Source organism: Diprion similis, chromosome 1 (assembly GCF_021155765.1).
Source record: "Diprion similis isolate iyDipSimi1 chromosome 1, iyDipSimi1.1, whole genome shotgun sequence".
Classification (NCBI taxonomy): Eukaryota; Metazoa; Arthropoda; class Insecta; order Hymenoptera; family Diprionidae; genus Diprion; species Diprion similis.
In genome coordinates, this window is record NC_060105.1 from 3437640 (window position 1) to 3498587 (window position 60948).

Consider the following 60948-nt stretch of genomic DNA (forward strand, 5'->3'; position numbering starts at 1 on the left):
CTAGAAATTTTGTATTTCTTTTGTTCATTCGTTTCAATCTGCTATTGTAAAACTACCATTTTATGAATTATTCGACTACACGAAGCTTACATCGTACAAAAATATTTATCGTGTTCCCGAATCATAATTATGAAAGCACGGGTTGATTTGAATTCCGTCAAGTTATTTATTATATTTCAGGTTTCCTTCATCTTTGCGAATTTGCATTCCATAAGTTATCGTACGATTTTTTCGTTCATTAATTTTTAACCCAGCTGCGACGATCTAATGATAAAAATTTATAATCATTAATCTGGGCAGGTATATCATAACCAGGGTGAAATGTAACCGGTAGTCCGTGAAAATAGTTCGTGAGTTGAAACGACTCCGCGTGTTATACCCGAACACTTATCTGCATTAAATTAACATTTTTCATCTTGTTATCCAAATAATGAACGAGCCTTAAACAAGCCTTGATAGATGTTTAAACCGAGCCCTTAATTGAATTCACACTTAGTCACTCTGCAGCATTTACCCAAACGGCAAGTCACCCTGCACTGATTTTCTCTCCTCCTTTCACTCTCGCTCTTTTCCACATGTAATATACCTCCACTATAAATTTGTCGATATTCCTGCACTCTTTGTCCGATCGAGCTTCTTTAATTTCGACAAGATCGAACCTCGGTAATTCCAAAAACTGGCCGTATTGAAGTGGAACATTTTTCTTGGGGGTAGTTTAATCGGAATTTATAATTAACGAAAAAAGAAAAGATGATATGCAAAATCGGTTGCAATTTGTTTTCTCATCAATCTGACAATAAAGCCTTGAAACATGTCAAAAGCGGAATGATCATCATTGGGCAAATCGGGGTTGCTGCTGCAACAAGGACCGCTGACTACAGCAGGCTTCTGAGTGGAAGTGAAAGCCGTGCCTCCAGGGGTAACAAAATGGAGTCTCGTATTGCTCACATGGAGCCGAGAAACGTTGTAAAAATCTTAACGCTTAGCAAATCGGATGATAAATACATCGGACGAGCCGCTGCAGCGTTCAATTTTTCCCGCGTAATGTTTAACTGCGTTATGTGACTCACGCAGGCACTCGGAAAAACTTTCAGCTTTGACAGACCGAATTTTTTAATTGTGAGTCAGTTTAGGGGTTGATATGAACGACTTAAAAACTAATACAATTATCTTACACGTGATACAAAAAAATTTTAGCTTGTCCATTTAAAATACTCTGAAGTTGCTTACCATGAATGACTCAAAACACATACCCGAAATATGAAAAAAAAAACTTATCGCATCTTCTCAGCGGCTGCTAAAATCGTGAACAAAGAAAACTGACCTTTTCGGATTTTGCCAAAATTTTGAACGACTTTGAAACACGCTAAAATCAAAGCTCGTATATGCAATCTCGAACTATTGAAAAAAAATGATTATTATTATTAAATTCTAAAATTCCAGGATAAAAATCAAAACATATTGTGGTATTTTTTCAGCTGTCAATTCAACGAGGTTTTGGTTGTGTTTTTTGATTTTCTGAAGTAATAATTGTAGACGTCTACGAATCCATATTTCTAAAACAAAAAGTTTTGGTTCCAAAAATTTTGAAATAAATAATTTCGGTCTACTAATTTTGATTTTGACTGATTTCAAAAAAGCCTGAAATCAAGTTTAACCGTTGATTCGATAAAAGATTTCACTTTGAATATCTAATCGCCGTTTCCGAGGTCTTCCAGTACCGAACCATGGATTAATTTGCAGTGAATTAATCGGAGCAACGTTAGCAGCTCCGAGTGAGAAAATCGGCGAGGGTTGAATTCGCTGCACCAAGCACGGGGTATTCGGGGTAGAGTTGTACCTACACATACCTCTAACGCCTTATCGTTTCGACGGAGTTATCCCTCACCGTTCGCTCGGAACCCGGGGTCGTTACATTATTCATGTTTAATATCACCAAGTATTTCATCCCTCCCTGACTGAAAGCAGCCAGCCAGCCATCCAGGCAGCCAGCCGCTGCCACCGTCGACGTTGCCGTCGACCGCGCTAATATCGCCTCGAGGGCGGAAGAACGAGGGACTGACGAAGCGATAACGGTTGTGCGTGTCCCAGCCAGGAACGAACTATACAAAAATCGCAAATTTCAGCCTGAGATTATCGGGGCGGATAACGGGGATGAAAAACGTAACCGGAGGGTCGGGATTCCGCGGCGGAAAAGAACCGCCCCGCGAAAAATTCTGCCCCAATTAATTAACGATCGACGAAAAATTAGCGAGGAGGATGCTTATTTTGATCGATGACGAGTATCGCTAGTCGTTTAAACGCGACTGGATCCTAATTTAGTGGCCAGGATTTCAGGCCGCAAGCACAGCCCAGCGGCACTGGCTCAACGTTTATTCATGGTCCGACGCGAAATCAAATCGCCATCACTCAGGAGCCTTAACTAAGTCGACGCGCGCTCTGCATAAAACGACCATTAGTGGAAGTGTAACTAACCTGGAGACAACTCGCGGAGGGGTGGAAATTGGAGGAGATGCTCCTACACCCGCTCGCTCAAGCGGAGGGATGAGAGTTTCGACGCTCTCTCGCACCCTTAGGTGTCGCGGGGATAAGGAGACAGACTCGGATCCGCCGGTCCCGCGAAACGGAAACAACTTTTTTCAAAATTATTTCCGCACCGCGCAGTGCAAACTTTGAAAGAATATTATTTGATTTTGGATTTTCAATTTTTTTTAATTTTGCTCATGTACGGTATGGGTATAATAATATTGACGTGGTTGAACGTTGTATGAATAATGGACAGGCATGTTGCGAGAATTGAGGATAAGGAAGAGAAATATATATATATATATATGGCGACGAGCTTCCGGAGAGCAAGGCTTTTAATCCGAGCATGCAAGAAGAAATCGGGAGGGATGGGCGAGACTGGATCTGTCAGCGTCTTGGCGTCGCCAGGGACGTCGGGCGTCCTCGCCACCCCCGAATCCTATCAACCTCACTCTCGTTGCCGACACCCTCGAGCCCCTTTGCGCCCCTTCGCACCCCCCAGCGGCGTCCCTCTGCCGCCCCCGTCACACAATACACCGGAAATTTCAGCGAACGGATCGCGGCGCAACATCGGCGTTGATTTCCGCGGGGAGTGACGTGTTACGTGCTCTTTGGGGGTGGTGGGTGTAAACTCGCCCGTCTAACCTCCCGCAAGTACATAAGTATTTTATATTAGGTATAGTATATAATATATACGTGGAATGTAGTATACATCAGGTATTGTCTATGGGTATAATAGACGAGATACGAGTACCTTTTTCGCTGAACACTGTATATACTGTAACGTACAATTGGCGGACTCGTTCGTCGCGCGCACAATAAACGATTATACCATAATCGTCGAAGAAGTAATCTTTCATCTTTGTGGCAGCTCGTCTTTTCCTCCTGACCATTGGATCGTTTAATTCAATGTTTCCCTGACAGACGTAGAGAGAATCGTTTCTTCGTGCTTGAGGCGTACGTTTGTCATCCAGAAATATACCTTTTATGTCTTTCGCTCGTCCTCTCTTCGGTTTGACGCTTTTTTATTTATCCTTCCTTTCCACGTTCTTGTATACTCTAATTGTATAGTAAATAAAAACAAACTATCACGCAACATTTAGAATTCACAAATATTGTGGTAGGTATATTAAAATCGTATCAGGTTATTTCCAAGATGGAAATTTTCTTGATGCCAATAGTTTTCTCGATAACTACCGAGTCTGATTTGACGAACAAAAATACTAGCGATTCTAAAACCAAGGTTGAAACTCGCGATCGGAATAAAGAGAAAATTCGTTCCTCTAGGGTAACGACTAGACGCGTATAGAAATCATTAGTCCTCCTGAGCGAGAGATTTAACGGTAACTTTCCACGGCTTTGTGTAACAAATTCATCTCATTCACCCTTTTCGTCCCCCGTTCTTTGTGCGAGGGGGGGCAAGTCGAACGGAGCTTCCATCCGACTGCACAACATGAGGCCGAATGACGTATTCACGCCACTGCAACGCGATGTTGCGAGATGCATTTCTTTCTCTTCCCCTTTCTCTCCACACCGGCAGCAGTTGCGAAAAAATTGGCATAATGCGGTACGTCAAAATTCTTTGGAGCCACCTCGCCTCTATGCACAAGTCGCAGTGAACCGGTTCCCGAGTCATGGCGATGGTAATAATCTGCAGCCCTGCAGAGCACAATGGGGCAAAACCTCGGCGGAAGAAAGCCCGTCGCAGTGGTGTTCGTGGCGATGCCCACTAGGTGCAGAAGAAGAGAGGCTCCTAGTCTTCGTCAAGCCATGGAACAGTGCAATGGATCCCCCGTGTCAAGCGCAGCGAGAAGGATGAACAAGGACCTTCTGTATGGGTGCACGCATACACACTCTGGAGAAAGCTCATCGTGCAGGGGAAGAAAGAGGTCCAAAGAGGGAATCCGAGGATGGAGGGCGCTAAGGGGACGAAGGAAAGCGAGGAGGACGGAGAGCCACGTCAGTCGTTCGTTCGTTCGTTCGTTCCAACGTTCGTTCGTTCGTTCGTTGAGTCGGTGTACTATGTGCGCGGTCGGTCTACCGTCGATCATTAATCACGTTCCACGTCGCGGGTAGCACCGCGCCGCCAGGGGTACCTTACTAAGGGTGTATGCCGCGTCGGGACGCGGGGCTGAGGGTGCCGCCCCAGGGAGAAAGAGAGAGAGAGGAAGAGAGACGGAGCGAAGGGGGGGAAGGATGCCCCCGTTGCAGGGGACGAACTCTGGTACCCGTCCAGAGACTGGAGTTCCTTGGTCGCTGTGGTCGGAGCAACCGAAGAGCAGAAGCAAACGACTACCGCCCCGCCGACAGTAGACAAGCTGATTACCATTATCGTCCTCGTCCTCTTTCGGCAAGAAATCAGGCTGTATCGTCTCCGTCGGATGAGTCGTTTGAGTGAGGAAGTTTCGTGAAACCCGGCACGTCGCTCTTGGATTGATAACTGAAAAGAGTTGCTCATTTTTAGACCAGTTCTCCGATTTTTCAGGAGCTTTTAACCCGCGTGGAAAATGGTTGGTTGGATCATTGGAATGATTTAAATCGAATTTTTGATCCAAAGATTTTGCACGGAACGTCCACTTTCAGATTGTTCACATTTTTGGGGCAGGGAAATCGACTCCATTTACACCCGCGAACCAGATTACTTGTAAAATTTATTTAATGAGTAAATGGTACTTGTAAAAACGCGTGAAATCAGGATCATCGAGTCGGTATGATTTGATTTTTCGCAGTAAAAAATTTGCTCTGCTTAAAATTAATTCGAAGTTATCGGGTTGAAGTTGGTGACGTTAAAAATCATTATTTCGCAATTTTGGAAATATAGTCATATTTTGCAATTCTATTTTATTAAAGATCATTGTAAAAATTGAAAAATAGTAAATATTTCTCAACGTTTAGTTACGATAATGTTACTAACTTCAACCTCGTAAGTATTTGAAGTGACGCGTGAGCTGGAAGTATTTCAAGCGTCAAAAATTAGTCGTAAATAATAACAAGGAGAGAAATTCGTACAGACGATGGACAGTTTTACGACCCTCTGTATATCTATACCCGAACTGCAGCAGGCCGAGACCACATGAAAACAGGCTTTGGTCTCGGAGCATTGTGTCTATCGGCATTTAACCCTTTACCTGAACCCCGTGAATGTGACCATAAATACTTCATCTCCGTTTCCTATGTACTCGGAGCCTTGACTTCCTCTCAGGAAATTTGCATACCGTTGAAAATTAGCCCAAAGCAGACGTTCCGCCGAGCGAACGGGTCGAAGTACTTAAACTGGGTCATTTTCGACGGAGTTCTATACCGTCGACGTTCCGTCTTGTGCGACGTTGGCACGAACGTCGAACCAAAATTGAATCCTCCGATCTCTGTGCCAATACTAAGTGCCTGATTATGTAGATAAATTTAACCCCGATGGTGACGGTTGTGGTTTTTTTCCAACAAAAAATCCAAAAGCTTTCCGCAAGCTCCACACGTTGATAGCTGCTGCTCCAGTCGGTGGCGATTAACTCGCTCTTTTGATAGCTCTCCAGGCTCGTATAGTCATCGACGTATACCAGAAGTCACTTGGTCGATTCATTCATCCATCAAGCCCCGCGAGTCTACTCAGGATGTACCTTATTGCTGTGTAGAGGAACGATCATGATCTATCTACGAACGATGAAACTTCCCCTGCTGAGTGGAGGATCGGTAGAGAACCGTCGAATTAAAAGAGCAAAAAATGATGAGAATTTACATTGACTACGTAGTCCGACATCGGGAAGGATCGAGAATTCGACTCAACTATTGCATGCGGAATTCGTTGAACCAGCGTTGAATCAGGGAATCTCAAGCTCTCCACGAAATTGAGCTATAACACTGCGTAAACGTGTTTGTGCTTATTTGGACAGCCCACGATTTGTGAACGATGGCGGCGACTGCGGGATGGATCATGTAGGGAGTCGGAGTGGATATGGAGGCTGATACAAACGATGCAATGCGGATAAATAATCATCATCGCGAACGTGGATGTGTTACATGCCACGGTACGTTGGACCCGAGCGGCTTGTAAGCTCTGTGCATGCCTGTACGATAAACGAAAGCACCGTGCAGGCAGTGCGGAAAACTTGGAGAAAAGAAACTGTGCGTGATTTGAACCGGCTTCTAATTACTTTGAGATAAATATCACTCCACGTTCTCGAGTGGCGTGCTCCTGGAGCGTTTGCTGAACGATCGTCAGTCATACGCCAGCGCGTTGCTCTGCGGTTCTGAACTAAGTATTATACCTACTAGGAAGAAGGATTTTATCAGTTATTCGTACTATGATCGTCCAGCAAGGGATATAGGGATACGTTTTAATATTATGAGAAATGAGATTCCTCCGGTGTTGATATACTTACAGGAAATTAATTGTACAGGGATCTACGCTGGTTTTATACTCCCTGGCTCGGAAGTTATCAACGGCCTGACGAATCCACCGCGGACTGATGATTAGATCGATTCCTTCGAACACCCGGAGGATCCATATTAATGCCATTGGAATGATTGTGGGTTACGCGATTCAGGCGATCGTGTAATCAATTTTACTTCACGTATAACGAATATAGTGCTGATGCCCGGTGAGATTACTGTGTGATTTCTGCAAATCTGCTTCTCGATCCGGATTAAATAAACGGTTTCAGGCGGTTTATTTAAATAGTTTTTAAAACGTTGACGAATAAAACTTTTTTTAGATACGTCGATTTCAATAAAATATTTCAAGAAGAAATCGTTTTTAGTATTAGGCTACGAATGTAGAGAAAAAATTGAATGGATATTTGTGAGTAGAAATGCGAGACCCGATTAATTCGGGAAAAATCTATCGGCACGTCGTTCGGTTATCCGAAGAATGAGTCTCGCTGCACCCCGGCTTGTGTTCCTTGATATTCCTCAGGGTGTTATAATATACGAGTGATCGGCGATGGGTGTAAACCGACAAATGCCATGTCAAGCTAACCCCTGTACTGGCTAAGTATATTACTCGGAGAAGCACGGCACGTAAGATATTGTTCTCACGATGAAATTAATAGTGGTAGTGAGCTCTGGCGTATAACATTAATCCTGGCGGTATTAGTGACACGGTAAGGCGCTGAGCCAGGCTGAGAAGGAGCAGCAAGACCGGGGCCTCATGCCCTTCTCTCTTCCTTTCCTTCGATTCTCCCATATTCCCGAGCTCCCTGCCACCGGATAGCAGGATATTACCCGAGGGATCCACTGGACCACCGGAAGATAATACAGGATGAGGTCTCGAGAGGTCTCGAGGACTCTTGTATGAGTTGCCGCTTTCTCAAGATGCTGGTCGTGCTTGAAATACTTGACGATAAAACACCCCCTCCCCCACTTTTCTCCATCTTTAATACAGCGGAAAAATTATTGAAAATAAAATGTTTCGATCAATATAGTTCCAAAAATCTTTTTCATGATCTCGAAATATATTTTTGAAATCCTTGAATTATCTATCTAAATGGTTTTCACGACTTTTCCGCCCGGGTTTCTGGCCTTCTCTCTTTCCGATATGTTAGGCCAAGACGAGAAGTTGATAAGGTTTATTAAAACGAGAGGTGGTTTCGAGAGAGCAGGATAATGCGGAGACCGCGACAGCTGACGGGGACAGCGAGCGGCCGCGATCAATAATATAATATCACGTTGCCCAGGGCACCTCGTTGCTATCGCACCATCACAGACCGTTCTTCTATATCTTGGTCGTATTTTCAACCGGTAGGTACGAAACGAAACTATACACGTACGAGTGTACAAACCGCCTGAAGGTGTGTTGAGAGTTCCAGAGCGCGCGTGGCTGTTCAAACGCATATACCTAGTCGAATAATATTTGTCTGGGTAAACTATGATGCAAATAGGAGGAAATTATACGTGCCTGGCACTTGTGGTGTGACGCTCGAAATTTATATTTGAAAGAAAAAAAATAACCAAATCTAATTAAGCATTGAATTATACACTGACGACGTTCAGTTGCAAGAGAAATGATTTTTTTTTACCCGTTTGGTGGATCATTTTAAACGCATGGTTTTTGCAGAAAATATGTTTGGCAAACAGCGTGAAATGGCTGTTTTCATTTTTTAATTTATATTCATATATGCGAGTGATAAGTTAGAAAACTATTTCATATCATTCTTTGATGCCGCTAATATGGATTTAGACAACGTTTCATTGAAATTAAAAGCCAGTTTGAAACGGAATGACAATAAATATTCCATCAACGAGGGTATCAAACTTCAAACTCCAATCAAGGAAAAAAAATATTTTTCCCATCAATCGCGGTAGAAGTTTTCACTAACAAGTAAATTATCCAAACGACCATCCAAATCTAAGTTTTGATAATAATTATCAATTCTATTTTTCACTTTACTACCAAATTTTATTCAGGGTAGTTAAGATCTGTTTTGTAAATTCTGAAACCTTTCGGCAAATTGTTTTTACCGTTATCTAACGATTCAACAAATAATTGTCATTGTTCGAAAAATATATTCTAATTCATTACCAGTAATCAAAAGTCAGTTTTTTAAGCCTCACGTAACTGCAGTTGATGTCTTCGGTACCCTCCATTAATCTGAAGCGTTTAACGGATTTTAATAGATCTCGCCTATTTGACGCTATTTTCTTAAGAAGCGCCAAAAATTCACTGATGGTAAGTGATCAGACGTTGGTCAAGAAGTTTCCGGCCTTACCATGGCCTTTACTTACAGAAGGTTAGCGGTCCCCTCCGTGCCGACATTGACTCAGATTTCGGCTTACTGAGTTAAGAATGACTCTGCAGAGGGAAACCGGTCCAATGCAATAAAATTATGGCGAGAAACCAGATCGATGAAATGGGCGACTCGGGTTGGAATTGTAGTAAGACATTGTTGTAAAAAAAAATGGCAAAATAGACTAGCGTCGAGGTGACATGATGTTCAGAAGCAGTAAAAATTATTTTGCAAGAAATTCATTATTATTTAAGTGGAAATTATTTTTTTTACCTGATATTAAAATTGCATATAACTTATGATCGGAACTGCTTGCAGATATTTTCTAAATATTTCAATTGATACACATAAATCAATTTTCTGTAATGGAGATTATTTTTAATTTCCTGCTGCAATAGTTCGGTGGCAATTCTAAACATTATTATGATGGTTGCTTGTACGGTGTTCATAATTAATTATCCAATCAATTTATCAAATTCGCATTTATTCCAATGATTGATCTCGACTCGAGGCGGTGTAAAAATTTTGCATCTACAATTGAATCACATTCATGAAATGATGAATAGACAAAAATCTAAATTGTTCTCACACAAGCTGAACTCTCGATCATGTTCCAAACTTTAGAATTTGATGGTAACTTTCACATATTTTTCAATCCAACAAATATTAGCTGTCGAAATTTAATTTTATTCATAGCTGAATTAGAAAATGAAAAAAAGAAAAGAAAAAGAAATATTGAGTCACATTGTAAAGTGCAACGGCTAAAACAAACTCGACAAGACTGATATCAACTTTTGAAAGCTGAACAAAATAGCAGTCACATTACTCACTATACTCATTGATTTCCATAACTTCAGGTCAGCGTCGATTTTGATCGTCAGTGAGGATTAATTAAGGGATGAAACAATTATACCTTCCCATTTCGTTATTTTATTTAGGTGTTTACAATGGCTTCAATTGTTATGTGCAATTTTTATTAATAACGTATACACGAATATTCACTCAAGTACACATTTATTTTTTCATTGTAATACAGTAATCGATGTATCTTATTTCTATTGTATACCTGCGCTCAAGGAAATATTCACTTGTTTATACACTGTGCAATCTTTGAACGCATGGATAGAAAATAAATAACGAAACAGCTCGTTGTTAATTGACAATCGCAAGTCGTACGTATATATAAAAATAGAAATGTATCATAATGATAGTTATAAGAATAATAAATTTATTCTTGACGCATCAACATCCTGCGAATTGGCAATGTACGAATGAAATCCTCTTCCGTAGTCGGAGTATAACGTAATTCGGAGAAAGTCGGTGTACGTTTCTTGCAATCATTAGTCGCGTGGCATGTCATCCGTAAGATACCTGTAGAGACGAGCTTCTGATATCTACAATTCTACAAAAGCCCGGATCTACAGGGTAGATCACGAATGTGCCTATCTTATTCAAGTCATCGTGAATAAACCCGCGTCGTTGTCTTCAGTCAACCTTTTCGGCGGCAAGGAATCCATCTGAAACATAAAATGACCAGTTACGATATATTTTCAAGTGAAAATTGTCACTAAATGCTTATATAATAATGAAATTTATATTAGTTTTCATCGAGTATTCATTTTTTTTTTTTTTTTTTTTTCTCAAGCTCGACTTGTTTCCTTATAAATCTTATTCAATCGCTTCTGGTCTATCACATTCTATGAATATTAACGATTGGCAAAGTGCCCGGGACGTGACCCGAGGAATATTTCACGCCACGCAATATTCTTAAATGACATATTCTTCGATCACCGTGTTTAAATTATCCAACACAAAGCACGACTGACGGATAAAATGTAGTGAAAAAAATTTTCCACCTCGCAAATTACTGACTGAAAATATAATTGAAAGAAAATCTTTCGGCTTCTTTATGGAATACGAATCTAATCTCTGCCAGTGAACGAAGTATTTAGTTTTGCAGTCAAGCGATGCAGTTTCATTTATCAATATTCAATGGGACTTTCGAATTAAATTAAGCCACAATTGAAACATTCCAATTTATAGAGAAAGCGGCTAAAAAAAAAAAAAAGAAAATAATCGAGAGCTGTAGTTACGAAATTATCAGATTGCAAAATTTTTCTAAATACCTACAAACACTTGGAAAATGGGAGTGATTGCTGTTATCGTTTGGGAAAAGTATTCTTGATTGAACCGAATAAAAATCCCGAGATTTAATTGTAGTGAACGCCTACCAAACGCAAAAAACAAAAGAAAAAACCCAAATTGGAGAATTTGAGCAAATCAACTCTAGTCTCCAAATCGGAGTCAATGGGTTTGTGAAAAGTGACACCGAATTCTGCGGGCTTATAATGGTGTACGTGACTTTACGGAAAGCCTCGTGCCTCCTCGGTGGTCGTTGACAAACTCGCTCTCCCCTTAAGCATTTAAGTCGATACTCGCATTTGCTTCGAAGAACACGGATAAGTGTTAATGCTTGCCAAAATAGGAAGGAACGTACAATCGCGGCTGTATGGTTTGCTTAATATGGTTGTAACGGAAGTCACGTTCGACGAACCGCTTCTCTCTACCTGACATGACTACGCTTATAATACCCTCCCCGAAATTGAATAAGCAATACATTTTTCTATCGGCTGGAATTTTTCGTTTCAATTATATTGACTGCGTCAATGTTTTTTTTTTTTTAGCGGACTTACGCGGTGCAAGTGAGTCCAAACACCCGAAAACCTCCAGAAAGATGAATAATAAATTCTAAAATAATATGCACACTCGCGAAATCTATTTCATCTAATGCAATTAACGATTTTTTTTTTTTCAACGTTTTTTCTGACGATTCAAATTTTTCTTAAACAGGAAACACTTGATTTTTATTTTGAAGGATTGGATTGAATTAAATTCAAATAGTTGAAGACAATTCGTCTGAAGATTATCGTAGATCATTGAGTTGCACTCTCTTTCTGTTTACTGACCATATCCGCGGACCAAATTAGAAAAAGAAGATGTATACGTATAACAGACACCAGAGAGTAAAAACTCTAGAGAAAAGATTAGCGAATAATAGTGAAATTGCAAAAGGTGAAGGCAATGATAAAAACATATAAATAATTCAGGTAAAACCGTGAGCCGTTTCAGGTAAGCAATAAAAATCTAGCACGTGACGTTAAGATACGTTTAATCGTTGAAAAAAAGGCAAGTAACACCGAAAAATATTTATTGAACAAAGATGCGGCACGCAAGAAAAAAAAATGAAAAATCAACAACAAAAAAAACACTAAATATCAACCAGGTCGCGTCAAGCATGCATGCATAAGGATCGTAGGGTGGTGAAACGAATTAAAGATATCTTGTACTTGCAAATGGACATGCAACAAGCGAGGCGAGACAAACACACAACAGACACAACATTTAACAAACGTGATCCGAGTCGTGCGGCAGAAAGACCAGGCACTCATGGCGGTGTATCAACGTCGTCCAGGGTTAGCAGAGATGCGAGGACAGTCTCGAGATCGGCGGCGGCGAAAGTCCGAGATCCTTGAAGGTCCTGCGGGAAGCGTCGTCTGGTAACTTGTTACTCGGTCGGGAGTGACGGAGGCCAACGCCCCTCTAGCACACGGCGTCGCTGGTCGTCCGGGTCTTCCTCTTTTACCGAAGTAGTGGTAGTGGTTGGTAGTTGGCGGCGTCGTCGTCGGCGGCCGTCAGGGCGGTGCGCCTCGACTCGTCGGGAGTTTTCGGCGGGTGCCGCGGGGCGCCGGATGCTGCGATGATTGGACCGTCGTCGACGAGCTCCGAGGGGAGGGGGTGGCTTTCGCGGTGTTTCGGGGCGGCTCGATCACCCTCGGAAAACCTCGGCGCCCCGTCGGGGTGCGGATCTCGTCATCCCGTCATCCCGTCATGCCGCATCTCCTCACGCCCTCTCTTCACCCGAAAAACCTTCCCGAGGCGTCTCAGGCCCGGGAAGTTGCCGCAGACGCCGCGGTCCTCGTCGAGGAATTCCTTATGCGGCGTTCCTGATGCTCCTCCTGCACCTCCTGATGCTGCTGCTGATGGTGCTCTGATGCCCTTACTCCCCGCCGTCGCAACGACGGATCCCGTTTATTGATCGACGCCCCGGATTTGGTCCAGCGACGATTCAGGGGCGGCAAAACCCGAGGGAGACGGCTGGATGACGGGACTCCTTGCAGAGCTGCTGAGGTCCGGAGTGACGCGAGGTCTCCTCCTCCACCTCATCGCCCTCGACAACTTAACTCGATAAATCGACGCCCCGATCCCTCGCGTCCCACCCTTACGGGATCCCGTCATCCCGATGTCAGTCCCTGCTTACCAATCACTCACCCCTTTCGATACGCTATACGCCAAATTCTCACCCCGTCAAACATCCGCGACACACTCGGCCTATATTTCGAGATCCTTCGTCTCCTGTAATCTAATTTTCATCCGGCGATCGCGGACACGTTTTCGTTTTTTCGTTTTCTTTTTTTTCTTTTTTTATTTATTTACCCTCGTTTTTATTACATTTACTCACCCTGGTCCAGTCATTCCTGCGGCGGAATTTTCATCCAGTCTGTGAAATCTCGGTTATTCTTCCACTCAAGTTTAACTTATGTACATACATCTTATTCACCGCAGCATCATCGCCGAGGAATCAAGGCACGAACGTCTTTCGGCTGATTGCTCGCGGCAAGGAACGCGAGGTTTGACTGACCGTTTTTATTGTCCCGAGGAATGCTTTCGGAACGAGGAGGAAGGTGGTACCTACCTACGTCCGGCAGGCGTGACTCGAATGATAATTTCTTGCGCCAGCCGATTTCCTTTCTGATTTTACTCCTCCTGCAAGCGACACTCCGGCGACATTAATCCGCACGTTCCTACTGCACGTGCAGCAGGACGGATATACCGGGTATCTGAAACAAAACGCGTTGCCAGGTGAGATGGAATACACAATCACAGGAGTTTAATACGAGTTACAGGCAAAAATTTAACCCCTCGTTTTTTTTTTTTACCTCGGCTTCTATGACTCTATCGGATGGGTATTCGTACCTCCATTTATGATTCTATTACGTCATATTTTTACCACGGCTTATAATAACGCAATCGCGAATGCTCACAGGTTTTATACGAGCGGTATATTTTATACGCGTTGTATGACTTGAAATTGTAAAAAAGTGAATAGAAAAAATATTAGCCGACTGCGTTGTGTCTGCGAAAATAAATTTAAAACGTTACTAGCTTCTCTGTGTTAATAAAATAAGACGGAAATTTTTACACATTTTTGTTGAATTAAGATTCTTCTAAACAAATTTATCGTCGAGTTACAGCGGTTGAAAATTATACAGTGTGTGAATTTCGCGAATCGGAAACCAGAGAGGGTGCAGTAAAAGTTAAAACGACGAAAGTAACGTTTATATTGAGACGAGCTCGGTTTTTTGGGGAAAAATTGCCCGCGGGGATAAAATCCACCCACACGCCCTTGTCGCAGCTCTGCCCGGCGGTTACGTACCACGAAAGTTCGCTTATTCGGTGAGATAATATAAGTACGCGTGCTTTCATACATTTTCGAAGATAAACCATCAGGAACGAAAACCCTGCACGACTGCAGATTCTCTTTTTCTGATATACCTTTCAAATCCCAGCTGTATAATACCGCTCTGCCCGAGGACGTAACCCAGTTTCATATTATATTCGAGACCGTCGAGTAAAACTGGCTGCAGGAACGCGCAAGGAGCATAAGCATTGATCCTTGAGGGTCGAGGAGCGCCGAAGCTGCCGCACGCGAAATTTCCCTCCATATTACATTTCGCGGAGGCACCGGCATTTCCTTTGCACATCGCGTGTTAATCATAATTTATTTAAAAGCCAGCCGCCTCTCACTACCCTTAACTGTTCGTCGTAAGTACAGGTTCACACACCGCGCCGCTACCTTTCAATCTGCATGTATAGAAGCCCTGTTTCCACCTTTTGTATATTTTTCCTATTATACTCCATTGAATTAACCGTCAAGTTTTGATCTAAATTATTCATCTCGTATGTAAAACATGTTCTTGAAACTTTTTTCTTTTTTCTTAGTTTTTTTCGTTTTGATTAATTCGCGCCGTACTTCATTTTTTTTTTTTTTTTTTTTTTTTGGTATAATAATCATTCATCGTTGTTTTGAATTTTCTATCAGAGATCAAATAGCTGTTCGATTTCACATAGAAGTAATTAAAGTTCTCAATCTTTCTAAGTTTTTATCGATCTTGAATAATTCTTATAAACTAATATTACACCACTTTTCTCATTGCAATTTTGACGGTTTTAAATTCAAGGTTTTCGCGTGGATGAGCGGGGCCGCTGATCAGCTGATCAGTTCATTCATCATCCGCAATCCGAGACGGATGACACGTCCTGGTGGATCGGTACAACTTGTCAAATGACGTGCAGACGTCAGCAACCTCCCACGCAGTTTCACCGTGTCAAGCTGCTACACCAGCAGACGTCAGTCGAGATCATGTCACCGTTTTAATTATCACACGATTCTGAATTTTTTTTTTCCCTAGAATTTTCCAGGAACAAAGTCTCAACGAAATCAGGAAGGATCAGGACTATCAACAGCGGTGGGGAACGATCCGGTTAGCGAGGACGGGATGGGGGAACGTCTCTGGAGTCCCGCAGGAAGCCGTCGGAATCGAGCTGTTGCAAACAGTCGGACAATCTAGGAAGCACTCTGTAAAGCCCAGTGAAAGACGACTTGACGTCTATCCCAAGAGACTTTTTCAGCGAATGGGTACTCGTTACTCACGGCAATCCGTGCTCCGTCGTTTTCTCCAAGACTCGAGGGCTGCCCGTCTGAGATCTTAACGTCACCGATAACTTGGCAGGTGATCGATTAGATCATTATACATATACAAGCTTGCGCAAATTTAGAATTGGAGTGTTTTTTAGTTCTTCACAACAGGGAATATTAGCTAAATAATTCTGGATGACTTTCCATTCATGATGTATAGACGGATTTGAAAATCTTTTTGCTCACTAGACAGATCCAGTACGTGATCCATGGTTTCAACGAATGGTAAGTATACATATAATGGAATGTGTACAATGGCGATGATGAAAAAGTGAGCGCAAATATTTTTCTTTCCCGAGAAAATTACCATTCGCTAAGAGCTTTCAAGGTTTTTTTTTTTTTTTCTCTCTCTCATCTTTTCTTTTCTCATCTTTTCTTTCTCTCTTCTCTTGTTCCCGTCGGTGAAGATTCTCACTGAACGGCAGAACCTCCTCCCAGATTTCCCAACAGGATTCAGCACACTTTTATCGACTCGGAGAAGAGCCTACAGTCTCATGCATATCCATTCGCTGTATACCTCACTCAGAACTATGTGAAATATTGAGAAACTCACGAGTCTACGGCAACGAAGAAATATATATTCATTGTTCCCATGGAGAAGTAGAAGTAGAAGGAGAAGAAGAAAAGGAAGACCAATATATAATCTCAAGCTTCAACATCATACCTTCAAACGTTTGGCTTTCACCCGTCGAAATCAGGTACCAAAAATATCAATCCAAACCTTGGACCCGTTAGTAACTTCCGGTCGCCCGTTAAGACTCGATACAAAATTAGCCAACCATACACGGAACTCCGGATTAAATACACCATTATCATACGACATCGGTGCCGATTAACGACGTTACTTTCAACAGCAGGGGGATAGAAATTGACTTGCTCGCATTGTCTTGCTGCTTTCGACTGCTAGCCAATGTGAGTATGGTTATAGGTATATAACGTTCACTTTACCAGTCTAACCATAAATATTGCGAATCGATTATAACCGTCTGCAAGTGGTTAATTGAGCACGTCGTTACGGTGGTTGATATAGGGGTTCATTACGTTTTGCGTCTACGACTATTACGCAATACCGACTATCAGACGGTATTATATTGAAATGCGAAAACTTTTATGTACAACAAACATTACGATGCTGTATACATATTAATGAATTGAAATCTGATATTTATATTAGAAGAGAAAAAAAATTTCTAAGAGTAAAAATGTGGAATGATTACAATATAGAAACGGAACAGTATCAGATTATGCAAAATGTGAAACTTCATTTTATACAATAGCTAGAATTCTGACGATTCTATGTTTTGGCTTTCCATAATATACGGTTTTGAACTTCACCACATTTTTACTTTTTTATACTTTTACTATCTAGGTTCTAAAATTATGTATTTCTACGGCAAAACAAATTTTCGCTTCTTGGAAAATTCAACCCTCTGACCTCCCTAGCTCTTTCCGATCGTTTTACATTTTTACGCCCCTAGCCGGAAAAAAACTAGTCGAGTCTGTACGATCGTCGAACTATGCTGGTTGAAATTGGCCGCTGCTTTTACTTCTATTGTGTGCTAATTTAATAAACGGGAATTACACCCCGCACCCCGCGCCGTGTCGCCTGTTCCTCCTGCAGGAGCAGCATAGTGGTTTCCACAGGTTTTTAATTAAAAAGTACGTTTCAGGGATGCATAAATGGGCGGTGCCAGAAACTAACACATAATGAAAATACATTCGTACACGCGTGTAGGTACGTGATGCTTCTACTTTGTGTCAGTTCAGCTACCCCTGCTGCACATGTACACGATTATACATACCTACTTTCCAAGGGGTGGGTATGCCTGGGTATAACCGGAGAGACGGGGTTGGTAGACGGCGTAAAACGTCGAAGGGGGCTGGCAGAAGGGGAGCGATTCCATCTGCCGGCTTGTCATTCAGATTCAACGTATAATATGTAGACTCTGTGTATATATAATATATATATATATATATATATATATATATATATATATGTACCGATGTGCCACGGATGGTAGTCTCGATCAATACCTTACAATCTATACAAAATGGCTGTTTTCGGTGTTTTATCGTTTTTAATTCGGTATGTCCAACGATGCGTATAATTTTTTTAATTGATGTTTTCAAATAAAAAGCTTTTGCTATCGGTACGGCTATATTCAGAAAATAGAAAGTAACATTTTTAATTTGGAATCTGAAAAAATGCGGTTGTAGAATTTTTAAATTTGATATTAAAGATAATTATCGAAATTTTAGCTTTCCTAACTATAAAAATCACGTCGATGTCGAAAACAGGTTTACACTATGTAATAATAAATATGATTATTAGGCAAATCGTGAATACCGATAGGAATTCGTTACATAAATTCTGATTCGGTTTAATTATTGTGCAAATTGATATATCGTGTCCATTATTATCACGCTGAGTCGGTAAGCTCGAATATAATCTCGAACAATATTCCGATTGAATATAAATTTGCATTTAGGTAGGTATGTTGTTAGAGAATAATTAACCTCTACGAATGCAATGAAATGCATGAAACAATAGGAATAATACATTCTGCAGTATACGCAAGAAAGGAAGATGCGCTACCCCGATAATTATTCATTATCGTAAAAATAGCCGCTGGAAGGGTGGAAATACCGAGGGGTTTATGGCGGGAGGAGAATTAAATGGAACGAGATTTTAGATTGGTTGGCGAACTGCCGCGTGGGAAGCAGACGGGGTGGAAAAACAGGACCTACTGGTTGTTCGTGACCCCTGCCAACCAGCGCCATCGTCCACCCTTGCCAAGTCCTTCTCGGTTCATCGAATACTCGATATGCGGCGCCACTTACAGCGCCACCGGGAATTCGCTCTTGGGGAATCTAGATCTGCGAAAACAAAGCGAGAGGAGAAAGTAAGAAGAGAAAATGATGAGGATAAATAAGAAAAAATTGTACCGGGTGGGTGCGATTTTGCATTCTCGTTTTATTCAAACCAGTTGAAACAGTTCGTTTTGTTTACTATAACTGTGGTTTTAAAAAGCTGACTCGTTTTTTTTTTTTTTTTTTTTTGGTCTTTTTCATGACTCATCAGTGTATCACATAATCGAATATCGATAAAGTAAGGAAAAAGTCGGGAATAAGGGGGATGAAATAATAAAATTCGGTACAATTTCGTAAAAAAAAAAAAAAAAAAAAAACCGTAAAAACAAAGCTCGCGTGAATTGTTATGACGCATCTCAATCATTCGGGTGAGTTGATCAAACCCCGATCGGCTGTCTAAGATTTTCGGAATTTTTTTCTCATCCCTTTCACGATTTCGACACTTCATAGAAGCCGCGATTTTCCGCCCTTGTGAATCGTGACGTCGTTATACCCATAGTAACGATTTCCCATCGGGATGTCACTCGCTTCAAGTTAACGCCGGGTCCTCGGAGCCTCGTGAAATTCTCAACCCAGACCGTGTAAAAAATTTGCACGTTTTTTCTGACAGTTTTCACGTCCGAGAGTTTCGACATCGCACTTTCGTATCAACGAGGAATAATGATAGTTCACTTATCAAGTCGCACGCACTCGCGTATATTTTGCACGATTACAGCGGTACACCTGAGAGGGGGGGGGGAGGGGGGGGGGCGGAAGTTGGATTTAAAACACTTGAAACTGGAAGGCGATATCCTCCCTCAACGCGGTGGGCGCGACTGCCCGACTGGCAGGCCACAGCACAACTAACGCGGGAATCCTGCAATAAAGGGGATCATTTTGAATCCGTGTCAAGTGTACGAAATTTATAGCTTCCCCTCTCTTTCCCCGTCCTCCTGAGGGCTTTTCCGAAGTTCCAATCCCCGGATCCTCATGCAACCACCCCTCTCTCGTCCTGCAGAATGGGGTGCTACTAACACCCGACCATTAATTCCACATCCGGTTACAATAGGTTCGTAAAAGTCTTCGACTGCATTTTGTATCACATGCATTTTAGCTTACCTACATGCATTGCATGCGTTTAATATCCCAAATTTAATAACACGTGGTTTTTTCACTTTCCCTTATTGACTATTTTTACCTGTGTTCCAATCCGGAGTCTTCGCTTTATCCACTTCTCCGAAGACAACGTAGCGCGGAAAACTCCAGGTGATGCTGTCGGTCCGCTGTTCGACCGGGTTCTGCCGCTGGTCCATACCGAGGGGTAGAGCACCAGGGGAAAGTGATTTATGACTTCAGGAGCCCAGGTATAGCCGGCTCTCTCATTCACAGCTACGGGTATATCCGATCCCCGAATACCGGGGTGCGACTTCTCGCGTTCCTCTACCAGTTGGCGCATTTACGCCTCTCGCTGCAGACCGCAGACTCAAGCACGCTTTTTGATCGACAAGAAGGATTTAGTGCCGGACAATCTTTCCGGAATGGAGCATCCAGGGGATTGGTAATATGACATTTTTTTATTCAAATTACGATGTCGACCATTTATGAAATACGATAAGTTTTTATTGGTGATTTTGATTGTGTTATGGAATTGAAAAGAAGCACGAAACTTTGGTGTCAAAGTTTGAAAGATTTTCATTATTGGCTGGACTGGGAGATTCATAGGATTTCATTATTAACTCAGTTCATTATTTTGAAAATCTGACTGCTAACTACTGTTGAAAAAAATTCTATTTCTCTAGTATATACATGCCATATGTGGCACGTATTATGTCTGATGCAGTTCAGGCCTGCAGCTCACATCGGTGTGAAAGTTTTCGAGTAACTGAACCACGGAGTGCATATGCGTGTCAAATTGTTCAGCACAAGGGTGAGGTGATCGCATGTGGCAGAATTATAGTCGAACAGCACGCTCCAGAAACCCCATGAAAAAAAAATTAAGGCAGCTCAAAAAAAGGTGAATCCAAAATCTTGTCTAATTTCACCAAAAACAATTTTTCCCTGGTCGAACTGATCTCCCAAGACTGATCGGGTTGGTAACACACGAGACTGCTATCATCGCTTCGTCGATTTTCACACGTCGCGAGCTGGGATATCAGATTCGGATATGCAGACTGTTCTCCTTCGTAGGTAACAGAGGATGATCCTGCGGCAGAGTTTCAAGGAACCCAACGTGAACCGACGGGGGTGAAAAGAGCGAGCTGCAGGATCCGTTCCTCGCGTTGACGAAAGCGATGAGACGAGATTTTTTGCAAATTTGCAACTTGTTGTTAAAAAATCAAATCAATTTTGTAGCAACGGAGTCCGCGTGATCAGAGTGCCCATTTTTTGACTTATTTCACACCACTTTTCTCGATTTAAGCCCAGCCAACCAATATCGCAGTCGGAAATTCTGCGACGTGTCAAAGTCAGGGTCGAGGACCAGGAAGGAAACGAGCATAATGAAGAAACGCGGTAAAGGAGGAAGACACGGAAGAGGAAAAGGGACCGGGCACCACCAGCACCCCTGAGGATCATCAATCACCCGGACCGAGACAATCCGAGACAATCGATGTGCGCGCCCGACCAACGAACAGCTGTCGCCTCGCCGGTTCGACCGATTCCACGTCGTCCACGTTTTGGGGTTGGTATATACTATACATTCCACACTCATCCCCCGATTATAAGCGTGCGCCAAAAATTGCAGAATGGTTAAAAGAAAAAAAAATACAAAAATTGAAAATTCGAAACGGCAAAAGCTTAAGCTTTGCCGATTTTCGTCAGCATGTGAGCTTTACGGTGGTTTGAAAGGATTTTCCTCGATTTTGAGCTTTTCTTTCATCTTTTTCTTTATCACCTTGAAGAGTGTGTATTTCGACGGGCAAGAGCTTCGTTTGTATTGAGGCATCGCGTTTCCTCGCTTCACATCATATCATATCATATCGTATCATATCATATGTCGCATCGCGCGGCAACGGCAACGGGGGAAAAATATGGCGGTAGGGTAAAAGTGGGAGAAGGGGAGGGGAGGGGGAAGATCCCGTATATTGCCCGCTACGTTTCATAAATAACTTTGATATTGCGAAAAAATACAATTTCAATATTACGTACGATGGGCATGCCAATATTGCATAGACGGCGTGATAGATAGACGCAGCGTTATTGTCCTTTATAAAAACATAACCATTTGTTTTAGAAATTCATATTTTATACCTTGATGTGCGTGTACGCGTGTGCCTTTGTGAATACATATGTTACACAGATATTTTTCACTTTATCTACGATACATCATGTATATGTATTCGTTTTCCGGGCAAAAGTGTTTTGCGAAAATATCAATCCAAAAATTTGATCAAATATGGTCGTAACTACGGATTTTATGAAAAATGATTTTTTATTTTACAGACTGATTGGTGGATAATTCTTCAAAATTTCTGGACGCCAGAAGTATTTTACTTTTTTTTTTTTTTTTTTAACACAAAAAGAAAAAGAAACATTCGGTTTTCTGCAATAGACGAGAAAAATGGACGGACGGACGGGAATCGTTTTAACTGTGAAACGAGGAAACGGAGATGTGCAGGGAGAGAAATTAAGATATGACCTCGCTCTCGGTCCGGAATTATATTAATAATCGCGGAGGGCGTTATCTCCTTTCTTCGACGCGACTATGACCGCGTCTGACGTTGCTTAATTAAATTTCTCAGGATTTTATATTACACCTGTGACGGTTCATGGGTGCGGGAATATTGCGCGAAAGTCGAGTGATACGATCCCGTATATTAAACACGAGTTAAAATAGCAAGTGATAGAAGAAATTCGGTGAGGATTGAAGATCTAAACTGCAGATCCAGATTCAAACTGCGAAGGCGTTTCGAAATGCAGGGGATTGCACCAAGTGTCGATAAGTTCGGGAGCACCAAGGTGGAGTCGGTAACTGAAGCCAGTCATGTTACCAGCTGCTGAAATTCTACTCGTCGTCACTGAACCATCGGTAAGTCTCTTCCAACGCCTTACCGCATACTGTTATATGATTTTGACAATTTTGAAAGGATCTATGAACAGGATTCTGGATAAGATTCATGATTAAAAATCTAGATTGTGTTTTTTGGAGATTTTTCATTGTTGTTGCGGAAAGTTGTCTTATCGATTTACAGCCTGATAATATCAAGAAAGGTAGAAAAATTTAATATCGTCATTTATTGCTTTGACCATGTACCCTGGAATTTATTTTTTGCATGTGTTTGCTGCTTGACTCATTATATTTTGTTTTCAATGTCGCTTTTTCTATGATGTCTTCTCGAGTTTTTACAATGATAAATGTAGGTAAGGAAGATTTTGCGCTGACCGCTAATCCTGGTAATTTGTACCATTCAACTGCACATGAACGACCAGTAATACTGATCTATCCCATTAAGAAAGCCAATGAATGTGATTAAATTAAGAAACAATTGTGACAACATATACACAAATTAATTAACAATACATTTTATAAATTCAGTCGCCAATTTATACGCTGCTCGTTTCTTAGGTATTTGGTAATGCTCGAAAAATTTGAGTGAGATTTGTCGAACAAAAAAAAAAAAAAAAAAAAAGAATGAAAAAAACTAATTCAACGAACGAATCATTAACAATAAAAATGCGATAAAAAAGAGCTTCGTGACAAACGAATATTCAGTATCTATAAAACATTCGAAATTGTTAAACATTGGTTCCCAGGAATTCGGTTGATCCATGGGGGATTTGTTTCACTTTCTAAAATTTTAGCCCGCGGAAAACCGATCCTATTAAAACATAAGTTGGCTGGGATTAAAGGGACACAGGGGGCCACTTATTTATGCATTTCGCGCGGAGGACGGCCTTGTGCGGGGGATCCGAGGGTAGAGAACCAACCACCGCCATATTTCGATCGATCCGTGTGCGCCACGTGCTGCCGCGAGTGAGTGACGTGCAAAAAATATATTCCAGGGAAGGTACGGGGCCCGAATTTCATTTAGTTCTTCACTTTTGCCCCGCCGTTTGGGGAAGAGAAAAAAATTAACAAATTTTTAGCTACACTCTAGCCTGTCGCGGTTTTTTTCTTCAATCAATGCGATCACGTCGACAAATTAGATATTTAGGCAGAAAATTTTTCGATCGTCTCAAAATTCGACGTCTGAAAATGCAAACTCGATAAAAAATTTCTATTCGAATATTAAAACTGAATTTTTTCAAGTTCATATTTTATTAGACGATTTGTCAAATATTATTATCGAATTATGCTTGTTTTGAAAATATTTACCAAGAAAGGGTTTCCAAGTTAAGGTAATTGTTGAAATCCGGTAGTTTGTGGTGAATATGAAATGCTGAATTCCCTCCAACCCAGCAGCTTATAAATTAAAACGTTTTCGGAGCTGTCGATCTACATTTTGATGGAATGCAACGCGTACCTGTATGAATACTATACTGTGTACGGATTAGTATTAAACGTTCGAGAACTAATGATCTTTTAATACCCGGTAAAAACCAATACACGTTTCACGTACAATCGGTCGTCGTATGTATTTCGCCTACAGATATACATAAACTCCCCTTGTCAAATTGAATTCAAATAACTAATCGAATTTATAATTTTCCTTCCCGATCACGTAACTCGGTTACGGACGAATTGTACTCAGATTTTTTCATCCCCGCTCGATTTTCATCCTTTTTTCATTTTAACCACCCTCGAAAGAAGACGGGGTAAAATCAGCGACATTAGCAAAGTTCTCTGCGAATCCGCTCATCATTCAACCAATTTAGATATACGCGAGTCGAAACAATTCCATGATTGACATGTCGGTGTAATACGATTATCAATGAAGGTGTAGACGCGACTTATAGTCAAAAGTGGCGATGCGAGGACGGGGTTTGTCACCCTTGTCTCTCTCCCCAACCGGCGTGAGAAGCCAGCCATCTTGAATGATGTATGGCGTCGGTTAGGAGGTCGACTGCGCAGCCATCACTCAACGCTCAGCCACACGTACCTACATACATAGCCCAACGATGGGAATTCTCTTATACAACAGTAAAGCCACGTCTTCGTCCTAACCGCGGAAATGCCGCGGTTTTCACGCGTCCTTCGCAACAATTTTATCCCGCTATTAGCAGAGTTCCGCAATAGAAAAGAATACGGCTTTGAATTTATTAAAACGTTAAATATTGAAGTGAAAAACTTCTAGTTCCGGAAAAAAATAGACTCAGCAAATCATTTTGAAAATGGTTGATCTGCTTCCGATACTGCTAATTAAGGGATGATATTATCCAGATGCTAATTGCAATTAGTCGTCAGTCAAGTGCAATGATTGAAGTTTATAGAATACGAACTGAATAAAATTCATCTAAATTTTTTTTTGCACGTATCTCGTAATTTGTTTTAATCATTTTCGATTTATCAATTTCTTCCTAAGTATCTTATCGAAGTATTTGAACTAAAGTTGTTTACGAATTCAGATTAGGTACGTGATAAATCATCGACATGGCAATTAGCATTTATTCGTAAATGTCTAAACTGACCTCGAGATGTTTTTGTCATTATATTTCATAGGAATTTGATGTGATTCTTTACTCTTTACGGAGTTAGTAAATCATCATTTTGGAGAAATGTGAAGTTTAAATTAAAGTTGTTGGAATAAAGCACGAAAATAAAATTCATAAATTTTAAGAACGTATTGGATGACAGTTTGTTATAATTTTATTAACACACTACTGACCACAGTTTTTTTCATTTAACTACGGTTGTCAACAGATATTAATTAATAGCGATTGTATAGTTGCATTATTTCCATACATTTCAATGTGCAATAGAGTTCATTCAATCAAAAATTTACGTTTTATTATTCATTTTTTGTTTATTAGTGATAAATCAATCCACGTTATGAGCAAATACGTTTCGACATATCGTTGGAAAGATCGTTATTCTAAAATGATCTATGGATTTCCGAAAATATATGCGCTTTTTTGACCGGTAATCTGGTCTGATTACCGGTGATTCAAAGTCGGGATTCACTCCATTCCTATTAACAATCAGTCCAAGTTTCAAATACAGTCAAAGTCTTCGGATTGATTAAAAAGGCCACCTTAGGACGGTTACGTTCTTGCAGCATCGATCTAGTTAACATTTATTGGTGCAAAATTGAAAATCATATTTTGGGGGAGTTAAATTTTTTGTTTTTTCCATCAACCGCTCGAACATTTTACTGTATCAAAATTCTATTCTCTGGGCCTCTCCTGTATCGAATGCCGTGTACACAAAGGAAGAAAATTGTTGGTTCTATCGACGGTATCGCTTTAATATCTGACGGTGTACGTCAATGACAGAGACTTGTAATCAATAACCATACATTATATGTATACGCACTGCTCGCGGTTCGGCACGCATATATACGTACGCATCCCCTCTCAGGGGGAGAGGGGCAGAACATCGAGCAAACCCCGAACCATTATATTTAATATGTAATACTCCATTTACCCCATTGAATACCCCCGACCCAGTAAATCTACTCAACGGCGACCCAAATTCCGCTACACTCGATCTCTATAATACTCGTAGAATTGCAAGGATCGAGTCCTCGCTCTAGACAGACAGGCGAATGAATTTCAACTAAAAACTAAAAATATCTTTACTCCGTTTGTACTTTCCGGAATCCCTTCTCCGTCGCCGCTGCTGTGTCTGTGCGCATTATAGACACTAGCTGGCTTAAAGCTCAAATTATACGAACGATTGCAATTAATTAGTCTTAATAAAAATTATACGAGGAATCGCAATTACAAACGACCACCACCACCTACCCCTGTGGGATCCTGAGGGAGGAGCGAGCACCGCCTAAGAGCCACGAGAAGGCGAACGCGGGGTTGGGGATGAGAAGGAGGAGGATGGGGAGGATGAGGATGAGGAGGAGGAGGACCTGCAGGGCTGCTGTGGTGCGGAAGAAAAGAGAGCCAGCCATCGCCGCACGCCGCAATCCCGGGGGCCGCTTTAAATGAGTCAGCGTTTTTATGCCCGCGATGTTGTCAAAGTGCAAACAGCGCCCGATGATATATCATCCCCGGCACCCCCTGGCCGACCCGGACCCGCGGAGAGCCAGGATCTACCCGCGTGCCGCGACCCTAGGAACCCCCGTTTACACGACGCAGATATAATAATAAAACATCTCGCGGTACAAGCGATAATATCTTCATCGCCAGATCTCCCTCCCCCATTCCCCGCGCTCGGAGGATTTCTCTTAGACCGCTCGAAACCACCCGCGAAACGGCTTCTTGCCGCCGCCTCCTAGCAGTTTCGCGGTTTTCTTAAACGTCCGCAAACCGAACGGAATTTTTATCCAAGTGATGAAAGGAAAGGGGGTGAAGAAAAAAAAAAAAACAATTTTGACTTTTTTTTTTTCATCTCCATGAAAATATTATCGTCCATTCAAAAAACTATTAAATGCTTCTCGTCGTCCGCAAGATTGAGAATTTTACTTATGTTGTGAAAAAAATTTCAAAAATATTGACTCTGATAATCATCAACAATGCTTTCACTCAGTGTCCCGTGAGCGATGATTTTTTGTTTTTTTTTTGTTTTCTTTTTTCCTTCACATTTCATTTTATTTACATTTTTTCTTTTAAGCGTATGAAGAAACAAACAAAGAGAAAAAAAAAATCGAGAGATAAATATAGTGGAATGCCTGATGGTCGGCGGGCACAAACAAAATCTGATCTAATCTATACTCGCACGGTATTAATAGGCTGGGCAAAGTTTTTCTCTCTACACAAAGTACATGAGCTGCCTTTTGTTTCTTGAAAGCTTATCGTCGTTGCACGGTGCAGTGCTAGTCTGGACTATCCAGATAAGGGATAAGTACTTGAGAACACGATGATTTAATCGAATTCTTTTTTCTCGTTTATACGAGCGTTCGTAGAAAACCAGACTGGGAAAATAAGAATTCAACAAAGTGAAGACGACGATTCATTCGGAGTCAAGGATTATTCCTTTTCCACATATCATACTAATTTCAACTTGATTTAACTCGCTCGTAAATCGGTCGTTTAATTTTATAAGCCGCGTTCTTTTTCCTTCGCTAATCCTCTTCACTGGAGACTGCAAAATAAATGAAAATCTAAAACCGTGGAAACTCTCTCTTTTCATGCTATTAACAAGCGTTTCTAAGCTGCGGCAGAGGAAGAATCTTCAATTTCATGCCAATAAACGAAACTCGTTGAATATTCCTTATGCTTGGGATTAGCTCGGACCGCAGGCCAGCAATGGACTCCTCATGGGGATTCGCCAACCTTCAGGGTCAGCCATCCCATCCCGACACGCCCCAGCCACGTTATTTTATATCTTTATCTTTTTCTTTCTTTTTCTCCGACTCCTCGATCTTCTTCTTCTAACTCACTAAACGAACTCGGCGACTTACTGAAGAGAATCTTACCTCTCAGGACACTCAAACTTTTCCTGTCTTGATTAAACTGGTCGCGAAATTTTTCCACAAATCAGTTTTCAACGGAAGAAAAATAAATTCCCGTTTTTTCTCGTTGTCGACTAAGGAACTTCTTTTTTTTCTCTACTTCTTCTTTATTTCAATCGCAGCGCGCGTTTGAATTTATGAATGTGTTGCAATTTTATTGTCCGAGTTAAAGAGAAAAATTATCGTAATCCTAATAATTAATAGATGAATCGATGCTCTCAAAATTTATTCATTGATAATTCCGAATTTACTATATTACGAATTTCACGTTATGATAATATTGTCAAGGTAAGCCAAGTGAAGCAAACCTATTTCACTTCAAGAATAAAGGATTTTGATTATTAATTACTTGCATTCTTAGCATTGCGACAAGTTGAAACGTCTCCATTACGGATAGAGAGAAATATATTTCATAAGCCATCGATTCGTAAATATTAAAACGGATTACTGACATGTAAAACTTGTGAATAATTGTATTACAGAAAATTTTCACCAAAGATATAAAATACGAGTACAAATACGAGCAGTGACGAAAGTACTTAGCGCAACGTCACGTATCATACCTATTTAACCGACTTCAGACACATAGTTTTTACGGTTGTCTTGCTGTCACGGTTCTTAACCTCGCTTATCTCTTCCAAGAGTCTGCGGGTGAACGAAGGATTTTCGGTTAATTGTAGGAAGTCCGATGAGCATGCAAGCGACACGTTTAACGAATCGCGACGCGACACGCGACATCAAGACGCCCGTGTGAAGGGCTTAACGTGTTGCAGACGCTCGGTAAATCAGCAAGCTAAAAGATCCTTCGAAAGGACGATATGCAAGGGTAGTGATGGTGCATCGGTAACTTTCCAAACAGGCTGAAACCGAATTCCTAATTAACTCGTTACTATTAGTATATACCTTAGTAATATAGCTGCCCAAGAGAAAATATTTTTACGCCCAAGTGAACAGCTAATTTGCTGCATTCCTTGCGCTACTCATCCTTGCAGCCTTCGTCGGGGATCACGCCTACTCAGGTAGTAATAATCCAAAAATGACTGTGCCCAGTTAATTTACCCGGATTTAAAGTCAACCATTCGGGGCGCGAGCCGTCGTTGACTATTGTTCCTTTTCTTCGTCCTTCGACCTTCAATAAACCGCCTTCCATTCTGAGTACACTAGAACCAATACGTTCCACACCCTGATGCCGAACAAATTTTTCGGTCGTACTTTTCCTGTTTCATCTTTGTCTTACCAATTTAATCATGTATCGTACGAATGCAGCGCTGAATACGTTGGTTTTTTGAACTAGGTTATTTTATATATGACGTCTATTCACCATATCACTTCGCCCTCGCTTGTTCCATCTCAAAACTCCATCACCTTGGGTTGAAGATTTCTTGCCAAATTTGCAATTTATTCAAGACAATTTTCTCACCGCACACACATGAGGGCATAATAAATATATCTTTCAAGTTGGCAAGACAACTTGGCTGGTTTTATGCGATACAAGCCACAAGGTTTTCGACGACAGCCGACTGATTTTGTATTCAGCAAAGTTCTATTATAAGATTGCTAACTTTTTTCCAACGCTGGTCGGGAGCGCGGCTGATCGTGGACCCTGAGTATAACGAAAAGACGGAGGGTTGAGGGTTGGGCGGGACGGGGTGGTAAGGAGGACGAAGGGAGAAAGGATGACGCGAAACGTCAACCTTATACCGACGTCAAGTCGACGGAGGGGTGGAACGGCGGGGTACAAGCGGCATTCAACCCTGAAAGCCAAAATAACTTCCTAAACTTTAACCTCCAGAGTGTAAAAGTGGATGCCTCGCTTCTATCTGGCTTGAACAATCTTTGCCATGCCGTGAAAACTCCGCGGCGGCGGCGGCGGCGGGGGGGGGGTGGGGGGTGGAGGAAGAGGAGGTGGAGGAGGAGGTCGAACGATAAAAACACGTCATATCCGCGAAAACCCCGGGTCTCGGTCTCTCCGTTTCGTTCCGGGGAACCTAACCGATTCCGGCTGGGTCCTCATGATCTGCGGTGCCCTCAGGACGACCCGGGGATCCACCTTATTCCGAGCAAGAAATCAACCCGAGACGCGGAGTTTCCTTTGGGATTTTCCTATCTTGGCTGGTATATGTTGCGAATGACTCACGTCATCATCCCTCTTTGTTGACCGCTATCTTCGGCGAACGGTAAAGAGTTGCCAAATCGGTCTAGTCAGGTGATCGAGGATTTCGACCGACTTTGCAATGTCAGATCCTTCGGCTAATCCGAGTTGCGCGAAAATCGTTTGCCTTTGAAATACCAAAGATGCTGTCAAGCGGATCGGCTTGGAGTTTTGGGGAACCGCAATCCAGAATGGAATTAAAGTTTTACGCAAAGTAGTTGTCAGCCGCTCGGTTTATACAAAGTCGAGTACCTACCGTGTCTACGAATTTTAATTCACGAGGAAATTCAACTAATCCATCTACAGAAAGTATACCAAAAAATCAAACTCGTAGCGAAGATATTACACTCATAAAATCTCGTAAACACTCGTAAAACTGAAACGGACTTCGGGTAATTATACTATGAAATAGGTATGTATTATAAAGCCGGAAGTGAATGAATGGCACAACAGTACTTTGTTGACCAAAGTTAACTGGACAATTTCAGAAGAGGTACGATGCGATTCTCGCGATCATCCCGCCCTTTCACTTCATTCTTCGCCTCGGGTGAGAGCCAAAGTATAATCATGCATTCGTTTCTATGTATATACATACATACATACCTACACGGTCTCGGAATATCGGTGTAACGCAAAGGTGAAAACGTATCTTCTCGATTAAGTGAGGTTTCAGGAAATGATGAAACTTTTGTAGAACATGGAAGACCGACCGACCGACCTTACCTCAGGCACCTGTCAGAAAAGTATGTACGTTGGATTTTCTCGCTCAATCTATAATGAATGAAAATAAAAAAATCTCTTCCAAGTTTCTTCTGGACTCATTATTTCTCCGTATCAAATCTTTTCCGGAACTGAATGGGATTCTTAAAACTCCGGCGAACGTTTATGTTTTATCGCAGATTACGTAACGTGTGAATAGGCGGCGAAAGAGGAGGTAGGTGGGGGGGGGGGGGGGGGGGAATCCGGGGTACTTGCGGTTAGGTGAAGTGTTTGACGGTGCGGAGGGGTTTTAGGTATAATCGTGTAACATATGCTTTTATCTAAATTAAACAGTGCTCACCCGATTTTCATTTCCTGGCTTGAAGCCGCTGATGTTATCCGCCTGGTTAAAGCGGGTGTCTCTCTTACCGGTGCGACGAGGGAAGCTGTGCCCTTCCTTTCAGCCCGGCTGTGCCCCACGCTTATGTCGGAGGACTGGGAATACCGCGTCCTATCCTGTCCTATCCTATCCTATCCTATCCTGTCCTATCCTATCCTTCCCTTCCCATCCCCGCATCCCGTCCTATCCTATCTCCCTGTATTCCAACCAATCCCTTCACCCCCGCGCCGCGGCTGTCGTCTGCCTCTTCCTCCCCCAACAACCCCCTCGTCGCATCTCCTTCTCTCACCCTCACCCTCGCGCTGCGAAAGCCCCGTCAAACTTCCAGATTATATAATACAAAAGCTGAGATACAGTTCTCCATTTCCATCGTCAACCGAGGACGCGAGAAACTGCGAGTGCTGAACGATTGAACCGGGGGGGGGGGGGGGGGGGGGGAGGGGGGGACGTAAGAAATCGTCGTTCGACGCGGTTCCATCAAACTTCTAATTGGAGAGAAACCGATCTTTGTCGATGCACCAAAACGCCGGGGATGGAAAGTAAATTCTTTAACATTTCCATACCGAGCTGCGTTACGCCGCGATAGGTACATACATATTTTAACGACAGTGTAACGCCAAGGATTTTAGGTTTTTCACAATCTTTGACCACCCGCGATCCAGCCGGAAGTGTGTGTCTCACCGGAAACCGGATTATCGCCCCGATATACATTCTTAACACGAGTTTCAACGAAGGCATTAACTCGCAAAAGCCGACTGACTTGACCGGCTAGACGTGCGATTTGACCGAGAGACAATCGGATGTGAATAATAATTTTTGGCGAAATTTTCACCCCAAAGCCAAAACTGGACGTAATCCGCAAGGGATATATTACTAAGCTGAAAAATAAGACGCGAAGAAGGCTGCAGTTTTACCGAGGATAATGCGCTCAGGGTGCGACGTGGAGAGGGGGGAGGGGGGAGGATCAGCGCGGAAACGTAGGCGGAGACCACCGGGGGGTAGCAAAAAGTTGATTGCAAGAAAAGAATTAGCGGAAGAAACAACGGCGTACGTTTTTGCCGGGCTTTTTCGCTGATCTTTGTCTACGGAACACTAATGCAGAAAAAGTGGCGAGCTCCGAGGGTCCGAGACACGCCGGAGAAATCCTAGCACTGCGAGCTCACGCCGACGGAGAATCGAGGAGGATTCTTCTCCGTGTGTAACGGAAGACCCCGAGGAACACGGGATGAGGAAAACGCGAGGCGAACGCCGGGAGAAAAAGAAGGGCGAGGATCCGAACGGGAGCAGCGAAACGCTCGGACGGACCGACGTTGATCAATCTACCGTTTTCAGATCCCAGCCACTGCCGTTTTCCTCTCTCTCTCTCTCTCTCTCCCTCTCTCACTCTACGAGTTCCTTTTGCGATTCACGGGATTAGCCGATGCCGGAGTGACTTCACTAAACTGGAGGGATGGGGGAGGCGCCTTATTCCAGGGCTACTGACGCCTGTCAAAGTCCGATATCTATCCTTCGCTCGCAAATATTCTTCAACGTTGAACACGTTTATTTAAGACAGAAGTGTTTTCAGCTGGCTCGTCTTATCCAAGGGATGCCATTGGAAATTGACTTCTGCGAGGAAAACCCCCGCGCTAAGCCGGCTGAATTGCATGCAGCAACACTTCGTTAACTTCTGGCGATTTTTGAAATTAAAAGGGGGCCGTTAGTTTTTCTTTCTTTTTTCCTGTTTTCGCAGAAAAACTCAGTTTTCTTACCTTCACCACCATGTGGGGGAGTTTTGGGAAAATGTTGAGAAGGAGGGAGAACTACCGATCGTATAAAGGCAAATAGCGAAAATGAAACAGTCAGTCGAGCGAACGATTAGTTACGGTGAGTTAACGCAACTGTGATATTCATTAACTGTGGGGTTGTGCGTTGGGCACCGGAGGAACTCGACGTTCCCGAATTATTTCCTCGGCAATATCGGTAACGAGGTACATAGGACAAGACTTCGTTCGAAGTCGTGCAATGGGAGCATGATATATAAATAACAACGCTATATTGGTGTAAGCAACGTTTTCTTTGTCCACGTGTCTTATCGGCGGAACCAACCGAGTGGAAAAATATAACCGAGACTCGGGTTTGAATATTCGGTGGTAGCCGCGGGATCGCCGGGGTGGACAACCTGGAAGGTCATCGCCTGGGGCACCGATGCGTTCACCTTAGTCATCGAAGACTTTTCAACTTCTCGGAGCTGTCACTTTGCCCGATAAGTGCACCGCTACTCCACACACGCACCGGACGGAATACGTGCGGTCACGTACACCTACATCTTGATGGTGGTGGGGTAGCATGTCTGAACGACGATCGCTGGTGTGTCTAACTTTTTCGGACTGCAGTAGCGCTGCGCTCTTGACTTTGTGGTGATTTTCCTAGACTTGGCCGTCACGCCACGGCTCCTGGCACGCTTGATATTTTGTTAGTCAAAAATTTTTCACAAGTGACGTAGGTGTTCTAGTGACCGTGATGAGGATTATATGCATGGTGAACGGGAGCTAAACAAGTGCGGAGTACAGTGACGGAATTCAACATCGTCGAATTATTCGAGGACTTAGTGGTTCGCAATCCGGACAGCGTTCTGCTAATGAATAAATATTGACGACAAATTAGCGCGGTGTGCAATTTCGTTTATAGAAACGAGCCTGACTGTGTAGTTGAGAGACACCCTCGTGACCCGTTGTCGCCTTGTATCGAGAGCTTCGCAGCTCGTAAATCCAAGGGCGCCGTAAACCCGTTTTAGTACACCCACGCGCCGTTTCCTATCACCCTTGGCATCCTCCCTCCCCGAACGGAACGCCTGGTATCAAGCTGAACAACTTAACGTTGGGAAATTTTTCTAATCAGCAAATTCGAGGATCGGAGTATACGAAAATTTATTTGGTGCAAATGGACAATCGTAGTTAAAGGTGAATTTGTCGATAAAGAGATCGTTGTGTAATACCGAGTGGCCACGTCCCATGACAAAAGATTTGGTTTAATCCCTGAGGCTATACTTCGTTTGGGAAAACCATTGTTGTCGTGAGGTCTAGCTATCGTTGTGGAGGCATCGGGTATATCTCAGCATAGACTCGGTGGGCGTAGGCGGGCGACCGACCGAAGGCAGGTAGGCAAATCGTTGGGCCCTCGAGGTGAGGTGGGAGGAAGGGTTGCCGACTTAGAAGCCTCATTGAGGAGTGATTGGCTGAAATGACAAGCGTCCGGGGCGCTGAAACCGAACAAATTGGCGAGGAAAGGTCGCCGGGTACGTCAGTGCAAGTGCAAACTTCAAACGGTGAACACCTTCGAAGTGCAGCAGCATCGAGTTCAACGACATTGAATCTTTCCAAGTCAAACGCTGATCAGAGGCATCAGGACTTCCCTGGCTACAATTTACCACCAGGGAGCAAACCAGCTATGACTCTGAAGGATTTTGGGCAGTTGGCAGCCTCCGATTGCAGCGCTCACGAATCTCTTGAGGATACGATGTTCCAACTTTCGCCCTCCAGCCTTGCCTCCACCACCTCAAGGTGTAGCACCAAGGAACATCCGGCCGTCAACCTGATGCAGTCACACACGGTGCTGCCGTTATATCATCACCAAAGCACCGGAGTACCTCAAAATTTAGAGTACTCCGTTGCTCCAAGAGCCTACAACTGGCAGACTGCTGACATTCTCCAGCAGCATCAGCAGCCACATCCTCAACAGCAACAGCAAGAGCATCAACAGCTCCAGCAGGAGCACCAACAGCTGCATCATATGGCCAGGGTGTCACCTCCAGCCAGTGTAATCCCAGGTAAATTCTTGACCATAATTTTTACCCAACGCCCATCCGTGCTGTCGGACTTTGGAGTCTGGAATTAACGATCGTTACACGATAGGGAGTTTGGATAACGGGACATACAGTTGAACCTAAGTGCCAACTTAGACCAGTTCTTCGTAACATGTTTCACGAGTCAAGTAAAATACAAGTTTTCTTTTCGTTTATCTTAAGCTCCGTCAGTTCGCGAAAAACCATCAACATGCTAATACAGCGATGTGTCGTTTTCGAAATTATGGAACCTAGTGTCGCGGCTTAGGCTGGCAATACACAAGTAGTTATGCCATAAGTAGGCGGTCTAACTGAATTTAGTTTTGATTAACGAGCGGGCCATTTAGCCGACTTTAGACTCCAGGGATCATGAAACGGGGACCAGCACGCTTACCCCTTTTCAGGGAGGGGGGGGGGGCACACCCTTGAAGAGATGATGGACTATCATAGTCCACCGGTGACATATTTATTGATAACAAAACATCGAGTACCGTGGATGTGGCGACGAGCCTTCAAACTACCACTACCGCTCCAGGATATCCTAATAGCCCATTGAGCTTCGTGCCTTCGGGACCCACCGGCCATTCATCCTCGATATGAGTGTGTGAATGCTGCCGCTTCCTCTTCGCGTACAATCCATCTCGGTGGAACATTCTTCGGGAAGAAATGGTTTGACGAGGTTTTCCCTTTCACGTTTTATGCTTGTTTCACATGAAAGTTTGGCGAATAACGAAAACACACATGCGATTGGGTTGCTTTATTTCTCGGAAAAACTTCCTTTCGGTCATCAACAATTAATTATAGTTACATCAACTCATCGTTGGCCTGATTTTACGGCCTACAACTCTTTGGAATATAAATCAACTTTGACATATTACAAACAGAGAGTTCATTTGGATACAAAAATTTTTTTATTTTGAACACATATATTCCGAAAATATTTTATACGCTGGTCCTATTCCTCGCACTTTGTTAATTTTTTCGAGAGTAAGAGTCGAGTTTTGATTTTTGGAATTTAGATCGACGATGAAGTTAAACTTTAGTTTTTTTTTTTATTTATTTTAATTATTTTTTTTTTACATTTTGTTTAGATACCCTCATTTATTTATGTCTATAAACGAATTTGAAAATTCCCTCAGGCTTGATTTGAACGACGATTTTTTCGTCTCCTTGAAAAGTGAAATTCCGTCGAAAATAACTTCAACGCACGTGATCTGTGTCGGTATTTTTCGTATTTTCTAAATTTTAAACGCAACGTCCGGGTGCTCTGAAACTTTCGTTTCACTCATTTCTACCTCAGGTTTGGTTCCGTGATCGTGGCTTGTTTTTGCTCCAAAGCCAGCGGTATATCGTAACGATATTTGCCTGGCCACACGAGCGTCTCTGAAGACATGTGTGCACATGTACCCCAGGGCGAGGTTGAGTGCAGTTGCAACAGCGTCCGGTGCGCACCAAACATCGAACACTTTCGCGGTGAATGCACTTATTTATATCGTGCGTGCGGCAGTCGGTCCGAGGTGAATTGGAACAGAAAATTATCGAAATTCCTGGACATTCTGTCAGGGTTTGAATATGAGATCCTTGAGGACTTCATCGCTCCGTTTCGTTTCGCCTCGCGATTTCTCTTTCGGTGCGTTATTTATATGGCTGTTAGAAACGCGCATTGATTGCTGCTGGACGTCGAACGTCACTGAGTGTTCAACTTTTCGTCATGTGGTATACCTGCATATCGATAAGAAAGGTCCGACAGAGCCAGAGAACGGGTACGTTTCGAATAAATTATTCAACGCCATTACCGGGCCGATTTCGACGTTAGCTACTTCTGCTTTTCGTGATATCGACCCTGCAGGACTCATCATCGCAGGTGCTGAATGTCCGGGAAGCGTTTTCTCTCCGTTACTCTGCATACAGGACATCAAATATTTATCGTATTGCTAGCCTCGTTACCCAATTCAAAAATTGCAGAGTGGTCAAAGGAGGCTGAATTGGTATCTCGAACCTACGCATCTCCTTGTCATTTTATCGAAAGATACGTACATACACCTAGACGACAGACCCCAAAAATCGCTTCCTCGTCACGCTAATGACAATATTAATTAGGCATTGCAGTCGTTATCGGGAGACCACGGGCCGCACGCGTAAGCGCGTTTATGTAGACGACTGAATTCCGATTTTTAATTCTTTTTTTCTTTCGCTTTGGTTTCTTTTTTTAATAACAATTTTTTTTTTTTGTTCTTTTTCTTTTGCTTTTTTTTTTTTTTTTTTTTTCTCCTTATTACAACCTCAATTTTGGAAACATAACAGGCAGTTTGTAGCACAGGCCACACACGATAGGAAAATTACTTCTCCAATTAATGCGTCGGCCATTATAAACGCCTCGGGCAAAATTGGCTAAACTCGGTTGCAGGCTAACGACGAATGACTTCGAGTCTGTCGCACGGAGGTTACGGCCTTGCCATGTTAATATACCAACGTGAGTGATTTTGGTACTGTCCAACGTGGTCCCGGAACATCGTGCGAATGATTCTTTGGGTGGATTTTTGGTAGGAGTATTTTCTTTTTTTTTTTTTATGGTTCTTCTATTTTGTCGCACGCTTTGTCTGAGAAAATGGTCAGGCCATCGACCCAACGCAAATATGCGGTGCTAGATGTCTGGTGAGGGAACAAAATACCTAAAAATAATGAGAACGTCGGCGATAACATATTGGGACGGTCACTACACACGGTCACTAGCGGCTTTAAGCTTGTTCCACCGACCCCATCACTCGGGTGGTTCGAAGTGGGAGAGGCGAAGACTCTCATACGCACAACACGCGACGCACTCTACATTCCTGAACAATCGGTAGATAGCCGAAGTGGTCGACTACGTGTCACAATATTCCGGTAGCCTATCTTCCAAAAAATATGAAAGATTGCCTCTTCCTGTGGCACGAGGCTCGACTGGACAGAAAAAATCAATTTTTGATATCAGAAGACCGTCGCGCGCCGCTTTCTAGGAACGAGGGAACGAACAAGCGGACAGATAGCCGCCTGTATGTGCATATATATATGCATATATATATACATACACATCTATATATAAAATATGTGTTGAAAAAATGCGTTGAAAACAAGATGATCAATTCCACGTATTCGACGAATCCCAAGTCAAAGTCGTGCATTTGTAAAACCTGAAGAATAAAGTGCAACAGAGGTGATTCATTCGTCTCAAAATCTTGACTGTACTTTTGACTTCTGTGTAACAGATGTGAAAAACAGAGACGCGGATGGTCTTTGTTGTAACCGTTTAGCCGACAGTTTCGCTTGTAAATTCACGAAGAACCGTTTAATCTGATATCACACGGCTGCGGTGCGTAGCTTTTGAGTACCGCAGCGGGTGGCGGCCTTCCTCACGGCTTGACACCGTCCGACACGATACCCGCTGAGCAACGTTCAACAATTTCATCTCCCAGCCTATCGGCAGACTCGCATGTCCGCTAATCCAGTCCTGAACTCCTCCCGAGTTCCTCTTGCTTTTTCGTTCTGTATGAAAATGGCCCTTTTTTATTCATTGGAAAAATGGCGATTTCTACACCGATGTTGCATTGCGGGTATAAGTAGTCGGAGGGTGAAGATAAGACCTCGAGGCTGGTGAGATGGCGTCTATTCCCCGGACGGGGGGTAACGCTAATTATTTATCTCCATACACTCCCGCCGCGATCCATCACCGAACCCTTTTGTACCCACGAAATCACATTTACACAGCAACGGCGCAGCGTGTTCATACCGAGAACTATTACGTAAACAGAAACAGTGTTCATTGTTGAGTCGAAGAAGAGCCGCCAATCCACCGGTTTATTATACTTCAATCCAGACTCACCGAGCGGAGCGTGCAGCGGTCAACGACTGTCGAAATATGCGGTCAAAAAAATTTCGCAGCCTTAGAGCAGCCCCAAAAATAAATTATCTATCTGAAAAACTAACCAAAAATTTCTCTTCTTATTTCCAGAGACAAGCCAAGGAAGACCACGTCGACAGGAGGCAGCACCGAGCAAGCGGGCCCGGACGGCTTACACGAGTGCACAGCTGGTGGAACTCGAAAAGGAATTTCACTACAATCGGTACCTTTGCAGACCCCGACGCATCGAGATGGCAGCGCTGCTGTCGCTGACGGAACGCCAGATAAAGATCTGGTTCCAAAACAGAAGGATGAAGTTCAAGAAGGAGCAGCGAGCGAAGAAGGTCGCGGGAGTTGGGCCTTCCGACAAGGCCCAGGACAGCGACCACGGCTCGCCACTCGGGCCCCGAGAGTCAGGGCAACCGGGGACCGTCAGCCCACCCCCGATACCGTGGGGCCTGCAGGAAACGGTCGTCACGAAGCCTCATCCAAACGCGATCAGCCCCTCGGGCAGCTTCGGGTACCCTACCGTGCTGCCCCAGCAAAACCGGAACTCGCCCACCGCTCCCGAGTTCAAGTTTTACACCGACGACGTGCACGAGTACCCCGGCTATCAAGGGGCCCCTTCGGTCAGCCCCGGTCAGGCCCAGGAGCACCAAGAACAGCAGCCACGGTACGTGCAGGAACGAGAGCCGGTCTTCGCCCAGAGCGACCGGCATCCAGTTCCGGTTCCAGAGTACGCGACGAACTTGCACTTCAATGAGACACCAAACTCGTATCCTCAGTTCTGGCCCCCCTACTCGACGCCCTACTCCCAGCAGTTTCTTCCCTCGGGTGGGCCCAGCTACACGGAATCCTTATACCCACTTCCGGATCTCCCGGAACTGAGCCAGTACCAGCATCAGCAGACTTCTCGCCATCAGCAGCAACAGCACAACGCCGATCATTCGGCCAACTTTGATGAGCCGCCACCCATTATTCAGCCACCTGAGTATCACGACACCCAGATGAGCCTAACTCACCTGTAGATGATCGTGGTCGCGGCTTTTAACCGGAAATTTTTAAGTACATATCAATCAACTCGAGACTATGAATCGCTGCGGAGCGGTACTCATTTCCCTTGAGTTTAATGGTGATAGCTATATATACATAGTATGTGTGTGTATATGTATATATGTACACACACACATATGTAAAGAAAACAGCGTGTCTAAGAGACGACCGGAACTAGTCTATTGTCGTATGATATGTTTTACGCCTTAGGTTTACGTCGTCGTACGATTTGATTGAGAACTTGTCTTCGTATTTTCGATACTTCTACAAATTATGTAATCGGTTCACGGAGATTACATATATATATTTATAAGTTGGGGCTTATCATTTATATATATATACGTTTATAATGTTCTTAATACGTTTGTAGTCATTGAAGCTGTTGATTGAAGACAAAAACGTGATACCCATTTGTGAGACTAGAAGTGAATTGAATGTAAAAAAAAGCACAAAGGATACACAGGGTACTTTTTTAAAAACGGAATATCAAATGTTTCGTAAATAAGGAGATAGGGTTAAAATATCGCAATTGATAATCAATCCTTATGTGTATAAATATATCTTTAGTATGTATATATATATATGGCATTCCGCAAACAAACGGGCTTCGGGTTTTTTTTGCAGATTTTTTTTTTAAGCGACGGTGAAATTTGAACAAAAATCGACGAACCAATTCTGGACGTACCATTATTTGAAATCTGAAAAAATTTACACTGATTTTATGATTTAAAATTCTATTTGTAAGCACCACCAGTTTCTAGTTTTTCCATGTGGGAATTGGAGTTTTTATTTTTTTGATCGGTAATACTTTTCTCAAATAGTAATTGATTTTAATTTACATGAAATTTAGAGAAATTCTACAAGGCCTGAGTACAGTTATTGCCAGTTAAATTTTTTTGGCAAGTTATCCGATCAAAGAAATCATGACTGATTCCGTAAAGGAAAAAATGATAAATATTAAGGTGGTTAAGAAATTCTGAAAAAAATTCCCTTTAAGGTTGAGGAATATAGGCTGCTGATTTGACACGGAATGCCCCATTTCTATATAGGTTATTCGAATAAAATTCCATAGGCTTTAATCGTAATTTTTTAAAAAGTGTTCAATGAGCTTGCCTTTTTTCAGAGTGAAAAATAATATCAAAACTCAAACACGTGCAATACGTTAAAGCCCCGACGCATCGGTGTCGAGATATTTGTATATAATACTCACCATAAACAATACAGTACAATTATAATCAATTAGTCAATGAACGATTCATCTTGCATTTGTATTTAAATAACAAAAACGACTATTAAATATCTAATATACCCAAATACCTACGCTATACATAAAAATTAAATAATTAAAACAATTAAACAAAAAATGCCGAAATTCTTACTTCACTAAACTCGTTTTGCGATTATCGCAACATTTCTTACGACCGTACTAATCGCACCGTTACAAGTTATTCGTATAACCCTGCATTCCGAAATTATTGCGATAATAAAAATACGGGTGAATTTTTCACAAGCATGCAAAGAGGAAGGAGATTGGATGAAATTTATAAAAATCTACAATCATGGCAGTGATAATTATTTTATTAAAAATTTTTTCTACATAATGTATCATACACGTAATAGTAGAGTTACATGTTCGTTAATACACATATAAATCGGACATAGAATGCAGGTCAATTGATTCGTCGAGGCTAGCTAAAAGCCTCGCGTCTGTCACAATTCCACCAATTTTCTGACTATTCCTCAAGCGAATCGTGACGGTTTTTCGTGCGGGTGATTTGGCGTTCGTTCGAGGGTTATGCAGGTATAGGGTGTAAAGGCTTACCGGGGTAACCAGGATGTACGCGGTACGCGAAAGCGTGGTTTAGAATATCGCGAGGGTTTGGAAAGGGAGCGTTTTGGTGCTCGGCGAGGGTGTGAGAGGGGGGCGGGGGTGGGGCGGAGGGATGGGGTGGTGTGGTGTGGGGTGGGTTTCCACCATGATTTCCATTCGCCAGCCATCCATCTTGTTTGAGACTGGAAACTGACAGATAGACGCGGATCCGAGTGCCGGTGACGTGGCAAGTCTTGCGTGCGAACGCGTGTGCGTGCGTGCCTCGGGAGGCACGGGCGTGTGAGTAGGCACAGCGAGGCGTGAGTAGTATGCGTGTGTGTGAGTTGTGTGCTGCAACCTCACCGCTTTCCTCCGAGTGGGTTGAGAAGGGCTGCCACCACCCGCCTGTTTGCGCGCCAGTTCTCTTTCTCTCTTATACAGCTGCTCTCTCCTTTCTCTTCTCTTCTTTCCTCTCCTCTCCTCTCCTCTCCTCTCCTCTTCTCTTCTCTTCTCCTCTCGTCTGATCCTCGCACTCCTGTATTTGCGCGTAAGGGACTAGCACGCCGTTGTAACTTTTTTCCACATTCCTCTTTTTTTCTCCCATTTTTGTTTTTACCGGTACACTTGTTTTTTGATATACTTTTTTTTTTATTTCGTCCACGCGTTTTTTCTCTCTTTCACTTTTGGTTTTGGATGTTTTTTATCCTCAAAGCTCACGTCGGTTTCTTCTGTGTATACGGTTTTTTTTCAATTATCATTTAACGCATCTGAACGTGCGGATTTTTATTTCTTTTTTTTTTTTGGTTTGATCTCTTTTCCCCGATCAGTGTAGGCAAGAACATCGTCGTATCATTCGTCGTTTGAACTATATCAAATTATGAAATACGTATCCCAATTGTCAACATAATCCTGCAGGGCTTCGAATGATAAGAATAAATGCTTCTGTCAGATAAGGGGGAATTTTTGACACTTCTATTAACCCAGATTTCTTTTCTTTTATTTATTTACTTATCATGTTGTAAAATCAACAAACCAGCTTTTCCCCATTGAGAAATTTTAATCGATCAATAATTATCGAAGTGTCATGTACAGATATGCTCACGAGAATTTTGAACCGACTGGTTGTTAGAGCGTATTAACGAAGCGTAACAACTGCTGGAATGTGCAACAAAAGGAAAATGCATGTCTACGAATTTCGGGGTCTATTACTTGAAGTAAGTATATCTTAAAAGGCTTACGTATACTATATCCATCTCTCATTACTGTAAACGTGTTATACTGATTCATTGACTTTGAAAGAGGTTTGACATTTAGCCAACGATGCATTATCCTCGAAAATTAGAGTGGAAGTCGGGCTCAGCATTTGTGGATTTAGTAATATGGAAGAAACAAGCGTTAACCGTTAACACTGTGTGTCATTTATGGGGCTTTAACCGATACCCGTTACAACTTTTGTATAAGCGGTTGAAAGAGGATTCGTCAAGAAATACCGAAACATTTCAGGTCAAAGTCGAGCAACATATTTGTAATGTCTTCCGGTCGTCCGTCTAACATATTTTGAAATCTCGATTAGATTTCATCGGGAAATGTAAACGGCTTAAAAATTTTTTGGAACGACGACAATCAGACCGTCTAGTCTACGGCTCTCGCCGAATAAACTCTATGAATAATTTCTACGACTTGTTTCACGCAGTCTTTGCAAAAATTTATAATATTAGAAGTATATAAGGTGGGTGGTGGATATTTGCGCGGATAAATATCCACAGTGTATACATATCTATGTGATGTAATATGCCTACACGCGTATCAACAACTTTCTCTCTCTCTCACTCTCTCTCACTCGAGGTAGGCTATCAATAAATACAATGCCCGCAAAGTCGTACCCCCGACTGATCTATATAAGTATTTGAATTTGAATCAGATATTTTCACAGTCTGGATTTACCGCGAATACGCCTTCGGAGGATTTGACTTTTATCCCGGATGAATAATGGATGAATAACGTCATAAAAGAATTGACTATCACAGGCTGGAAATCCTCGGGGCTTCGCCGCAATTCTCACCGTCGGTTCTCACTGCAGCGGCCGGCGATAGAAAGGAAGAAGCTAGAAGAAAAAACAAACTTCAAATAAACAAAATAAAAATTCTATCGCCAAAAATCTTCACGTATAGGCGACCATTTTTGCCGCACCGGGGCGAGTTCCTCCAGTTAAAATGTAGAAAAATTGAAATGGGAAAGGCGAAGAATGAATAAAGATCAGCCGAGGGGTCGGAGGGCTAAGGGTCGCCCTTCCCTCGCCCCAAACTCCGCGGAGGTTCCTCGGCCCGGTAACGCCACGTGATCCGGTTCGCGGGGGTGCTGCACGCGAGTGATATTAGGTAGAAACGCATGAACTTTGATATATTCGAGAGGGAGGGCCACGGAGGCACCAGACTGCGGCAAGTATCCGAGCTATACGTGACCTGCAACTTTCCTCAGACATCCTCCTGCCGATATACGAATTACGTTTGGCCAATATTTCAGTCGGTTACCTTGCCGCTGACACGTTCTGAAAATATTCCGAATCTGACCAGTTTTCACGCCTCGGTATTTTCCTTCCTCACACCGCTAATTCGTCATCTTTCTTGCAGGTCGTTGGAAAGAGAGAGAGAGAGAGAAGAATCTCGAAGAAAGGAAATAACAGAATTTTGAAGCCTGGTAGAAAGTTTGATCCTGTTTTGGTATCTACAATGGCAGACGGCGAAGAAGCGATGAGGAAAGTCAAGACGCGGAGCGGCGGCGGCGGCGGCGGCGGTGAAAACAGCGGAAAATAAAGCAGAAAAAGAATCGTTGCAGGAAAAAGAATGAGGGCGCTGTCAGCTGGTGGAAATTATTCTGATTATGCTAATTCCGGTTCTGTTCCACTCCTTTACCCAGGCGTCCCCAGCCCCATTCCCTCCCTACTGCTGTCTACGCCATCTTTCACGGCTGATATTTATAATATAGGGGCGCTCCAGCAGTTTCAAAACTCTTTTTGGCCATCGCGCGTATACGAGTTCGCGTGCAGAAGGTGGATCGCGTGGCCTGGCTATGCGGGGAAAAATTTATTCATAATCGAAATTTCGGTCTTGGTATTCCGAGATGACGCGATCGTCCGAGGATTCTAAATCTCGCGATCAAAAACTTGTGACGCATTTTTCCGGCAAAATAGCATCCGTCGTGCGGACACGGAGGCCGCGTGTTTTGCTAATTCGCACCGGGGTTGGTGGGTTCATTGAACTTGCTAATTATATGGTTGCGGTAAATGGTTAGTAATTATAATTTTAATTGTCCGTATAAATATTCAAAGCGATAAAAACAGTGGAGCGTGACGTGTCGGTTCTTTGCGGGTTGGCAAAGGGGATGCTGATCCCCGTTCTTCTCCGAAGGGAAGAAGGAACCCGGAGGGCAACAGCTAGAATATCCACCCCGCGCTGTTTCTGTTCCGGACTGCCTTCCTCGGGCCTAAGTTATCCTTTTAATTAAAACCGCTTTATGCATAAATATATACGTATCGTGTATAAATTTACCCTCGTGTCCTTCTCCTCGGCACTTTTGATCTACGCCTCGGTTTTTTTATCCTATTTACAAATTTTTTCAAAATATAAATCGGCGCAACACGCGCGAGTCTTTTTTACGTCGTGCCTGTAATTTCCCGATCGCCATAACCGATATAACGAAGAGCGAAGCTACGCAATCGAGCTTTTTCAACAGCTTACACCGTTTTTTTGAATCCACCTAGCGTGTTTCTACTCGGCTCTTCGTGACTCGCAGCGATGACAGATATCCGCAGTCTTTAATATTATTATACACACGCTCACGCACTCTGCACCCTCCGCATTACTTTATAGTACCGAATGTCCGGTCTTTTTATATAATTGCGAGGAAATTACACTTCGGGTAAACCAATTATGATGTAAGGGATCGATATTAGCTGGAGGTAGAAAAAAACAAAATAAAAATAAAAAATAAAGAAACGTTGCTCCGACTTTCAACGCGTCAAAAATTTAGTAAAATATAGATGTTTTTTCAACCCTCTAATTGTCAAACAAATATCGTTTGCTCCTCCGTTGAATGAATAGAATAATTTAAAAATGATCTCAATGGAAATAATTAATGCAATGAAAAGAAATTAATTTTACAGACTAATTACAAGGAACGGACGAGAAATCCTTCGGAAATTTTTTTTGACAAGACCTGCTGGACGGCTCTCAAAAGGGAAAAGAAACCCGGTATGTATCTGGTTAAAAGGCAACAAGTACTGGACGTGAACAGAAAGACGATTTGACTTTTCGAAACGACAATTTCACCCACAAAAAGCAGTAACAACTGTGCTACAGCCGACGAATTCGCTGCGAGTAGCGAAGCCTCCGGAGCCGGGAAGGCTGGCTGGCTGGCTCAATCAGTAATGGATTTTAATTATAGGAGGGTGAACGAGGGAGGACTGGGGGCTTCACGAGCGACATATTGCTGCCTCCTGTCATTAGCCGGAATCGAATCGAGAGCCCCGCATTTACGGCGTGCCGAGTCCCCAGGCCCCGTTTCCGAAACTTGATCGCCGAACTCGACGTAGTCAACAAGTGCGACGTGATCCATACACCGATTCCGCACCGGACTAGTGAAAACGCGCTCGGAGGGAGAGTCTGGAATCGAAAGACGCGATCTGAAGGGCCCTGGAATAATTTCAGAGAGTTGAAACTCGACATGGACAATTGCTCAAGGTCGCAAACAATTGTTTGCAAAACCATCCTCTGAGTCATCCTCGGTGTCGAGAATCCGAGCGACCGACGCGAGCCCTGCTGGACACTCTTGTGCGATCCTTGAAAACCAAACGGCGCTTTTCGAGCTAGCTATTGAAGGTAAATAAGAGATAATGTCTCCCGTAAAATGTTTGGTCAACTCTCGAGTACATTCGAGTATCGTCAGGGCCCTCGTTTCTCTCCTCGTTTTTCACAAATTCGATGCTTAAATCAACCCGCAATCGCGGTCATTGGGTCAAAATTCGCGTACCGGTCAGTCTGTAATAATCATTAAATGGATTTCGATGGGTTGAAATGAATCAGGGAGTCCGCAAGCACCGGAAAACAGGTTAAATCTGTGCTTAATACACCCTCGTCGCGTTTCGTCGTTTTCCAACTGTTTCGCCACACGTATCCGCCTTCTGTGCAAAATCGCGAAAAGAATAAAGCAGAGTTCAAGCCTCTTTTTTACTGTCAAACGACAAGGCAGTTCCTTGGCTATAAATTACGTCTAATTTAGGTTTTACCGAGATTTATTGTACACAGCAATCGAACGTGACGCAGAGATCATCCGCGTTTGATTATTTTTACTTGAAAAAACAAACAAACAAACAAACAAAAAAACAAAAGAAAAAAGTTCACACCTTTCCAGAAGAAACTCTCGAGACTGAAACTAAAACAGCAACCCTTAATTCTTCAGCCCTGGAATTCGGAATTTCCGGCCACCGCCCGTTGGACGTTAGTTTCTAGATGTGGTAGGGGGGTTAGAATCGCCCTCGGAATATTAATCACGGGACTCAAGTGGGCCCGTGCATCCCGGTGCACTATGGCAAGGCCTCATAGCTCGGAGACTCTTTCTCCGTCGGAATGACGGTACAATGCCGAGGGGCACCCGGGGAGGAAGTGTTTGCATTCATCGTGACAGAGAGCGAGACACGAGCTGTGCAGCTAGTTGAATCTATGCTTGGGTATAGTATTTACGCGCTTCGTAGGTGGCCGAGACGGAATTACTCGCTCGAGCGTTAATTAATCATATATTATGTGTATATATATATATAAATATTATACACGAAACTCGCGAACGCGTCACACCATCAGCACACTTACATCTCAACCAACGTAGGTACCTGAAATATCTATACATATGACTGTATTATTTTCTATTTAACTCGCCTCTCAACTTCCTCGAAACTTGCCCCTCGGAGGCGGGGTTCCAGCCATTCAATTCTGGGGCATTCACGGGGTAATCGTAGGCATACGGGGATCCCCGTACCCCCCGAACCCCGATGCGAGGGGCCTCTACTGTCTGTACACAGGCCACACCGTATAAACATGTCAGTCTGTCTGCCTGCCAGTCGAGCGTTCATCCATCACTCGGCGTCTCGGCGCACTGCGAGAGCTTCTACGGATCTGGATTCTGTCCTTTTGCCGCCGCCGCTGTCGCTGCAGCTCGCCAATATCGTGCCTTTTCACTACACGGTATCTACTCACATTTCGCAGATCTGCAAGTGTGAGCAAAAAATTTCAGGAAGTAAATTACTGCGGTTGGAGGTACTATTCGTCCGATTATCACGCTAATTCATGTCGCATTCATTTCGATGAATTTCTTCGCGAAATCTTTGCGATGAATAAATCGCGTGTATTATTTTTTTTTTTTTTTTTTTTTTTTTACACTTTTTTTCTCTCTCGACAGGTACTTTTATAATCTGCGGAGTGACTTTTGATTCATCGGGATAACATTTTTTCGCAGTTTTCACAATCTGGCGTGAATGGTGTTTAGGAAGAACACCTGCTGGGTTAAATTCCGAAGAAACGATCAGGGTTTTTTACCCGTAATAAGACTTTTTCTTTTCACAGTTTATATGCATTTCAATATTTCTGCGAAAGTATACCTTTCAATTTAAACTTTCGAAACGCTCGCACTAGTTTGTACTTGAATATCTTCACCTCTTTTCGTTTCCAGTGTCTGATCAATGCGTTCCAAAAAACCCGGGAAGCACAACTTGTGAATTTCTGCGTATCCGGTCGTTTTAGTATCGGGTAAATCGGGCGTAGAACCGGCAATTTTCCAATTGCATTCGCATTTCGCACGTAAACGCGTGCGCATATTTCGCATTTTGTACGTAACGCGACACTGCCGAGTAGGTACGTTGCTATATTTCCAATCCCCCTCGTAAATAACCCGTCGTCGTCGTCGTCGTCGTCGTCGTCGTCGTCGTCGTCGCGACGGCAACGAACGACGCAAGTTTCAGGATCGAGTTGCTTCGTGAGGGAGTTCTCCTAGTGCTGCAGGAGATGAAAGATGGGGTGGTACGGCACTTCTCGTTCCTCTCTATATCTATATAACCTGCATGCAGAGCCGAGGGCGGTTTAAAGGGTGGTGATGCCTGTGCCGGTGTGGTGTGACGTATGGCACGGTCTCACGTATAGCCCGCGAATCTCGTCGTGGTGCGAAGCGGCGGCGTCGAGGAAGCCGTCCTCACCGAGAAAAGCGCCTCCTGATTCCATGCCGCGCAGCAGCGCCAACCGCCGTCGACGACACGACGGCATTGTTGCCAGGGAAATCAGACGAAAAGACGCGATAACTAACCGCATAATAAATGAAGTGTTCACAGGGGTGTACGTGACTCTCCTCTCCTCTCCTCTCCTCTCCTCTCCTCTCGTCGCACCGTTCTTCAACATACGCAGGCTTTTCTCTCCGAGGCTGGCTAAAAGTGACACCGGAAGTAAAAGAGAGAAAAGACTGAAAAGATCCGCCATCGACTATGCGGCGGCGGCGGCGGTCCGTCGGATGAGGGAAATTTTTTAAACATGCATGAATGCTTTGGAGAACCTGAAATATGGAGGATTACCTTTCATTATTCATTTCCGCAATAGATTATTAGCAATTGTTGCTGAAAAAACATTTTTTTATTTTATTTCTTGACTGTGAGAACGAATCAGAAATAAAAATTTCATAGATATGGGTTTGACGAATTATGAATTGTAAAAATTCTTCAAAGATACTTTTCTCAAATTTCATACGTCACTCGCTACTAGTAAAATCTGCCATAGTTGGTGAGATTTATTTAAGATAAGATTATTAAATATTTACTAATAGTTTACTTTGACCGCAGTGAAAAAATTATGCTTTCACTTATGGCACCAAATCATTATAAATACACTTTATAAAAGTTTGCAACCTAAAACTACAACTAGCCGAGAATTCTGACCTTCGCCGACACTTTTCGTTCTACTTTCCGTTCAGCTGCTGCACCCTGATTACCCTTGATATATCTGATTGTGAGACAGTATGCCACGCAACATCACCGCCTACTCCGTGGTTATGTGCATACTCATAACATCGAATGTCGGTTTGTTATCGGAGGTTCAATGAGGGCGGAGAATCGGAAGAAGAAGGAAAAGAGATAGAGACAGAAAGTGAGAGAGAGAGAGAGAGAGAGAGAAAAATCGAGAGAGCAGGGAAAAAGTTTTCTATCAGAAAGTCATCGAGAGAGTACGAAGCCCAAGGAGATGGGTAGTGATTGATACCTGGGGCTTCCTGGACCTCGGCTCATCATCATCACGAGCGACCAGGTCGTCGCCGCATAGCCGCATCATCACGCCTCCGTCGCGTCGCTAATTCACTGATAAGAAGCAGCAGAGGACCTTATTCGAAGGACTGCAGGGGCGGAGGGAGAGCAACCCCGATACTTATTGGCTCGCAATATCTTCAGGACGCCGGCTCGATACCCGCTAAAGAAGTGAAATTGCCGGGGTATCGTCGCGGCGGTAACTCGATCTAAATGAGCCTCGCGGGGTTGTAAACTGCCGCGATACAACGACGACAGTGGCTGACCGGGAGACTCGAAAGAAGAAAGAATCGCGAGACTCTTCAATTGAGAAATCAGATAAAAATCATCGAGCCAACTGTGCATCGATGTGCGAATTGGCTCGCGAACTCCTACCCTGTACAGCCAGGGATAAGGGTAGTAGAGAATTTGTCGCGAGTGTGGAAGGGTGGAGAAGCAGGAGGAGGAGGAGGAGGAGGAGGAGGAGGGTGAAAGGTGGTTAGGCGCCTCCACTAAGAGCTGTCGGCCGATAATCCCCCGCGGGATCCAGTCTCCTATCAACACGGCAGTAAATTTAATGCGAGATTTTGCGATAGTCGGTTCTGCACCCGCGGCGTGGAGGAGGGGCGGGGTGCAGGTAATGCGCGACTAACGCTGTCAATTGATCTATCGGTGAATGCCGAACAAGGATCCTCGCTCCGCTCGCGGTTACGGATTCGAGAGAGCCTTAACGAAATCTGGTAATGGGCGAGATAGCAGGTGAATGAGTAGCGAGGTCTCCTTCGCGAGATACCTACTCGCCCGGGGAGAAGAGGAAGAATTTTCTAACCCGAACTCGCGGAACGATCCTACGCCAGACTGCGGAAAGTACTCGGAATAAGATCGTGGAACTGGGTGAGAGTCTGGGGAAGAAAATATCGGCTCCGAGACTATATATATCGCCGTATAATTTGGAATAGAAAAATATTCTTCGCTGAAGTGAAAGACCATAACTCTGAAAAGTGAAAAAAAAAAAAAAACAACATTACTTTCCAAAATAGAGAATTTCACCATGCGATTCATGATTATATCGATTTCTTTCCGAAATTCCAAAGTACACTAAACTACAAACACGTGACTGAAAAAAGTGTATTTTTGAATGGACGGTTGAGCTCAGGGAGGAAAATCTAAGGACACCGAGTCGCGCTTCGTGGATCCGAGATTTGGTAGGGAAAGTAGAAGAGAGAGAGTCTCGACCGAAACGCAATGAAGTGTCGCGGCGGGGGAGGCCGATAAGGCGGAGTGAGTAATGAGCAATGGCACGAGTGATATCGAGAGGGAGAACGAGGGAGAGTTTTTGAGGGTGAGCGAGAGAGACGGGGCTACAAATCAACTTTTATATCAAAAAAAGTTCATTATTGGTTCCCCATAAAAAGCAACGAGAAGATTCTCGGGGCTGAACGAAGAGGGCGGAGAGACGCAAGAAGGGGTAGCAAGAGATGAAGGGGAGAGAGGGTGGAGTTTTAAGCACTTTCGTCAATTTTTGTCATTACCTTCGATAACGCGACTCCCGCCTAGCAGTCTCGATAGAATAAAACGAGTGATTTTTTCGCAACGTGACGTCTGCAGCCTGAAGCTTTGCAAATTTTTTAGCAAATTTTTACGCTCACTAGTTTAATCGCTTGCTAATTATGTTGAATCATCTGAGAATCTTCCGATGAAATGCACGGAATCGAAGCTGCGTTTTGCGATGTTTAAAAATGCACCCCCCCTCCCCTTGGATTTTGCGCCGGTGCAGAGGGGGCGTGTCGGTAAATCTTAAGCGGTTGTCGTTTCCACATCCTGTTTCACTGTTTTCCACCAAATAATTTTAGCTTCATTCTTCATTTAGCTTGGCACAAACTGCCGCAAACAAGCGAGCAGCCGTCGGTGCCGCACCCAAGTCGCCCCGGCAGCGGCCGCATTTATATTAAAATACTAAGAAAAACTTCCCCTGGAATCGTTAATTTTCTGCTTCCATTCGCTTCTCGTAAATTCTCTGCCACCGCCGACCACCGCTTCGTCTCGCCTCTTCCTTCTCCTGAACACGAGGCTCGCCGCGAAAAATAATACGAAAAGGAAACGTTGACCATTATTTCCCCCGCTAGTACAATTTCATTAAAACTGTTCTGTCTCCCCTTTTTTTCTCCCCGAAACCCGGTTACGATATTCACATGCGCGTACCGTGCAACGGAAATCCAATCCGTCATATCGACGACGACTGCGAGCAGTCTCATTTTCAATTCATCTTTGAACGTTTCAACATCGGCTCGGATCGAGGTGTCCAAAGTCTGTTTCAAAGGATCAACGGCGTACAATAAATCGCGAGGAATCTCTCTCTCACACCTCATGGCGGCCCATCATTTTCCATGGTATAATTTTATTCTCTTGTTCTTTTCTCTCAAACGCATGTAAGAGAAGTGGGCCCAAAGTAGGACCCGGAGATCAGTTTGCTGGCGCACACTCTCGAGAAAGAAACTCACTCGACTTTCTCCTCTCCTCTCCTCTCCTCTCATCTCTCGGCTCCTTTTCTTCCCCTCTGGATCTTCGCCTCTCCTTCTTCTCCTCTCTTTCTCATTCTGCGACGGGGGCAGGTACTTCTATCTATACTCTACCTACCGCCGAGATAAACCGCGGAATAAAGACGCCCGGTGACAAAGGGAACGCGTCTTTAAAAAGACAACAAAATATGATAAATGATCCGCTACACGATGCGGCCCCACTTCGTTGCGGTGCTTCTTCGCTGCCGTTTTGCCTCTCGCGCAATGCCGACTCGGCTCGACTCGATTCCGACTCGCCGGAGAGTGTTTGAGATTTAGAAGAATAAAGAAAAAGGACGAAAAAGGATATACACAACGCGAACGAGAAATAAAACGACAGGCATACACACCTACTCGACGGAGATGGTCGCTTGTGTGCGCCGAAGATCTCCTCGGCCATCGCGCATGGCTTACACTCCTGCGCTCCCCTGAGATAGATCCTACAGGCGGTCGTCTCCGGCGATCCTGGAGGTCGTCATGTTCGGCCGTCATACTCGGTCGGACGAGAGACGCCCGAGGCTTTCGAAATTATTAACGGCTACTCGCGCCGTTTCTTATTGTGTGTATTATACGAAGCAACCGGGCAGAGCATTGGACGCGCGTAACGAAAAAAGCTACAGACCGAGTCAGACAAGAGAAGTTTCGAAATTCTCTAAGAAACTCGCGATCGGAATTTTGAACGATCCTCTTAACTCGATCCAATCCTCGCCTCATTTCACATCATCGAACTCCCGCGTTCTGTATACACCTATATACTTGCACCGTTTGACATTTCTCAGATAGCTTCGAGTACTTTGAGAGATACGAATAAAAAGAGAGGCTCGGGACATGAATTAATAGCGCCTTGCTCCTCCCTGCTGGGCATGCCGGCGACAGGATTCCCTGATATTATATGTCCAACATTCTACAAAATAATTTTTTCTCCACGTAAGAAAATCGCGTGGCAAGGAGGGGGGGGGGGGGGAGGGATGGTTGCAAGGATAAGATTAATGACTGCGGGAGACAAGACTTCAATAGAGCGACTCGCTTTGCAAATTAATCTTACACATTTCTTTAAAACGTATTAATAACTTCTTTTTCCGCCGAAATATAGCCTGTCAGGGAAAATTTTTATCTTGTTCAAAAGAGAATGAAAAAAAAGAAAAAAGAAAACAACGGTTTGATACGAGCGGCGCGATCACTCCACGTGTACCTTTGATATAATAATTGATTCGCACGCACGTCAAGATCCACCAACGCAATCCTTAAGGTACTGAACAAAAGGATGGAAGCTTGGAACCTCAGTAAGGATCGGTACAATAAATGCTCTCAGCTATTCTTCGTGCAATCGGCTCGCTGCAAGTTTGCAAGCAATCACTGTCATCTTACGCGACCTTTTCAACCCGTGGGATGAATCCGTGGAGATTAATGTCTGGTTTAAGAGCACCAAGTATGTCCGCATCCATACCGGCGATATCCCGAGCAACGAGCTCGACGAAGAGATGCAGTAATTCACGGTAAAAAGGCCCAACTTTTTTTTTTTTTTTTCTCTCTTGTTATCTCATCATATAGCACGAGTATATATATAGCAACACCCAGCTGACCGGTCGAACTGTTACTGACCTGCAGTTTAAACGGTACTGTACAACGGAATCCAAAGCGAAGCTACGGAGCATCGTGTAATGAATCGATACTTGTACTTGTTAGTGTAATTACCTCCGGCATACCTACATCTCTCTGCAGGGCTCTAAGAAGACTGATGATTCCTCCGACGGCGGCGGCGGCGGCGGTGGCGGCGGCGGCTGACCGCCTGTTGCTGCCTCGCCCTCTACTCGCCCGGTCCTCTTACCTACAGGAGATGCCCTTAGCGGGTCCTGGGCACCCTGGAAGATCGGGAGTGCGGTGTATAGTATACGGAATATGGGAGGAGCGCCGATCGTGAGCTTTGCCCGCTCGCGGACTACTTGACTAATCGAACGTCAAACGCTAATAAGCAACCACCGCCACGATCTGCGGACCCAATTTCCTCCAACTGACCCGCGTCGAAGAACCGGCGCGATAACTTGGCTCAGGAATAGTCACGCTCTGACTTAGATTTAACTTTCCATTCATTTTCGGCTACGGCGCGCCGGCAGGATCGAGCTAACCATTTCATTTGCCATTCCTGGGACGCCTTATTATAATGGAAAACCCGTCGGACCCAATCTGACCCGTTTTTCTATAATAGCTGTTCATCACTTACAGTTGTATATAATATTTGTTTAAAAAAAAAAGCATTTTTTCGACAAGTATAATAGTATGTGATATGTGATCTGAAATGTTTGGCAGGTGAACTTCCAACCTCTTCGAAAAGACGCAATAAGCTGACAGCTGACGTGTTTTTTCTCTTCCTCATAGACGCTTATCTTTCTCAAGAACAAAACGACGAAGTAAAGAAAAAAATTGTTGCTTTTTTTTTTTTTTTTTTTTTTTGGACAGTCAAGAGCAGGCTTCAGTCTAACTTATACTACGATACGCTGGCGGTGAGGTTGGTTCATTTTTCACGCGGTGTCTGTCATCTTGGAAGGGATCGGGCATGATTATTGATAATTACGTAATGGGGCGGGGATTATGCGAGAAATTTCTGGTGATCCCATGCGGGCTGAGGGGGTCTGATGGTGCATTTGCAAGCAAATGATAATTCGAGAGCGAGCGAGAGACCGAGAGAGAGGGGGGGGAGACTCGTACCTGCAGAATGTTGTATATTTATACGAGGTGAGCTTCGTCCTACCGACAACCGGGACTGCGGTAACAACGGCGAGACGACTGCAGGCTTCGCTTTGTGCCTTTGACGTTTGACAAATAAGAAACAGGACTCAGCCGTATCATTACAGACAGGCCTATCCTATCCTTATCCTCGCGGTGCGGACCGCAGCCGAGCGGCCGGACGGGCGATCCTTGAAAACTCTTCGGCGACCTAATCAGGACGAAGACGCGCCGCCTCATTAGTCAAGTCTCAGGGATCCTGCGGCTCCTCGGTCCTCTCGCCTCGGGCTCTCGCCTATTACGCCATCCTGTTCGAGCGCCAGCGATCCCTCCGGCTTGGTTTCAAAAATGAAAATAATATCTAATGGCCGAACCGATTGTTTTTGTCAAGGCTCTCAGCCTCCTCCGGGGAAGAAACCTCGTTCCGGAACCAACCCCCCCTCGCCCTCAGCTTTTGCTTCGAAAACTTGCTCCTGCCGCGCAGAAACCGCGACGAATCCACGTGTGAACCGGCCCTAAGGATCCCTCGGCGATGCGACGTGTCACCACGGATGTTAACTATCCAATAAGAGGCAATCAACGCGTGTCAGTTCGCCGGGCTGTCGGCCTGTCGAGCCGGTGCCCGGAGACCACTTCGTTCCCGACCCAGCCGTAGGTGATGGATGGGTCTCGGCGGCATGGTAACGCGCCTCATTCCGCTTCCCCAATTAAACAATTGCATTCAAGTTCATTCATCCGAGGACCTGCTGCACCTAGCTGATGCTGTTGATGCTGCTGCTGCAGCCGCACAGTGAGTGCGGAATTTCAATCCGACGAAACGATCGCTTCTTTCCATCCATCCATTCCTCGGCTTTGCTTTTTTCGCATTTTTACACTGATTTCGCGGACCCCTATATCGATGCCACATTTTCTTTCCCGCCGGTCAGGGTGAACAGGGTGCGTCCTTTGTAGGTGACGCACGTCCGCCGTGGGACCGAGGACCGCAATCGTATGCCGCCCGCATAAACTAACAGGCGCATCGGATTTCGCATAAAATTCTACGCGACGCGCGATTTCAGGAACGACATGCAGACGTGACGCGCCGCGACGGATCGACGACACTGGAAACTGGAAACTGGACGCTCCGATTGTTATTGCAATTTTATAACGACACGTTCGGTTGGAGTTCAGGATCCACGTCGTTCTTACAGTTTCATTTCCACCGACGCACACGCCGTGTCCTCATTTTTTCGATTTTCCGGATTCAACGATCGGGTTATTGAATTTGTTTCGCATTTGCGCGATCACGGGCGATAAATCACAGTCGGTTACGTTCACTGACCGGAGACGAGGAATCGCTTTGGCCACTTGCAGGTACAACCCGAGCTTTATTATTCAACGATATTCCACCAACGGCGGCTAATATCGCGAAATTTAACGTCTTCGGGCTCCCTTGGGATTATATATACTGTCTTGATAAAACAGCACCGCTGCATATTTTGCAATGTATAACTATAACAGATAGACGAGAGACGCCGTCGGCGTAGACTCGGATACGTAAGACGATCAGAGCCTCGGCCAGACCGTGTCTGGGCCAAAAAGAGGGTTGAAAAATGATGCCATGTCACTGGCTCGGCTAAAAGCACAAATACTTTTTTGGCACTGGAAAACACGCCTCCTTCGCAAAAGCTTGCAAAAACTTATACTGGCGGGACGTAACGTACGAGGAGCGTACGCGCTGCAGTTTCTCCTGTATTTTCAGCGACGCGTTTCAACCCTTCATCAAACACCGATCTGATTTAACAATTGATTCCCACCCCCGCCAATTATTATCCTCCTTTTGACTTTAAATTCTCGTGCAAAACGCGGAGAATCGCGTTTTCGGCAACCTGCAGGACGCCGTCTTCTCCCCGACCAAAGCTCGCACCCCGTTTCTCACCGCCGCCGCCGCCGCCACCCTCGGGGAAGACAAATGAGCCGGAGGTGAAAACTTGCCCGATAAATACCAAAGGCGACACAGTGTTTGACCGGGAGCGGAGAGCGCGAGGCAAGAAATTTCTGCGGCTTGGCAGGCAGACCTCTCACCCTTCGAACTCCTGCCCTCTAGCCCTCTGGCCCTCTGGCCTTCGGCCCTTTCGCCCTTCTTGCATCCGCGGCCACCCCCTCGCCTCTTAGACCGGACAACCGACTAACGCATGGACCTCATTTACCCCGGCGAGTCTGGCGAGGCCCTTTTCTTGGCGTGAATTAAACCCGTGCCATGCGCTTCAGCTACTCGGCAGGTTAATTCGCCCGATTTTAATGGCCGCTATTATTATCCAAACGGCACTTCGGGGGCGAGTTTTTTAGTTTTCACTCGTGAATGGTACGTTTGGATATGAAACTTGAGCGTTTTTCTCTCTATATATAATATATATATATATATATGTCTCTCTCTTTTCAAGTCTCGTGTCGCGCGTGGGCGATGCTGGAAATGATTTTAGTTTTTTTTTTTTAATTCATTAATATGCGAAGAAAAAAGAAGAAGAAGAAGAAATGTCAAGTGTAAGGAGGGGAGAAAATTGAAGAAAATAAAATACCACGGATAGGAGAATAAAAACAGCGCGAGTCGCCAAGTCGCCAACCCTCGCGGATTTCATAAGGTGCGTGGACGTGTAATAACATGGCGTTTCTCACACGCGTTCCGCGCTGCTTCGTGGCTGCACCGCGGTGTTATTAATGAGACGCGTCTGCCGCATAATATTCATTACCACAAATAGTTGATTATGTACGTTCCCTCGTATATTACTACTGGCCCGACAAAGGACGAGAAACACGGTGAGGCCATGACGAATTAATCTACTGATTAAGGCAATCCCCTGACACCGTGCTGCTACCACATATTTAATACGTCACAGGAACTCAAATGGCTTCTCGCTTGTGATCGCGCCTTTTATTTTCCTTATTTTCTTCCCTAGCCAACTCTTTTTTCCTTCTCCTCACGTTATTTCCTTCGCTCGTTGCAGGTGCGCCGCTCGCGATGCTTCAGATACGTGGAAAATACCGGCTCATGTGTACAACTTGTGTCATTATATCACTGTCACAGAAATTCTACTTTGAATTTCGTCGCAATCGAGCATGCTGCAATATGAGCCGAAACATGAATCTCATTCGTAATTATTCTCAGTTTTATTATCGAACTAGTACGTTCACCAAACTGTTTACAATATATTTAAACAATATTTCATGGTGCAAAAGTATTATTTACCCGTCATTAATATAATTACCAAGCTATGCAATAGAAGCTATAAGTATTACAAAGTAAGACACAGTTTGATATAGGGGTGAAGTAATAGATCGAGTAAAATTTTTCTCATCGGGCAGTTAAATTATTCGATCTTCTAGCATACGCGGGATAAACTGAGGCGGAAAAATCTTTCAAAGAGTGGCTATTCGACAGCACTTTCTTATAATTAGGTATATCCTCTGTAGATTTAAAAGCGTCAGACACGGAATGGAATTAATTATCCAGGGATAAAGAATGAACGTATGGCAGGCAGCAGCAGCAGCAGCAGCAGCAGCAGGTGTGGCTCTGTGGATATAAAATGGATTCGTGGAGGACTAGTTGGGATGCAAACTGACAATCCGAGTCCCCTGGGCTTCATCTTTCTATTTCTGTCACAGTCTGTCGCTCATATCGATTCTTCGAAGACAGGAGACGTTCCAGGAGCCGGTTGAATCTCGGTCGGATCCCTAAGCGACTCGAGTTCCACCCCGTCCGTAACGCGCGGCCCCTTTCGCCCCCTTCATCCCCCATTCCGCTCCAGTCGGTGCCGCTGGTTCAACCCCGTTATATACTTTATATATCGACGGCTCAGCCTTTGTTTTCAGTGACACGCTGCTGCAGCTACGGCAGCCAAGGAAGAGCCGCCGGGATCGCGAAAAATCATTTTCTCATTCGACTCGGTCAATATTGGCGCAAGCCGACTGCTTCCTTTCCAAGCCGATGCGACGCGTTTCTTCGTCTCCGCCCCGACGATCGGCGGAAGGACTCCCGGACCTTATGAAAACGGATGGCAATCGTTTCGACGAATCAAATTTGCAATTCAATTGAAATTCGGCAATTTATATACTCCTGCGGTTCTGCAGGTGTCGATACAGGAAACCAGATCTCGGAACTGGACGCCGTGAATTTTTCTGTACGCAACATAATCTACGACTATTTCATACATATTGCTCTAAATTGACTAAATTTTATTTAGGTATTAGAAATTGTCTTCGTCTTTATAATCCCAGTTATTTTTTACCAAGGCAATCGAAATACCGCGTCTTCCCTAACCGATCGGTGTAATATCAGATGTGAATTCATCCAAGTGTTCGGTATAATAATACACGGGAGATGAAAATCCACGATGTGGCAACCCCGCCGTTTTATCAATGGTTTTTGTGACAACTCGATACAATTTCAGTGACAGATTACACAGCTATATTCAAGGATTCCACGCTCAATCCATCACCATTTTTCGATATTTCGGTACATTCATCCATCAAAGACGTTCAAAAATCTGAAATCCTATTCTTATATGATACTCCGTGGATTTCCAGCTTATACCACACGCGTACACCGTATACGTACACGTGTTGAGAAGAGTTGCACGTGTATCGATTTATTATTATTATCATTATCATTTGCATTTGCGTGCGGTTCAATTAAGCGGCATTTGGAGTCTCGGAGGAAAGAATAGTCGAAAATAAAATTAATAAGAAGCTGTTTTTCCGCAACACGTGCGCATCTACGGATGGCGCATTCGCGTCCTGACCTTTCGACGTCGATGCCCGTTGCATAACGCCAGACAGAGCGCGTTGAGATATTAATCATTTTCCATCTAGGGAGCGAAAGGCGGCCGCATGCTGCAGTTGCGCAGCCGCAACCTGACTCGAAACGAACGAGCAAATCCTATAAATCCAAGTTTTTCCATAATCTACCGGGTATCTGGTACAGTTCTTGCTACTTTCAGCTGCGGAATGAAAAGCGGGGCAAAAACTTACACACCGTTTGACAGCTGATTACCGGCGAATCGCGCGGCCGCTGCGTGCGGAGATCGTATAACGCGGAGGTACGAATTTTCGGCAGGTAGGTACAAGGTAGGTGGGCACCTACCCCGCGAGCT

The 60948-nt window shown here is 43.8% G+C and overlaps 1 protein-coding gene across 1 annotated transcript; it reads left to right on the forward strand.

The window, feature by feature from the left end:
* The first annotated feature begins 39124 nt into the window (after nucleotides 1-39124).
* Nucleotides 39125-40394, forward strand: LOC124409009 (homeobox protein HOX3-like). The gene is made up of 2 exons (XM_046886397.1): nucleotides 39125-39281; nucleotides 39478-40394. Exons 1-2 carry the CDS (start codon nucleotides 39125-39127, stop codon nucleotides 40392-40394), a joined length of 1074 nt encoding a protein of 357 aa, XP_046742353.1.
* Nucleotides 40395-60948: the final 20554 nt, after the last annotated feature.

Coding starts and splice junctions, on each gene's coding strand:
- LOC124409009 (XM_046886397.1), top strand. CDS start 39,125: ATGGCGTCTATTCCCCGGACGGGGGGTAACGCTAATTATTTATCTCCA. Junction 39,282..39,477: donor CTATTACGTAAACAGAAACA/GTGTTCATTGTT, acceptor TCTTATTTCCAG/AGACAAGCCAAGGAAGACCA.